Genomic DNA, 71,080 nt, shown 5'->3' with positions numbered 1-71,080 from the left:
ACACAAAAATGCACAGGTTAGAAATTCACCGTATTATTTAGATTAAAAAATCTCCATTGAATAAACTTCAGCTCGTCCGAAACTCTGCAGCCAGGGTTCTAACACGCAATAGAAGGTATGATTGGATTCTGACTGTATTGGCTTCCAGTTAAGTTCCGTACTGACTCACAACCCACCTCGATCCTATCTTTCTCTGGGAGAAGTCCCGCTGGCCGTCCCCCGTGTAAGTCACTGGTGGAAATAGAGCTTTTAGCTCACAGAGCCCCAAATGTTTGGAACAATGATCCGAGGAGCGGACGGGATTCAGACACAGTATTTAAATCAGTCACTGTTATTTGTTGATAACTCATCACTAACTCACTCCTCTCTTTTCTCTATCCTCCACCATCCACTCCACTGTGGACTCGGGAGTGTCCCGGTTCGGAGTGATCACGTGACACGGTCGGCCTCCGTGGACTGTCCTGCTTGGCCCTCTGCTGACCCCCATCTCAAAGTCACTTAGTGGGACTCTAACACACTACCTGGATGCTACTTCATTATACACACGTGGACTGCAACCACCTTCATATGCCGCCATCATTTTCTGGACGGATTTCATTTAACGTGTAATCCATGGTGACCCGAGGAGGATGGGTTCCCCTTGCTGAATCAAGGTTCCTCCCAAGGTTCTCTTCCTGTTGGAGGGAGTTTTTTTAATTGCCGTTGGTTCACTATACATTATAAAAAGCAGCATATACACTACTCACAGGGATACTGTTATTTACACAAGGGCTTTTCATATTTGCTCTGAATTTCAATGAAGTAGCTGCCGTTTCCACCATTTGCCCCAATGACAGCTTGACACCGACGTCTCATGCTCCTCACTACCCTCAGGATGTTGATCCACAACTTCTACACTCAGTTCTGCCAGGTCATGTGGGGGTAGTTCAACTGGTCCCAAAATGGACACTTTCACTTTTTAATCAGCATTATGTGTGTGATTTACACTTTTTACATAGTCCCTTCCTGAACGCTGTCTGTTGGGTACTGCTGTATAACAGGTCGTGTGTAAATGGTACAGTAAGTGCTGGCAGAGGTGATATAAGAAGAAGAGTCAGTAAGCGAAGTTACAGTCTGTTCCCCGTTTCCCAGCTCTCCCTATGAGGGTTTACGCTCCCGAGCTACGGAAGCCCAGGTCCGAATACAAGGTTAAAACACACACACATTATATGCTGTGCTGCTACTATCTTGCTGACTCCAAACCATGATGTTAAGTTTCTCTCTTAAAAATGTCTTCTGTTCTATACTGTGTTAGACTTGTCTGTGAGATTCAGCAGACCACTGTAACCCTTTTTATCACGCTCGCTTCGGTCATTTTGCTGAAACAAAAGTGGATATTGTTATTCTGTTCAATAAAGAAACCTTGATCTAGTCAGAATGACTTCAGTAAGTTCTATAATGTTATATGTTATTCTGTGCATGGCATAGAGAAGAATTGTCTCTTCAACTTGTTGACCTCACCACAAATTATACAAAAGTCCTCTGGCCATTGGTGAAGGATGCACCCCAGGGTGTGACCTATCTGGGAAAAAAAAAAAGTCAGTGCTGATTTGAAGAAAATTACAATGATTTTTATTGCCAACATTCACTTTAAAAGTATTTGTAAAAGCTGAAAGCACTTAATTATATGAAAATATGATAAAATAAAAAAAGAATAAAATAAAATGTGACTTCTGATATATAAGGACAGAAAAAAGGGGAAACCCACCACCACCCCCTAGAGTGAACTCACCTTCCAAACATCAAAGTCCAAAAGAATACAATAAAGTCATAACGGAGGCTCTGAAACAGCTTTTTACAAGACATATAGTAGCCCACCACACCAAGAAAAGATCTGCTGATGTGTATCAGACTGGTATGAGCAGGAGGAAGTGCCACCACTATGTCTTCACTGGAGTCTTGTAGAGTAGAACTGCATTTGTCACAAACCTGACCCCCCCAACCAACATTTCCATTAAGTCAAATAATCACCATAATAATTAATTCAAAGTAAAGTGATCATGGGTGGCACGACTGAGGGCTGATGGGAGAAGGAAGCGCACAGATGGTACATCTGGGAAAGGGAAGTCATTTATTAATACAAAAAAAACGGCACAACGGATGAAAACAGATGGATCAGGACTGCATAATCAGCCGCATGGGCATCTGCTGTGATGGCCCCATGGCCCCGGGACATCATTCTACCCTCCACTCAAGGGTGCAGCTCTCATGGCAGCGACAACCACAGGGCTCCGGCACTGCTGAAGTTGGTGGTCCTCCCTGGCACGTTCAGGCCTTGTCTCTGCATATCTCCTTTGACACTGAGTCCCTCCCTGCCACCCCCAGGTAGGTGTTCCCGAACTGCCCGGAGAACGTTGAACATACCTCAGCCCCTGCTGCTGTACACTTCTATTGTTTGTGTGGGGGGTTTGTCGGACCCCTCCCGGCTCAGCCCCTCCTTTGTCCCAGCTGAAACCTCTTGCCTACCTGGGGACTCTTAATGGCCGAGCCCCCCTTGAGGGGGACCCTGGCCCGCCCTCCTCACCGGCTACCTGAGGTTGCAGCCCCATCGCTTCCTTGCCCATCCCCCCTGAGGAGGAGACTCCAACCTTCAGTGCCACGCCACCATGCCCTGGTGTCTGCGGGTCAGGGACCTCCTCCTTGGGGTTCTGATTGGCAATGCCACCTTGGGGATGAGAAGTGAGGTGCGACATACAGATATTACACAGAGAGAGAGAGAGAGAGAGAGAGAGACAGAACTGCTGGTCCTCTGTCTCTCTGTGACCTTCTCTGGAACTGAAGTGCCAACCCAGGGACATCTACACAGCCACCCAGCGCTGTCACCCCTCTCACTGGCTTCGCCGGTGGGCGGCTTCTTGGTGCTGGAACTGGGCGCTGACATCTGTCTGGTGTGTCTGTGTTCTCCTGCAGGGTACTGGCTGATCAGTCACTGCAGGCGGTGGCGTGAGTGTGGTGGACACCCGAAAACAGCTCTACCAGCCCGCTTAGAGTGGTTGAAGTACAGGGAGCAGTCATAGGATGCTGAAGATGGCACGACTGCAGTGACCAGGCAGAGGGCAGGATGCTGCGCTGCTGACGGTGGTGGGAATGCAAAAGTTGTAGTAGGCGACCCCTGTGGACTCCTCTCGAGTGGTGGTAGGCGTGAGCAGGTACGAGTGGTTGCCAGGAGGGGGTGATGTTCTCTGCTGTGGACTGGAGTGCTGATACAGTGCTGTTGCCTGCGGGGGAACATCAGTGCAGAAGGAGAATGAGTTTACGATTAACGCAGGAGAGGCGGGGTTACCTCAAAACAGGACCGACAGAGCAGCATCTGGCTGGCAACAATCCATCGCATGCTTTGTCCAGCACTCCACCGGACCGCAAAACTCCTCCTCGCTCTCATCATCTTCGTGCACCAGGAAGTCATGTGGGCCCACACCACACTGGCAACAATTCAGGGAGGGCACTGTTGGAGGTACAGGCCCTGCACTGTCCAGACACCATCTCGCCTTGTCCTCACTCTCGTTGCTGTCTGTGTCATCCGCATCAAGATTTAGATTAGATTAGATTCAACATTACAAATGTACAAGTACACGGAAACGAAATGTAGTTTAGGTCTAACCAGAAGTGCAATAAGCAGCAAGTGCAGGATACAGTTCAAATAAGTTATGTATATACATAAAGTGATATGTGCAGGAGACTGAAAATAAGTATGAACAGCCTCAACAGGGAGGCTTCGCAGCAGCACGCAGAGGTCCTCGCCCGCCATCTCGAACATGGTGGGGGGCGCGTCCTCCATGCCCACACCGATTCCTCGCCACTGTCAATGGCCTCCTCGTCGCTCTGCCAACTCACCTGCAGATCGTGCCACTTCCAGGACAGCCAAGACAAAGGAAACAGGATACAAATGGAAATTAACTCACAGGCGTGAGGCACTAGGCCAGGAACATAAACAAACACAATGTCCACATTAATACAGCAACGATGTCTGCATGCTGCTTCACAGGTTTTATGGAGTCCCGATACATTAAGACCAATCGGTGTCAGCTGGGATGGATCAGGACTCCATAAACAGCTGTGACGGCCCCATGGCCTCGATACATCACAATGGGGGCTCATATATAATCCAGTGATTGCTCTGTAAAAGACAAATCACAAATTCCTGTTCATGAACAGCATTTTTATATTACATGTATTATATTATTTATAGTAAGGTATTTCATGTCATATTATATGATGTCATTATATAATAAAGAACAGACAAGAGACAGACAAACAGACAGATAAAAATGAAAAACAACAATGTTTAGGGCAAACCAATTATTTCACCCAGGCCAGGAATCGAACCCGGTATTTCCACCACGAAGGTGAATGTGTTACCAATACACCACCAGGGTTTTTGGTTTGGTTTGCCAATTCATACTGGTTCACAGACCAACCAGTATATTGACTAAATTTAGCTGCCAATTTAAACAAATTATAACTCAATTTTGGCTTGGAAAGCAGTGAAAGTTTAAAAAACGATAGGATAAAAAGATGAAGAAGGAAGAGTGGAATTGTTTTAGAATTTGTTAATTTTGTGGAATGGGTAAAATTGTAGAGGAAGAGTAGAGGAAAGAACAGGAAGAGTGGAATGCTAATTCTAGCATTCTAAAATGAAAAAATGCTAACTGGGCCTGGCCACAATGCACCACATAAAGTCTGATGAGGTTTGGAGCATGTTCAAAAATGAAGCATGTTAAGCAATTAAGGATGAATAGGAGAGATGGAAAGAAAAAGCTTACATGCGTTTGAATTGGTTAAACTCGGTGAATAGTTGAAATGTGTGGTGGTTGAAGGGCTGAAAGTGTTATCATTGTTGCTCTGTAAAATGGAATAATAAGAAGAAGAAGAAGAAATAGAAAAGAAGATTTTGGTTTTCCAAGCCTAAATTGGAAATAATGTTTTGAATGTATTGAGTGTGGGAAACCGGAGTACCCGGTGAAAAACCCACGTGAACACGGGCAGCGCGCGCAAGCTCCACACAGAAAGAACCCGGGCCAGGACTAGAACCCAGTTTCTTTCTATAAGGCAGCAGCTCCAAGCACTGTACCACCGTGTCACTAGAACAGCGCTCGTAAATACACAGACGTCATATAAATTACATCACATATTACTAAATAACTATTACAAACCTAACTTACCTCACACTTGCTTACCCATTACTTGGGCCAAATTTAAGGGTAGTGCCAGTGGTCAGCCAGTACGCTGCAGATCCTGGACGCCTCTTCTTGCTGTCGCTGAGCCTCTCTCTTCATGTCTTCTCGCTCGGATATGATGCTGGACGATGTGAGGCGAGAAGGCGGTTTCCTCCCAGATGAAAAGCACACAGCACTGGGTGGATTCAGCTTTTCCATCTGTGTGCTGAACAGACAGACCAGGGGGTAACTTAATAACTATTATAACCTAACTTACTACATATAACTAAATAACTATAACTACCTCACTTGCTACATACTACTTACTAACTACTACAACCTATCTTACTAAATATAACTTAATAATAACTATTACTACTTACCTAACTAGATACTACATATTATTATCTAACTTACTACATATAACTTAATAACTATTACAACCTAACTTAATACATTTTACTAAATAAGTATTACAAACCTAAATTACTACATCTTACCTAACTTACCTCTCACTTACTTCCCCATTAATTAGGCCAAATGTAAGGGTAGAGCCAGCGCTCAGCCAGTACGCTACAGTCTATCCCATTACGAGTGATCCTGGACGCCTCGTCTCGCTGCCGCTGAGCTTCTCTCTTCATGTCTTCTCGCTCTGATATCGTGCTGGACGACATGAAGCGAGAAGGTGGTTTCCTCCCAGATGAAAAGCACACAGCACTGGGTGGATTTGTCTTTTCCATCTGATTACCAGTAACATGTAAGACAAGATAACTTAATGACAATCAGGCTTAATGACAAAAAAATGACTTAAAAATGATTATTATCATTAATTTGTTCAAGAAAACACCACAAAACACATGTGAAATTTTACCCTCAGTCGGTTTCGTCCAGGTCCGAGCGCCCAGTAGATACACAACAGCAGGACGCTGAACTGGATCTGGACAGATTGTCGTCCTCTTGCTGCTGTTGATTCCTGCATGTCCTGGTCCTCCTTGCTGCAGAACTGGGTGGAATCAGCTTTTCCATCTGAGTGCTGAAGAGACAGACCAGGGGATAACTTAATAACCTAACTTACTACATATAACTAACTAACTATTACTTCCTAACTTACTACATACTATTATTATCTATCTTACTACATATAACTTGATAACTATTATGACCTAACTTAATGCATATTTCCTAACTTACCTCTCACTTACTTCCCCATTAATTAGGCCAAACGTAAGGGTAGTGCCAGCGGTCAGCCAGTACGCTGCAGTCCATCCCATTACGAGTGATCCTGGCCGCCTCTTCTCGTTGCCGCTGAGCTTCTCTCTTCATGTCTTCTCGCTCTGATATCGTGCTGTACGACATGAGGCGAGAAGGCGGTTTCCTCCCAGATGAAAAGCACACAGCACTGGGTGGATTCGGCTTTTCCATCCGTGTGCTGAAGAGACGGACCAGCTTGTCCCGGGGCAGCTGGGTCCAGGGGGTGGTCGGGTCTGGCTGCGTCCCGGTGGCCTTCATGCCTGCCTCTGGTGAACTGGTCACAGCGGTGACAGGCAGAGGCAGCACGGTGCATGTTCCAGGCTGGGGTCTACTGTAAGGACAGCTCATCTTGTCTCTGCCTGACAAGGTGCCTGGACTGGTCCTCCTGGCTGCAGTGTAGGGGAGAGGTGGCTTGGCTGCTGTGCCTGTCAGCTGTGACGTCCCGGCCTTGGGGTGTCGCTGGGGCTTCCTGGCTGCAGGGTATCGCTCCAACTTCTTCGCCCTTTTTGCTGGTTGGGGCATTGGCTCAATCAAAATAGCCAAACCTTCAACAGAGACAATAACAAGATTTACCACGAGTGTAAAATCTACAACAGTAACATGTAGGACTTAACAAGATAACTGGAAATTATGCGCTTGTTAAAATTGACGTTTACTTTAAATCTGAGCTGATTCTGAAATCTTTACATTAATTATAATGCATGTTGGGATGTAAAACACTGATTCTTGAAACTTTAACAAAAACATGTCCTACTAAGAAAAGTGCCCATTCTGTTAGAAATTAAAAACAGTTTCATGAATAAAAATAATCAGGGTGTCTTTTGCACATTTGTAAGGCTTCTTTTCTAGGTGTACTAAAAAATGTATTAATTTAAATGATTATATGCTGGCCACTGCTGACAAAATCAATTGGCTTTGGATAGGAGATAACAATCTTCTCAAACCCACATTATTGTCACCACCGTCAGATATTTATAAAAAGCAATAAAATCAGGCAACTACAAAGTCAACTACATTCCTGAGGACCCATTTTCAAACATTCAGCTCCAGTGCAGGATTTAAGATCACACAGGTTCCTGTAAGGTCGCTTTTTCTATTAAACTTGTTCATAATTTTGGACACTGCTACTTTCACAACCATAACATGTCAACACTGTCTGTTTTATTTTAAATATATATTAGATTCGATAATGACATTAATGTATACTGTTAAAGAAGAGGTCTGAAGTAGCCAAACTACATTTATAATGTGAACAACGTATGCATATCATGTGAAAGACTAGGTTTTTGTCCCCAGTGTCAGTCGTCACCACTGTCAGGTTTGGTGGTGGTGACAAAAATCTCCAAAATTTGACAGTGGTGACAAAAATCTCCAAATGGTCCTCAGCAGAGTATAGAATATAACTGTTGATCATTACTTTGCTCAAGAAAACACCAGAAAAACATGTGAAGTTTTACCCTCAGTCGGTTTCGTCCAGGTCCGAGCGCCCAGTAGATATGCAGCAGCAGGACGCTGAACTGGGTCTGGGTCGACCGCTGTCCTCTTGCTGCTGTTGGTCCCTGGATGTCCCGGTCCTCCTCGCTGCTCCCTCGTGATCCTGGCCGCCTCTTCTCGCTGCCGCTGATCTTCTCTCTTCATTTCTTCTCGCTCTGATATCGTGCTGGACGACATGAGGCGAGATGGTGGTTTCCTCCCAGATGGAAAGCACACAGGTGGATTCGGCTTTTCCATCTGAGCACTGAAGAGACGGACCAGCTTGTCCCGGTGGCAGCTGGGTCCAGGTGGTGGTCGGGTCTGGCTGCGTCCCGGTGGCCTTCATGCCTGCCTCTGGGTGAACTGGTCACAGTGGTGACAGGCAGAGGCAGCACGGTGGATGTTCCAGGCTGGGGTCTACTGTGAGGACAGCTCGTCTCATTCCTCCTGGACAAGGAGCCTGGTCTGGTCCTCTTGGCTGCAGTGTAGGGGAGAGGCGGCTTGGCTACGGTACCCCTCAGGGGCAGCTTGGTCAACTTGTTGACCTGTGATGGACCGGCCTTGGGGTATCGCTGGGGCTTCCTGGCTGCAGGGTATTGCTGCACCTTCTTCGCCCTTTTTGATGGTAGGGGCATTGGCTCAATCAAAATAGCCAAACCTTCAACAGAGACAATAACAAGATTTACCACGAGTGTAAAATCTACAATAGTAACATGTAAGACTTAACAAAATAACTGGGAATTATTTGCTTGTTTACTTTAAAACTGTTGATTCTGAAATCTTCACAATCACCTCACTTTCACAAAACTAAACTGTAAATTAAGGGATTGGTGGTTTCTATCAATAATCAAGAAAACACAAAAAAAAAAAAACATGCAAAGTTTTACCCTCAGTCGGTTTAGTCCAGGTCCGAGCGCCCAGTAGATACACAACAGCAGGACGCTGAACTGGATCTGGACAGATTGTCGTCCTCTTGTTGCTGTTGATTCCTGTGTGTCCTGGTCCTCCTTGCTGCAGAACTGGGTGGAATCAGCTTTTCCATCCGACTGCTGAAGAGACAGACCAGGGATAACTTAATAACCTAACTTACTACATATAACTAACTAACTATTACTTCCTAACTTACTACATACTATTATTATCTCTCTTACTACATATAACTTGATAACTATTATGACCTAACTTAATGCATATTTCCTAACTTACCTCTCACTTACTTCCCCATTAATTAGGCCAAACGTAAGGGTAGTGCCAGCGGTCAGCCAGTACGCTGCAGTCCATCCCATTACGTGTGATCCTGGCCGCCTCTTCTCGTTGCCGCTGAGCTTCTCTCTTCATGTCTTCTCGCTCTGATATCGTGCTGTACGACATGAGGCGAGAAGGCGGTTTCCTCCCAGATGAAAAGCACACAGCACTGGGTGGATTCGGCTTTTCCATCCGTGTGCTGAAGAGACGGACCAGCTTGTCCCGGGGCAGCTGGGTCCAGGGGTGTGGTCGGGTCTGGCTGCGTCCCGGTGGCCTTCATGCCTGCCTCTGGTGAACTGGTCACAGCGGTGAAAGGCAGAGGCAGCACGGTGAATGTTCCAGGCTGGGGTCTACTGTAAGGACAGCTCATCTTGTCTCTGCCTGACAAGGTGCCTGGACTGGTCCTCCTGGCTGCAGTGTAGGGGAGAGGTGGCTTGGCTGCTGTGCCTGTCAGCTGTGACGTCCCGGCCTTGGGGTGTCGCTGGGGCTTCCTGGCTGCAGGGTGGTATCGCTCCAACTTCTTCGCCCTTTTTGCTGGTTGGGGCATTGGCTCAATCAAAATAGCCAACCTTCAACAGAGACAATAACAAGATTTACCACGAGTGTAAAATCTACAACAGTAACATGTAGGACTTAACAAGATAACTGAAAATTATGCGCTTGTTAAAATTGACGTTTACTTTAAATCTGAGCTGATTCTGAAATCTTTACATTAATTATAATGCATGTTGGGATGTAAAACACTGATTCTTGAAACTTTAACAAAAACATGTCCTACTAAGAAAAGTGCTCATTATGTTAGAAATTAAAAACAGTTTCATGAATAAAAATAACCAGGGTGTCTTTTGCACATTTGTAAGGCTTCTTTTCTAGGTGTACTAAAAAATGTATTAATTTTAAATGATTATATGCTGGCCACTGCTGACAAAATCAATTGGCTTTGGATAGGAGATAACAATGTTCTCAAACCCACATTATTGTCACCACCGTCAGATATTTATAAAAAGCAATAAAATCAGGCAACTACAAAGTCAACTACATTCCTGAGGACCCATTTTCAAACATTCAGCTCCAGTGCAGGATTTAAGATCACACAGGTTCCTGTAAGGTCGCTTTTTCTATTAAACTTGTTCATAATTTTGGACACTGCTACTTTCACAACCATAACATGTCAACACTGTCTGTTTTATTTTTAAAATATATATTAGATTCGATAATGACATAATGTATACTGTTAAAGAAGAGGTCTGAAGTAGCCAAACTACATTTATAATGTGAACAACGTATGCATATCATGTGAAAGACTAGGTTTTTGTCCCCAGTGTCAGTCGTCACCACTGTCAGGTTGGTGGTGGTGACAAAAATCTCAAAATTTGACAGTGGTGACAAAAATCTCCAAATGGTCCTCAGCAGAGTATAGAATATAACTGTTGATCATTACTTTGCTCAAGAAAACACCAGAAAAACATGTGAAGTTTTACCCTCAGTCGGTTTCGTCCAGGTCCGAGCGCCCAGTAGATATGCAGCAGCAGGACGCTGAACTGGGTCTGGGTCGACCGCTGTCCTCTTGCTGCTGTTGGTCCCTGGATGTCCCGGTCCTCCTCGCTGCTCCCTCGTGATCCTGGCCGCCTCTTCTCGCTGCCGCTGATCTTCTCTCTTCATTTCTTCTCGCTCTGATATCGTGCTGGACGACATGAGGCGAGATGGTGGTTTCCTCCCAGATGGAAAGCACACAGGTGGATTCGGCTTTTCCATCTGAGCACTGAAGAGACGGACCAGCTTGTCCCGGGGCAGCTGGGTCCAGGTGGTGGTCGGGTCTGGCTGCGTCCCGGTGGCCTTCATGCCTGCCTCTGGTGAACTGGTCACAGTGGTGACAGGCAGAGGCAGCACGGTGGATGTTCCAGGCTGGGGTCTACTGTGAGGACAGCTCGTCTCATTCCTCCTGGACAAGGAGCCTGGTCTGGTCCTCTTGGCTGCAGTGTAGGGGAGAGGCGGCTTGGCTACGGTACCCCTCAGGGGCAGCTTGGTCAACTTGTTGACCTGTGATGGACCGGCCTTGGGGTATCGCTGGGGCTTCCTGGCTGCAGGGTATTGCTGCACCTTCTTCGCCCTTTTTGATGGTAGGGGCATTGGCTCAATCAAAATAGCCAAACCTTCAACAGAGACAATAACAAGATTTACCACGAGTGTAAAATCTACAATAGTAACATGTAAGACTTAACAAAATAACTGGGAATTATTTGCTTGTTTACTTTAAAACTGTTGATTCTGAAATCTTCACAATCACCTCACTTTCACAAAACTAAACTGTAAATTAAGGGATTGGTGGTTTCTATCAATAATCAAGAAAACACAAAAAAAAAAAAAACATGCAAAGTTTTACCCTCAGTCGGTTTAGTCCAGGCCCGAGCGCCCAGTAGGTACGCAGCCGCGCACCGCTGAACTGGGTCTGGGCCGACCGTCGTCTTCCTGCTGCAGTCGAATCCTGGATGTCCTGGTCCTCCTCGCTGCTCTGTCATGGTCTCCATCCTGATGAAAATCTCAATCTGCTAATTTTGATCAGCTTCTATTTCTGATTAAATTTAAACACAAACACGATGACGTCACTGACTGGAGCACGTTGCTTTTTTTTCTTTAGTCACCACGTGATTTGTAGTGAGATTACATCTAGAAACCCTGAATTCACCTTCCTGAGCAGTAAAAGTATACGGGCAAACACAGCAAACGACAGCCACACAGCCAGACTACGAAATGATTTATTCCATGTACTACTCACTCACTACACCAAGTAGCTTCTCCCCGTTTTTCTAAATTGTGAAGGCGAAGCTGCCAAATATGCAAATGAACCACGAATTCGCAGAAATACATAAATAAACGAGGATATCTGCGTGAATAGTCGTCTGAAAGTCTGTTGCTGCGAGTATAAATATATTTGCTGTGGAAAGCGCAGCTAAACCGATATCGGCTGGATAAACGGAGACTATTTTAATTAGTAAAACATGGCGCCGGTCCCGCGCTGAAGGGTTAGAGGTCACAAACCAGCCGGTTCACGCAAAAAACAACATTTTACTTGCTACTCACCAAAAACGATGTCGCTCCTCTCGGTCGCTTTACAGCTCTGAGGATCAACAAACTCCGTTTCCATGACAACGACGTTCTCGTCCGACGCGACGTGCGGCGCAGCGCGATTCTAACATTAAACACGGAGGCGTTTATAAAACGCGACGGCGATTTTAAATAAAGCAAATAAGGATTTTATGTTAATTTGGTAATTTGATGAAGCTTCATTAAAGGAGTAATAAGATGTAATACATGCAGTTAAATACTAAAACCAGTAATAAATAAACTTTTTGTAAAGTCCAGTTTTTAGAACAACTCCGTTGACCAGTAATTGCTAGACAGGGTAGAAGCTATTTCGACTCGAGCACGCAGTGTTTCCTTCATAATGCCATTTATTTTGATCAGGAAAATGTGAGGCCACCTCAATCACTTCCGCCTGTACAGGTGAGCTCGCCGATGGAACTATTTTACCTGCTCATGCCCCTGTAAGTGTTTAACCCTTTTTATTCCCCCTCTTCACTTATTCCTGCATTGTGCTGCGCTCTGAAAGCCGCTGTTTTCTCCGGTTTGCGCGTCTGAAGTGACAGCGTTAACCACGCCCACTTGTCGCGCTGAACCCCGCGACAAGAAGTGGGGTGTTTCACTGTATTACGTGACATTACACCGTAATGAGTGACTCTAGTGGCGCTGTGTCATTATGCGCTTTTTACGTGACGCTGGGACTGTCCCTGTAACTACTGGTTGTAAGTTCCTCTGGATCAGGGCGTCTGATAAATGCTGTAAATGTAAAATGGCGCCAGCGTTCTTATAGCAGGGAAGTCGTGCTTTTAAAGTATACTGGCGACGATAAAGTATTGTTTTGTGCTCAGAATGTACAAATTTCGGGGAATATTTATTACGTGAACGTATAATGTGAGCTGAGCGCAGTGACTCCTTGCTGGTTTATGAATATTAACCTGTGATGTTCCAGTCATAATTGCACATATCTAAACGATGGGCTATTTTTCATGTTATGAAATAAGACATAAACATTGTTTTTGTGTTTATTTAATGCTTGAGTAATATTAAATATGAATGAAGGATGAATGCCTCTGGAAACAGAAAATCTTTCTGCGCTCTTTTTCTATTTATAGCTGTGAACATTTCACTGTCGGTAGGGGGCGCACACGGAACCCCCACAACTAGTCTCCTTAACCCCATCTCCAGCCTGGCTCCTTGCTGCAGCGTGCACATCACCACGGTTAACCAGATGCTTGCACATCACCACGGTGACCAGATGCTTGCCTACTCCTTCCGACCTGTTGCCGGTGCGTGGCGCTGCACTGCTACCTGAACTCTTTCATATACCTGCCCTGTTGCATGAGCATCAACATGGCAACCAGAAGTTGTTCCAGATCACCTCTGCCCCTGCCCTGTTTCCATGAAGCTCTGCCTGCTCGTATATTCACCCCACAGTCTGCTTCCAGCTCCAGCCCCATGTCAGCGAATACTGCCTCGCCTGGAGATCGGCCTTGACAGTATGAACAACCACAACAGGCTTTTTTTGTTTTTCAAACCACTGAGAATTTTCGACTCCAAAGATCATGAGATTAAGTTCAAATATTATGTACAATCAGTAAATAAATTATTTTTTTAAAAATCATGAAAATAAGTAAAAAATGAGCAAACAAAATAGGTACAAATTCCTTTGTTATAAGAACTAAACTTGTAGTTGCATAATATGTTCAAAAACAGTTATTCTCTACTGTGGAATAAAAAGTGTACGTTGCATTTTTGCATATAACTTTGGGTATTCCTGTGAACCCAGGAACCCTGCACCTTCCCTTTTTTATTATTACATTATTGGCCAGTGTGAAGTATTGGTCGTGGACATCTTGGTTTGGAATGGGAGCCGTGGGCCCTTGTTTCCTCCTCTTCTCCTGTATTTGTTGAGAAATCCCACCACTGGTTCATACTTTCTTCCTGGCACTTTGAATTTCACAATGTGGTGGAGGGATGTATAGCCATGCAGGATGTAGTAGAGAGCCATCTGAGTGGCGTGTTCCCTGGTGTCCGAGAGGAACTGCTAATGTCATCTTCATTATCACTGGTATCTGTTTCAGAAACATAAAGTTTGAGTCAGTAAAATTGCAACCAGAAGAAAAACAGCTTGATATTACACATCAAATTTGATGTTAAAAATCTGTATTGGGGGTAGAGATACACTTCTGGTATTTTTTTGGTGTCAGTATGTCTTTTACACATTGTGTTGTGTAAAAGACATACAGTAAATCTGTCAAAAAGGAATGAATGTGCTTTTTAATGCATGAAAGTCTTTAACTTTGCTCAATTTTACTTCAGATTGTAAATCTGGAAGCTGAATTTTACTAGCCCATGATGGTGTACGGTCATATACACTCTGACAGTGTGAAAGTGGTGTTTTCCAAAGATGCCGTACTTTTAACTGTAATTCAACATGTGCTCCAGCAGGTAGGATTTTTTAGCAGGTTCAACAAAACACTCATTAGATGTAGTGATTGGTTGTTTTTTCAGTTCAAAGAAATTCTGGTGACACTGAAGTGCTGAATTCTGAAACGCTAATGACGTACAAACTACAGATCCCATAATGCAGCGCACACTTTACTGAAAAACCGAGTGCCCGGCGCACTGAGTTCGCTGAGGATCTGAAGTTTGTGTTATTAGCGCTTTGTATCGCTGGGCCTTAATAATGAATATTTAAAGTGATCTCACGGGATGCGGGCAACGAGTTTGACACCCCTGCCTTAAAGAATATATTAAAATGAAGGAACTAATAAAGACCAATTTGGGCAAATTAAATAGAAATTAATAATAGATAGAATTGTGAAGAGCATTACAAATTCATGACAACGTAGATTCATGACAACCTAGCATTTAGATATTTAACATTTTCTTTGCAGTCAGCAAAGTATATTAATTTTTGGGACATTTCAGAATCTGTATGATTTTCTACAAAAATCAGATCATATGTCACATTCAGCATCTCAGCATGCAGCAATGTTGCCGTCATATTTTAACATGAAGACACAGCTTCTGTACTGGCACCTGTATATATTGTCTTGACTTTTGCGTCCCGGTGGGGGAACCAAGACAATAAAAATCACTTTTCAAATTTGCCAGATTATGCATTCTGGATTTTGTATGACACCTTGGCTTCCAGATGGTCATTTGTTTAGGAGCTCTACCAAGTTCCAAGGCTCTATTGATGAATCCGCTCAATCACAATAATTTGCTGTCATAGTGTGTTCATTTCATTCCATGAGAAAAGTGTCAGTTGAAGTCTGAAGACTACTTGGATTTCTGTCTTTGAGTTAAATTAATGCAAACCGGATTCCAAAAAAGTTGGGACACTAAACAAATTGTGAATAAAAACTGAATGCAATGATGTGGAGATGGCAAACGTCCCTATTTTATTTGTAATAGAACGTAGATGACAGATCAAACGTTTCATCTGAGTAAATGTATCATTTTAAAGGAAAAATATGTTGATTCAAAATTTCACCGTGTCAACAAATCCCAAAAAAGTTAGGACAAGTAGCAATAAGAGGCTGGAAAAAGTCAATTTGAGCATAACGAAGAGACCAACTAACACTAATTAGGTCAATTGTCAACATGATTGGGTATAAAAAGAGCTTCTCAGAGTGGCAGTGTCTCTCAGAAGCCAAGATGGGTGGAGGATCACCAATTCCCACAATGTTGCGCAGAAAGATAGTGGAGCAACATCAGAATCATCATCAACTGTGCATAACATCATCTGAAGATTCAGAGAATCCGGAACAATCTCTGTGCGTAAGGGTCAAGCCATAAAACCATACTGGATGCCCGTGATCTCCGGGCCCTTAAACGACACTGCACCACAACCAGGAAATCACAGAATGGGCTCAGGAATACTTCCAGAAACCATTGTCAGTGAACACAATCCATTTACATTTACAGCATTTATCAGACGCCCTTATCCAGAGCGACTTACAATCAGTATTTTACAGGGACAGTCTCCCTGCAGCAACTTAGGGTTAAGTGTCTTGCTCAGGGACACAATGGTAGTAAGTGGGATTCAAACCCGGGTCTTCTGGTTCATAGGCGAGTGTGTTACCCACTAGGCTACTACCACCCAATCAACCGTGCCATCCGCTGTTGCCAGCTGAAACTCTACAGTGCAAAGAAGAGGCCATTTCTAAGCAAGATCCATAAGCTCAGGCGTTTTCACTGGGCCAGGGATCATTTAAAATGGAGTGTGGCAAAATGGAAGACTGTTCTGTGGTCAGACGAGTTACGATTCAAAGTTCTTTTTGGAAATCTGGGACGCCATGTCATCCGGACACACTGCTCCCTGGGTGCCTGTCATGGCTGCCCACTGCTCACTCAGGGTGATGGGTTAAATGCAGAGGACAAATTTCACTGTGCACCGTGTGCTGTGTATCACATGTGACAGCCACTTCACTTCCATTACTGTGCTTCTAGTTAGAGCTCCATCTGGTGGTCATGGATGGGATTGGATGACACACCGTGACATGGACGTTATGACAGAAATACGTGGCTGCAGTAGCTATTGCTGCTGTACTGGGTTAACATTTACATTTACGTTTAAGGCATTTATCAGATGCCCTTATCCAGAGCGATTTACAATCTGTAGTTACAGGGACAGTCCCCCTGGAGCAATTTTATGGTTAAGTGTCTTGCTCAGGGACACAATGGTGCAGGTGCAGTTTCACCCACCACATACGCTGGGGGCTGTACAGAGTGTAGCAGAGCTGCATCTGAAACAGGCAGAATACTAATGGCTATCCAGACATGAAAAGGTGAAGCGAGGTGTTACCTGGGAGGAGGAAGAGCAGGCAGATAGGTCCATGGCACTGATGGCTGCTGACAAGAGACTGACTCTCGTCCTATTGCGGTCTCATGCCGAGTAAAGAAAGCTGTTCACTGATTGGTGGAGGAGAATTGTTGAGCAGTCACATCAGCAGGTTGGGAACTCAGTACCAGCTCATGAGGTGGTTCTTTTGGACTTGATTGAGAGAAGGTGCTTGATTAATACAGTTTGCTTGACTAGGCAATTGAGGAACAAGCTCATTCAGACTGGCACGTATAAGCATCTTGCACAATAAGCATGTTACTGCGTTCAAGTAAGGAGGTTACAGAACCTGACATGGCAGCGGATGAGACCCATAAGTGAAAGTAAAGTGATTGTCATTCTGAAACACTGTAGCACAGCACACGGTGACGGTGAGCAGGGGGCAGCCATGACAGGCGCCCGTGGAGCAGTGTGTGGGGACGGTGCTTTGCTCAGTGTCACTCCAGTGGCACCTTGGCAGTTTGGGATTCGGGACCGGCAACCTTCTGATGCGAATACAATAAATATTCAAGGAAAATTCTTTGCATTCTGTGCTTCAACTGGTCCCAGACCTGCTCTATGGGGTTCAGGTCAGGGGACAATGGCCATACCATGAGGCACTCCAACTTCCTGAAGTGGAGCTGTGACAATTCTGCCAGTGTGGTGGAGCATTATCGTCCATGAACAGAAAGTTGGGGGTGTGCTGGCGGAATTGAGCCCATCATGAACTCGGTCAGTAGTTCTGTGTCTTAATGAAAGTCTGCTGGTGACACTTTGGGACACATCAAGTTCACAAGCAACATCTGACTGCCACTGACCCGAAGGCGCGCCATGGCCAGGTGACTCTTCTCGTCCGTTAAGTGACGTTGTGTGTTCATGGCTGTTTGAATGATGAACTTGGAATGACTTACTGACAAAACTAGCTGTTTATACCCACAGAATGTTGAAACTGATGCCACATTGAGAAAGGTTGTTTCTTGATATTGGCCCCAATATAAGGCAAACATGTACACATTGAGACCATTACATGGAAAACCCAAAATGAGGGTTTAAACTAATTTTTACTGATATTAAAGGCCTTCATTTTGGCCTTTTTAAGGATATGCGGATATTCTTAAGAAGCTACCAGCATCAAAGTATGCCATTTAAAAAACCTGCAGATTCACGAGCAGACTTATACAGAACATGAAGACTTTAAATCCTTTAAAAAAAAAAAAAAACACACACACACTCAAGTCTTCATAAAACATTTTTATTCTCATTATTTAAATGTTACAGGTATTTTTCTTTTCACTTGATAATATTTGACTGAACTGAATACAGGGAGACCCAAATCCAAACTGAAATATACAACTTAACACTGGACCCTTCAATTTTATTAAGGTTAACTAATGAAAAGAAGAATGAAAATGAAAAATTTCTTTTTTTTTTTTTTGGAAATGTGTCAGACACAGACCCTTGACTTCAGCTGCCGCCTTGTTCGGATCTCATCTTTTCGTAATATTTCTGAAACGAACCCACACACACAAAAAATAAAAACATTTAATTTTCTTTTAGACCATGCAAAAAGAAAAAAAAAAAACAACTGGAAACTGCCTGTTCCATCGCAGCGTTTACCTGCACGTTCTGATAATGCCGCATGCTGCTGCAGTGGCTTTTCTTGGCCGTTTCCTCGCTGCTGTAGAACAAGGAGCAGAGCTTGCAGAAGTAGCCCATCTTCGGCACCACGAAATCAATCCCTGCAGATCGTGTGTCCAGATGGGAAGTGTCGAGTTAAAAACAGGTTTCCGGAGGTAAATTATGCCCGGACATGGAGGGGTAAAATAAGCATGCTGGTCTCACCAATTGGATTGTTGGGACTGAAGGGGGGCATGGTAAAGTCCATTCTGACGGGGGACCTGGAGCGACTGCGCTTGGCTTTGGTCTCCTCACTGGTCTCTGCTTCTCTCCTCTCTTTAGCTGCCTCTGTGAACAACGGGGGGGTGAAATGAATAAATATCTTGTTTTGCCTTTTAGAGGCAAAAACTCGGAACCGTTTCTCACCCTTGGTGGCAGCCCTCGTTTCTGAAGTGCCTTCAGAGTCCCCTTGCATTTGATCATCTACATCTTTCTCCTCCTCTTTCTGCCTCAACTGTGGCTCCTCCTTCTCCGGTTCCTCTGTCGGCAATGTGGCATGTGCGATTGGGGACTCCGCGGCTGCTGGAGCCAGCTCTGTTGTGGTGCTTGTCATCGCTGGGCTCTTATCAGATTCCTGTTCTGATATCTCCTTGGCTTTGGCAGCTGCCCTCCTCTTCGCAGCTTGAGGTGAGCGGAAAATGTCACAAAACCCAATCAGTGGCAACGAGGACAAAAAGAAAAACCTCCTAGAAACTTGACATCTGTGCAGCAGCATTGTTCTTACCAGTCTGTCGTGCTTTCCTTCTACCTTTAGTTCTCTTTCTAGTGCTGACCGCCACCTCCTCCTCCTCCTCCTCTTCTTCTTTCAGTTCCTCAGGTGGTGCCTTCCGCACCTCCTCCTGGGTGTCCTCCTCCCCGACCTCGTCCACCGTGACAAAATTGATCTGAGGGAACTCGTCCAGGTCAGGAGATGGTGGCGCCTCAGCTGAGGGGAAACTAAATCATCAGTACTGAGATATAGCTGGGCTACATGCCATGTTCTCACTTCACAAAAAAATAAATACAAGGAACCTACGAGGCAAGGCTGACACGTGATTTATTATTGGGTCATGATAACAAAATATGGCATGTACGATCAACATAAAATAATAAAGTTGCACTCACTCACCAGACTGATCAAATGCCTTAGTTGTATTGTCCACAGGCTTGCTGTTCTTTGTGCCACCTTCTTGCTCCATTTCATCATCATTTGCCTCATCGAGTGTCACCAGAGCCTGCGTTAAAACAAAAGCCATAAAATGGACCATATATGGATGCTCACGGACCCCAAAAACTTAAAAAGCAGCTCTCCTGATTGAAATAAGACTGACCAGATCAGGGAAATTAATCTCAAACGATGTATCGTGATTGGATTATTTCATAATGACACTGTTTGGTGATTTGGGTGGTGGTAGTAGCCTAGTGGGTAACACACTCGCCTATGAACCGGAAGACCCAGGTTCAAAATCCCACTTACTACCATTGTGTCCCTGAGCAAGACACTTAACCCTGAGTGTCTCCAGGGGGGGACTGTCCCTGTAACTACTGATTGTAAGTCGCTCTGGATAAGGGCGTCTGGTAAATGCTGTAAATGTACATTTTCAGGTGGCGGTATAAAAATAATTGCTAAAAAGCAGTGCCAGTAGGGACAAGAAAACGTTGTGTGCGGTGTTTATGCGACGGTGTTTATGTTCTCTCCTCAAGTTGATGCAGGTGTAGTGGAAGGTGGAAAAAAAAAACTAAGCTGCCCTCCAAGATCAGGGTGGTGACTCCTGGTTTAAAGGAGTCAAGTGACCACTTTTTGGAAAAGTTGTCCCAGTAGGACTACAAACCTCCGGGTTGAAGGAATCGACCCGCTCGTCCTCTTCTTCCTTATTGTCAGGTAGGGTTTCTGAGGTGATCTCAAGGTTCTTCTGCTCTTCATCCTCCTCTTCTACAATTTCATCGAGAGTGACAAGGGCGTGGATGTCCTTCTCCTCAACCTCATCCTCACCAATTTCGTCGACAGTGAACAGTGCTTCTGGGTATTCTCCTGCTTGCATCTTCAACAGCTCTTCCTCGTCAACTTCTTCAGGGTAGTTGTCCTCTTCCTCACAAACCTCATCCAAAGTGACAAGGACATTTTGTGTTTGAAGATGTGAACCTAAGGCTTCCTCCTCACCCCGGCCACTGGTAGGCTCAGTGATTCCTGTTGTGGTTTGAGGTTCTGGGAGTTTCTCAGACTCTTCTAGTGATTCTGAGCCAGCTGACTGCATCTCTTCAACCTTTGCGGAAGGAGTTCTCTCTTCGGAAACACAGTCCTCCTTAACGGGACCAGGCGCAACGATTTCATCCTGAGCCCGATCTGCTGGTGAAGGTTCTGAGGTCACTGTGCTTGGTGCTAATGTGGCCGATGGGGTTGGTAAAGCAGACTGCAGCTCCGCCTTCGTCTCGGTGTCAGTGGCCATCGTTTCATCCATGGCTTTCTCTTGTTCGTCGAGAGGAACACTAGTACAGGTGCTGACTTCGGTCTTCAGCTCATCTGCTTCCTGTTCACTGTGTGATGGAACATCAGCTGGCTCACAGACATCAGCCTCCATTTGGTTCTCCGCTGTATTCGCTGCTTCATCCTTAACAGCCTCTACCTCCTTGGTCATTCCAGATCTGGTCCTGTAGGTCCTGGTCTGTGGAGGACTTTTTTTGGCACGTTTCCCTCTGGCAACGGGTGCAGACCTCTTTTGGGCTGATTTCTTCTCAGCAGGTTTTTGAGGGTCCTTGAAGCTCTTAGGAACAGGCACCTCTTCTACCTCGTCACCGACTTCGTCCACAGTAACAAACTCATCCAAGTTAAACGGAAAATCTTCGCTCTCAACCAACTGAAGACAGACATTTAAAAAAATAAATTCATTAATTTAAAATCACAACAAACCACCAGAATCGCAATCCAATCCACACACAAATCCCACCTCCTCTTCCCGAGCACGGGAGTCACTTTTTGACGAGGCTGAGATTCGGCTTGAGCTGCGACTCTGCAGGACAATAAAGAGAAGTCAAGTCAGTTCAAGCTAAGAACTCGGCACACAATTAAAACTCAAAGGCAATCCGCAGGATTTGTGTGATAAAATACACCAAACTGACAACTGAGGAAGTGACTTATTGACCGGAGTGGGTTTGAGGTCTTTCATTTCGATTGTCCATGTGAAAGATGCCTAAAAAGCATGTGCGGTCACTAGTAATCTATTCATGAAAACATCTGGGTTCTACTTTGATGCACACCAACAGGGTATAGGGTAGGTAGTAGCCTAGTGGGTAACACACTCGCCTATGAACCAGAAGACCCAGATTCAAACCCCACTTACTAGTGTCCCTGAGCAAGACACTTAACCCTAAGTTGCTCCATGGAGACTGCCCCTGTAAAATACTGATTGTAAGTTGCTCTGGATAAGGGCGTCTGATAAATGCTGTATATGTAAATGTAGTAGCCGAGAGGGTAACACACTCGCCTATGGACCAGAAGACCCAGGTTCATATCCCACTTACTACCATTGTGTCTCTGAGCAAGACACTTAACCCTAAATTCCTCCAGGGGGGGACTGTCCCTGTAACTACTGATTGTAAGTCGCTCTGGATAAGGGCGTCTGGTAAATGCTGTAAATGTAAGGTATGAACTTATTTCTTTTTTTTTGTCTAACGAGTATTGCGATTTACACTTCATCTCTCACCTTCCGCTTGCCTTCATCCTTGCGCTCTCTGCTCTTGCTGGTAACAGGGCTACTCTCTTTTCTGCTCTTCTGCGAGACTGAGGGGGTGGAGCCAGACACATCTCGCGGAGCCGAAGCAGGTCGATTATCTTCAGACCCTGCCCGGCCTCTGCGCCTACTCCTGGATGAGGAGCGCTCCGAAGAGAGCCTGGGTTGCTCATTGTCTCCTTCTGGGGTGGTCTTGTCCAGATCTGACTGGTTTGTCTTGGAGTCCTTGGTGGCTGTAATGTTGCTCTGAGCCTCTGCCTGCTTCTGCTTCTGTCTCAGAGACGATTGCATACGACATTGGTGAACAGCGGCTTCTAGCGCCTTCAGCATCTCCTGGGACACTGGTAGGAAGTCCTGAGACGGATCTGGCTTTGTGATTGGATTATCTGGATCCGTTTCACCTGTCGCTTGCTCCCCTTCCGGTTTTGATGCAGTTTTATTTGTCTGCTGTTGGTTTCTTGGCTGTACATCAGCTTCCGAATTGGTTGTACTTGCCTGATCAGGATCTTCTGTAAAATCATTCTTGGTCTCTGTGAGCTCTGAACAGGAGGTCACACCACAGTCTGCCTTCCTGTTGGCAGTAAAGTCTTCCTCCAACTCGGTCTTCATCTCTTCAGGTTTGCCTCCATTAAATCCATCTTCCACGGGAGCAAAGTCCACCAAATCCTGCTGTGTCTCTGTGGAAGATTCTGGAAGCGGAACAGAAGTGGCCGTCTCATCCTCCGTCTGCGAAGCTCCCTTTTCTGCAGACGCGGCAGATTTCTCCGCAACTCCTTCATTTGGCAGGTCAGGCTCCTGCATGTCGACATCTAGAGCACGAGCGCTTCCCAGCTCAGCTGTGGCACACTCTTCTCTTGTGGGAGAAGCCATTGCGATATCCAGTGTGGCACTAGCAGGTGACACGACATTCTCGACAGAAGTGGGTCCGCCCCCACCTGCAACGGCTTCTTCAGGCGTAGCGATGTCAGTTTTGGATAAATTATGGGCCACAGAACCAGAATCAACACTATCTTTATCCTCTGCTTTTCCAGGTTTTTGTGAAGATGTATTGCTAGAAAGGGTTCACAAGCAAAAACATTTACAGTTAAAAATTCATTTTGTTAAAAGAAAAAAAGAAAGTTTTTGTAAAACTTACGCATCAACATCTTTCTTCCTTTTTGCCTGTGGTATAAAAAAAACAGATACGGATAAGAATAATTAAAAATGATGAATGTTAATTTGAGTTAAATTATATATTTTTTTCTGTATCTGTGAGGGTGTGTATTTATGTGTGGGCCGTACCTCCTTGGCAGCCTTGGGAATCCTAGCCAGAGTCGCGGTGAGCACCTTCTCCTGTACAGTGCACGGACACTTCAGAAAGTGTGCGTGGACATTCTGGGTAATGTCAGGGCTTTCCATCTCAAAGATGACCTGAGGGAAGGTGTCATGTGAGTTAAGTGTCATCTGTGAAACTGCCTAATTGCCCAGCTTGGCATTTCAAATAGTTGACCAGCTAAATATAGAATTATTGCAGTTTAAGCACAATTTAGGTTTACCCGATTGTTCAGAAGCAGGAAACGCTTGTGGGCACCAATGCTTTTGATGATTTCCAGTATTTCAGTTAGAGCACTGTCACTATTAGGCACATTGCCAATAGTTACCAGACGTTCTGGGAGGGTGACAATTTCCTGGCAAAATTGACAAATGAAAACGATAAAACAGAAAAGTTTTAGATTGATTTATAGGTATTAAAGCACCAGTGCTACTAACAATTTACTTTCTCCATGTAAGATGAGATACTTACAGAAGTCTTTTCGATGCCCATAAGCACTCTGAACAGTGATTCCTACAGCAATGTGAAGCAAAAAAAAAAAAAAAACATCAGCATTTACTCAGCAGAGTTTGCGGTCTCCTGGCTGAGGAGGTTCCGGCTGTGAACTTACGGTGTAGCTGAGGTCCATGGGCATGGACATCTTAGAGACTGTAAGTATGGTATCGTTTATTTTTGCTGGTGACTCAGAGAAGGCCTTCACCATGGCTTCAGCAGCGTGTGTGTCGGGTAGCTCCAGATATGCCTGTGTGGGGTGGGGGACATTTAGAAGAACATCTAAACTCAAACCATTTCACATTCAAAAATATGTCGTTTTACTTGAAATATAACCAGGCACAAGTGCAGTTCCAATCCCCGGCTAACTGTTAATAGCTGCATGGCAACACAAACATGATTGCCAAGAAGCTAAGACACTCAATCAGGGCACCATTACTCCTCTAATCTCACTTTGGTGCATCAGAAATGCATAAAAAAAAACATAATTTTAACCCCCAAGGCGTTTGAATCCAAAATAGTGTTTTTTTTTTTTTTAACCTTTTTCAGTGTCATGGCAATGACAGGCACAGTGTTGAATCCATGGGGACGGGCCAAGCTGGCGAGCTCTTCCTCACTGACCCCACTCTCAGGCAGACCAGCAATCTCGACAATGTTCTTCCTCCAAGGGATCTCCTGAGACAAATTCAAGAATCATACTATAGTTAAAGCAGAAGGTTACAGAGAGACTTTACCAATATTGATCATATAAACCTACACTACCAGTCAAAAGATTCGATGCCCCCATTTATTTATGGGTCTTGCAGTTTCTTACACTAAACTGAAGTCACAGGATTATGAAATAACATGTGACGTTATACAATGAAATATTTAAAGGAGGCTAAAGGTTGAAGATTTGCATCTCTACCCAAAGCAGGCAGCTTTTGTTGTGATGGCAGCATTTCACACTCTTTGTCTTCAGGGTGCTTACACACGACTTTTCAAACACTCTAAGGCAAATTTTCACAACCATATGTTCTCTGAATGGTTTAATTTTTTTTTTATTAAATAAACGGCAGTAATATCCACAACTACATACATACTGGAAGTCATATCATATGCATTTTTGTCCTGTCTTTTCCATAAGGGTTTGTGCACGAAACATAAAATGGCTGATTTGTAGAATAAAGTGCGAGTGAGTTTGCCGAAACAGTTTCATTGGTCCACTGTGAAGCGTTCGGAAATTTCATTGGTCTGACATGACTAGGTTAAATGTGTTGGTGGAAGCTAGATAGCCTTCTTGCATTGGATTCTTCAAAATGGCCTCGCCTCCATCTCCATAACTGCCACTGAGAGGCTGCTTCCAAACTTTTGACTGGTAGACTACACGACCAAACATGAACATACGAGCTTAGCAACGCTATGATATCATTTTTCAAATAATTTACCTTCCTCAGCACTTTCTTCACAACTGGGGCCGCTGTACAATGAAAAGGCAAAAGTTGGTTATACAGAAACACAGAATAAAAGTAAATGTGAGGAAGGACAGAGTGGATATTGTACCATAACCTTTAATAGGTGCCTTCTCAGGGTCAGCTTTGTTGTGGGAAGCCTTGGAGATGGCAGATGGAGACGATTCTTTCCTGTCGAAGACAGATCCAGGTATAAAACCCCCATTCTCCCCAAATATGTAAACCCCAGGAAAACAGAAGTCCTAATGCTCACTTTGTAGCAGCACTTTTACAGTCAGTCTGGTCTTTTTGTTCAACGTGCGTCTCTTCTCCTGTCTCCTGGGCAAAAACAAAACGTCAAAATTTCCAGCAAACACAGGGAAACGGCACCAGCAAAAATGTCTCCGGCGTACCTTTAAGGAAACTGTGATTTTGTTGCCATTCACAGTCAGATCCTTGCAGTTCAACAGTGCTATGGAATCCTGCTCCTTCTCAATGCGTACATAAGCCTAGGGAAATGTTTTTAAAGGGTTCACTTACAATAACCATTGGCAAAAATAGCAATTCAAATCTGTTCGAGGCATTCACGCTTCAAAATACAGATTACAAAAAAAAAAAAAAAGTCCAAATGAGCTGCATTTTTTAAAAATTATTGGTAAAGCACATTTAAAGCATAACATAGATTATTCGTTTGCTCTCTCATCATACCTCATTAGTTTTTTTGAGCACGATGACATTGGTGCACTTGCCAAATGGCTTAATTGCTTCAACAATATCTTGGTATGGGGTTCCAATGGGGAGGCCTTTGAGTTTAAGCATTCCACTATTCATACTGGGGACCTTCTTCTTCCATTTTGTTGTCTACAGAACAAGGGATGTCAAAAATACAAAAAGTACAGTAAATTAATTTTTCAGATCACCATTATAGAGTAAATGCAAAAAGTCAAAACCAGAGTGCATAGGGGACACGATAAATTATTTTCAGAGTTCACAGATATTAAAATCAATACACTTATTCTGATCAATCTATAGCCACTTTGGCCAGTAATGTCCACATATGCCTCTCTGGTTGTCACCCATCAATCTGCGCTTAAAGCCCACATACACTGGATAATGAGCTGGACTTTGTAGTCGCGGGGGCGGGCTTTGTAGCGGAGGGGGCGGGCTTCGTAGCGGAGGGGGCGGGCTTCATGGAGGCGGCCTTGGTGGAGGCGAAGACGGCCTTGGTGGAGGCGGCCTTGGTGGAGGCGAAGACGGCCTTCGTGGAGGCGGCCTTGGTGGAGGCGAAGACGGCCTTCGTGGAGGCGGCCTTGGTGGAGGCGAAGACGGCCTTCGTGGAGGCGGCCTTGGTGGAGGCGAAGACGGCCTTCGTGGAGGCGGCCTTGGTGGAGGCGGCCTTCGAGGAAGACCTCTGCTTTGAGGCTGGTGATGCAGAACGTTCAGAGGTGCCATCCTTAGAGGACTCATCCTTAGAGGACTCTATATTTCTCTTCTTTTTGGCTAACTCTGCAAGCAGGGCTGGAGCAAGTGACTGGACCATGGCCTCTAGACTGCTGGTGTCTTTGATGTTCAACGCAGCTGCAGAGAACAAAAATCCGTATATTGAATTGAGCTCTCTAGAAACTCCATATGAAATGCAGAAACAGTGGACTGTTAGCAAGCATTAGCACAAACCAATCAATCATTCTAATGCAAGAACCTACACAAAACACAGAATAAGTATTTTACCCCCAAAACCATGTTTTTGTATTTTTTTTTTATTGGTGCGGTACTACCGCACCCCTCATCTCACCTGAGGACTCAATCAGCTTCTTAGCAAGTAGCTCACTGCTACTGGAAGCCCGATGAGGACTAGACTTGCGAGGGCTGGTCGGTGGGCGTTGAAGTGGGGCGGTGAGTGGCGACCGTGGCTCGTGAGCGGGGAGCGCCTCGGGGGAACGCCTCTGGGGGGAGCGGCTCTGGGGGGAGGTGGGGGGGGGGAGCGGTGGGGAGAGGGGGAGAGGGAGGCAAGCGGGGAGACGAGAGGGGAGCGTCGCTGTGGGGAGCGTCGCTGTGGGGGAGCGCGAGTGCTCGGCGGTGACCGGGAGCGCCGGCGGTGTAGGGCAGGGCTGCTACGCGACTTCCTCCGCGGGGACCGAGAGTGGCTGTGACTTCGGGAGCGCCGAAACCGCCGCGGGCTGCGGGATCGAGAGCGCTTCCGGCGGGCTGTGGAGGCATGGTTCCGACTCGGGCTCGGGGATCTGCTCCAGGACTTTGAGCGGCGCTTCGGACTGCGGCGTTCCACAGACAGTGATGCTGATGTTTCAACGTTTCTGAAAAAAAAAAAAAAAAACACACACACTAATAGTAGTAACTGCCACTCAAAACAAATTCACACAGTAAAATTATTAATAACATGCACTCACCTAGCAACAGCGAGAGAGTCCGCATTCCAGTCTGGGTACCTGAAGGCAAACGTTTAAAGTGAAGTGATTGTCACTTGTGATACACAGCACACGGTGCACACAGTGAAATTTGTCCTCTGCATTTAACCCATCACCCTCAGTGGGCAGCCATGACAGGCGCCCGGGGAGCAGTGTGTGGGGACGGTGCTTTGTTCAGCGGCACCTTGGCGCTACGGGGCCGCTTCCTTAACCGCTAGATCACCACCGCCCCCAATCAGTAATGTAATCAGCAATGATGTGTTTGTGTGTCCGTTTTCTCCATCTACACATGAACGGAGAACTCACTGCTTTCGGAGCAAGCGGCAGCGCTCAATATGAAGATTGGTGTTCTGGTGCTCAATCCAGTCCTGGTAAAACAAACAACAACGCAAAACAGATTCTTAAGACTCAAAGCGCTCACGCAAGCTGGAGCATTCCACATTTCTCATTTTATGAAGATCACGTCTCTTGGACTATGTCCACCAAACTGTCACAAGTTCATCATAAATACATTACATACATCACGTTAAAGTCACCAATAAATAAATAAAAAGTAAAAAAAAAAAACTGTCTTCCATCAGAAAAAAAAAAAAAAAAGATCCAGCATCTTCACATCCATGTGCCTTCACGATCCTTCAGCTTGGCACGCATAGTTCCTCCAAAAACTCCACTTTAGAGGTTGTTCAAAAAGTCCCAAGCACAAGTCAGGTGAATCTCCTTAGAAGGTTCCAGCTTCAGGTTTTCTTGCTCTTCAGGTTGCTGCACTTTCGTCAATGACTCATAAAAACGGAACTACACAGGAACTAGTGAAATACTTCATGAAAATGATGCTTAGTTAACTATGGTAGCAATTGCAACCCATGTAAACATATTGGGGGGAAAAAAAAATTTAAATGAACTGATGAATCACAATCCTACTCAATATCACAGATTTATGTCATATTTTATTTTAGAATTAATAAAATCCAATAATTTCAACTGGTTTACAAAATTTCACAATTTCATTTTGTTCGCTTCAAGGAATAATGCACAGAAACGAGAAAAAAAACAAACAAAAAAAACAAAAAAAAAACAACAAGCATCCAAACCCCGAGCGAATTTCATTTCTGGAGTGGGCTGGATTTAATTAAACAATAAAATAAAGAAATAGATACTCACCTTAATCTGGGCACATTCAACGTTACACAGAGAGCACGTATGTGGAAATATTCTCGGGGTCGCTGCGGAGTAATCGTTCATCATAGTAGGCGTCGGCAGCCTTTTCACGCCCGCGGGGTTGCTCGCGTGGAAACCTGAAGGTCGGATGGCGGGTTGTAAAGCCGCGCCCACGGCGCCCATCTTCATCAAGGCGGGGCGTGGCCCGAAGCCGAGGACCGGCAGCGCCACTGCAGGTAAAATGGGGAGTGGGAGGAGCGGGCTGGACACCTTGGGGACGTGGATGTTGGCGAGGCCAGCAGAACTCCTGATGTCCATAGGTGTGGGCTTCTTCGCGATGGGGCCGGTTGAGCTTGGTGGACATAGTTTGGGCGAGTCCAGCATACCAAAGGGGGACCCGGATGCGGCCACCTCCCTCGCGTATTTCAACGTGTCCTTAGGAAGGTGGTCTCTTGAAAAACTCTCAGAACGCTCTTCACTATAGCCAAATTTACTGGAGTGTCCGTAGTCAATGACTTTGCCATGCTGAGGGTCAGGAGCCAGGCGGTCATCCCTCTCAGGTATCCGCTTGCCTTTGCGCATTCGGATGTCTCGCAGAATGAAGGGCAGATTGTCTGGCGTGAGTTCTTCATCTGGGTAGAGGCTGAGAAGTTCAAGGTCCTCGCTCGTAAGGCCGAAATTTGCCAGGATGCTGCTTGCGCTCTCAGAGGTGTACCGGAGGGGGCGGCGCTCTGCTGAGGCTGAGAGGGGGGGCAGCCTTTCACTGCTTCTTCCCGAACGTGGAGGACTTCCGTACCCTGACGTTGGGAAGAGTGTTGAGGAGGAGGTGGAAAGCCCCATCCCCTGAGAAGAAAACGGTTTGCTGGACGAAGGGTATCTAGGCCAATCCCCCGACGGCTCCTCTACTCTCCCCGAGACTCTCTGCCCAGAGAAAGAACTGGCTGGGGACAGGACACCATCCCTGGAGTCTTTCCGCAAGCGAGGGTCCGCTTGTTTCGACTGCTGCATGATCTGGGTGAGCCGCTGAACCTCCTCACGTGCTCCTCGGATGTGCAGGTCGATGGAAGACTCCAGGTCCTGGGACATCGGGGCCGGACGGGGCTGGCTCAACGGAAATCCCACTTGCTGAGACATCAGCGGCGCAATCAGTCCTGCACCCTGGCTGGAGAGTGAACCTGGGTCCACGCGAGAGCCACTCAGGGCAAGGTTGGGCTGGGTGCTCAGCCCAAACTGCCCGGTCCTCTGGCCGCCAGAGAAGGCCGCCCCACGTGAGTTATACAGAGGGTGGGACATGGTGACCTTGAGTAGGTTGAACAAGGTCAGGGCGGGAGATGGCACTGCGGCGTTACCGGCGGCAGCAATCACACTCAGCTGGTGCAGAGCCAACTGGGTCTTAACATGGGCCAACTGAAGGGAGGCGGGGCCAAAGACCGGCAGGCTCCCCACGTTGCCCAAGTTGTTCAAGGAATTTGCAACAGGCGTGCAACTTTCCGAGAACAAGGCAAAGCTGCAAATCGGAGGATAGAGAGAGAAGACGGGGAAAAAAATAAAATAAATAAAAGGACAGACAGACAGAGAGGATTACTGGACTGTTGTCGTCAAGTCCCGACAAAGCACCGTCTGATTTTCTCTTCTCCCACACCCAAATCTGTGGACTCAAACGTTGTCAAGGCATCTCAACTCTCACTCCCGTTTCCAGGTGCTCGCTGAAGGGGGTAGGAAAACCAAGCAGGCAAACAAGACACACAAAGAACTCACATCAAGGAGGAGGAGAGAAACAATCGAACACCATGCGTTTAGTCTGAGTTGAGTTTTTTTTTTTTTTTAACAGACAAGTTATTTTTAATCACCAAAATAAGAAAGAAAAAAAAAGAAAAACACCCATATTGTGCAACTTTGAAAGTCCAGATGGATGACCCATTGCTAGGTTAAGAGAGAATAAGCCTCACTTACACTTCAGGCCCCTCCTTATGTCCTTTTTCTATGAAGCAGCCAAACCAAACCAGTTGAGAGGCAAGTGACAGTGTAGTTCTTGGTGCTGGGCCCAAGCCCGGGTAAATGGGGAGGGACGCACCAGGAACCGCATCCGGAGTAAAACTTTTGCCAGATCAATTGTGTGGACGACCATCCGCCGTGGCAACCCCGACCGGGAGAAGCCGGAGGGAAATTATAAAACTGCCACAAAGACGGATGTGAGCAGAATAATGTAGTCTAGCAGCGAATTATTCTGGCATCCTCCCGGAGTTTATGCAAAAACGAACATTTGCATGTAACAGTCGATGATCTGAATTAATGTTTTGATAAACTGAATTCACTATGGTTAATATTCTGTTGCCGTACTAGAGTACTAGGTACAAATCGACGTACCTACGAAAACAATTACAAGACCACAGCACAGCACCCAGTACACTGAGTGACATGTGTCCTCTGCTTTTTAACCTGTCCCCTGAGGGACCAGTGTGTGGGGACGACACCGTGGCAGTTCGGGATTACAACCGGCAACCTTGCGATTACGCGCCTGTTTCCTTACCCGCCAGGCAAACCACTGATACCGAAAGAAACAACTGTTTCAGGCAGGTGTCAGTACCCCACACCCCATTTTATGGTGTAAAAAGCATGACATTCAGCATTGGCTTTTGAATTAATTGTCAACATCATTAAGTAATTTACCAGATATATTACAGAAGTCCCAAAAAAAGTTAATTTAGCACTGCACAACTGAACTATTAGAGGCAATAATATTTAAAGCTAATTAGAAAATTAAGCTACATATAAATTCTGATAGAAATTGGTGTCTGGCCAATTCTTTACGGGAAAAATGGTGAAAAACTACAACTCCCTTGTTTTTATAAAGTCCCATATCAGCTACTGCAGGCTGCCACCCGCAAGTGCTTATGGGTAATGTAGTCAACAAAAAATCTGTAAACAAAACGGAAGCAAAATAGAAATGTCTCACGTGCAACAAAATGACAGTAGCAAATGATCAGACAACCGGAACCGGAAGTCACTAAACCGCTTCAGACAGGCTTCTACGCAAAACAGACTTTCACGTCGTACAACCCACGCTTAAGAATTAAGTGGAACTGAACAGGTCGCGGTCGATTAATAATCAATTGCATTACAATGACTAAAAAAATATGAACAGCCGCGCCGACGTGACCAGAACCTCTCAACTCCGCGCAGCTAAAAAATAAAAGACGTCGGCCAGGTCGGCCTTCTTCTCAGCGGGCAGACGGCAGAGAACAGTCCGAACGGCATCAGCCGGCCTGCCCGGCGCCTTCCATGGCTACGTGCGGCTGCTTGGGTAAATAATTAACGCGCTCATCGCGTACGTTTCCACGCCGGGCGCAGGCCGCCACGCAGCCGTGGACCTCCCGCACACCAAATAGCCGGTGTTTGGGTATAAGACGGGGATTTTATGAGGAGAGAGACCGACAGGCCGAGATTGGCGTGTTTCCCCCTGCGCGGTCAGGCGGCCATCTTGCGCGGCACGAAATGCGAAATATGGACAACAGCAGCAGCAAAAAACATACGTTTCCCAAAATAGGACCGATATTGACGCAATTACCTATTCGTGTTGGTGTTTCAGTGACATACCTCGAAATATTTTTTGCAATGTTAATATAGGAAATCCTCGGTAAAGGCTGTCTCTGGCTGTCCCTCTGCTGTCTTACCGTGACGCGGGATAAGCTTAGCCCCGCCCCTTGCCGAAAGCAGACAGAACCAAACGAGCACAACCCGGAAGGATGACGTGAAGACATTAGAAACTCAGATTTGCTCAATAAACTATAGAGGCATTGTTGCAGACCAAGAGTCTGCAACAATGCCGCTGCTGAAATAATCAGAGCAATACATCGAACTAGATGTTCCAGGACTTAAACAGGTCCAGGCGGAGAGTGAAAGAGAACAGAAAGACAGGTAGGTCCAAGCGATCACAGAGCGACGGATTGGATAAACTGAGGAAACGATCTGCTCGCCACAAACGAATGTGTCACAAATGCAACTACGCATTGACATTTATTCTACCAAAATTTAATAACAGGGATAACAGGGAAGAACTGATTGCGTTAAACCTTCTTTTGTTGCAATTAAATTACCGTGGACTCACAGAATATCCAGAAGGTGTCAGCAGAGTCTTTTCTATAAAAAATGCTCTAACACTCGACTCCTTTTTAGGATCCGGCTCCCTCTGAGTCACTCAGTAAACTGATCAGGGTGAGTGAGTCACTTGAGTCAGAGGAACCGAACTTTGTAAGCGCTAACCCGTCTGTGAGTGATTCAGGTTCAGATGGAGCACGTAAACATTTATGGTAATTGGTGTTTTAACGGTTACAAGATGTGACGAAGTTTACAATATAGACTCGAAGGATTTGGTTCGATTGAGAACTCAGATTCATGACTAATGAGTTATTTAATGGATCCGAGTGATTAACCCGGGCGAGTCATGAATCACACAGCGCTAGTATATGGTGCAGCGGTCCAGTGTAGTTCCTTGGAAGTGCCCCCTTTCCAACCTTTACTTCATTTGGATCAGCTGATCATTAACAGCCCGATGTTCTCTCAGACTGGGAACCGCTGAAGATATTACTGCATGTGATGTTCGTCTCGTTGCTGGCGAATTTGGGTCTATAGATTCAAGTTTTTAATCCATCCAAAAAAAATAAATAAATCACGTCATCCATTATATAGCCACATTAATCAATTAATCTTAAATTCTCTTGCAAACTACTTCCTTTGTACGCATTAAATAATGTTAACACTGAAATTTGAAGCTATTTGATCATCTGTTGAAAAATGCGAGAGAAAAAAAAAGAGAAGATAATTCATGCCTCTTGAACAAAGTTAAAATCTCAAATGAATCTGACCCCAAGTTACTGTAGGTCTTCAGGTACTGTGCCCTTTTTCCGATGTTGAGTCTGTATATGAAGGTGAGCAAGAAAAGTAAGGATTTCATTATGGTTCTATGTGTGTGTCTGATTTTACTGTGCGTATGATGATAAACTCAGTCATAATTAAATAATATATAATAATCAAATTGTTTTACTTACAGTACTATATATAATTCTATAAGAATATGTTACCACAGTAGTCATGGTAATATGTTTAGAATGTTCATGTGTCACCCAGCATTAGACTCCACCTTCAAAACCAGAACGTCTGGTCTCTGTAACTGATCAGCTTGCATAGTGTCGCCTTGACCTTGTGAGGCCGCATGCCGGAGAAGACCAGCATCGAAGAACGTGCAGAACCTAATGGCCACCAGAGCTCCATGTCACTCAATACACATCACACCACCGCCACAAATGTCACTCTCCGCACGTTTAGATCTTTCCTGAAATCAGTGATGAGTTATGCATTTCAGAACTGCACCAGTGCAATGATATACCTTTAATTTTCAATCAAAGCAGTTCTACAGTACAGGTCAAAAGTTTGGACACACCTTCTCATTCAATGTGTTGTCTTTATTTTCATCACCATTTACGTTGGTAGATTTTCACTGAAGGCATCAAAACTATGAATGAACACATGTGGAGTTATGTACTTACCAAAAAAAGGTGAAATAACTGAAAACATGTTTTATATTCTAGTTTATTTGCTCTGATTACTGCTTTGAACACTCTTGGCATTCTCTCGATGAGCTTCAAGAGGTCGTCACCTGAAATGCTTCTCCAACAGTCTTGAAGGAGTTAGCACTTGTTGGTCCAGCTCACCCCAAACCATCTGAATTGGGTTCAGGTCCGGTGACTGTGGAGGTCAGGTCTCCACTTTTTGTTAAGTACATAACTCCACATGTGTTCATTCATAGTTTTGATGCCTTCAGTGAGAATCTAACAACGTAAATGGTCATGAAAATAAAGAGAACACATGGAATGAGAAGGCGCGTCCAAACGTTTGGCCTGTGCTGTATATTTCAGATATTGTTGTGCTATGCCAAACAATTTCTTTGTATTTCATTGTATTTTTGTTTCTTTTTGTTCATTTTGTTTCTCAATTCGGTTCTAATTCAGGAAGAACTAACTGTACTGGTGCCAGTTTCAGAAAAGGAACGGTTTACTTGGTAATTTCCAATTTTTTTACATTCCCAATGGCTGTATAGGTCATGTGGGCATCCAGGTGCTACCATAGTGTAGTATAGTTGCTGCAGTTTTCAGGCTGCCGAGAGGCTGCAGTTATCATGACCGACTGACAGACAGACTGATTTAAACCCATCTCGCAACATGGTCTTAACTGGAGGGGTGAGTAACAGCATGTGTGTCCATAGTAAAACGTAACAAAATTCAGAACGATGTGTCTTTTTCTCTGTCTCCTTTCATCTCTGCACTTGTTCGCCGACATCGCGCATGGCAGGGCCATGACTTCCCGGCTCGCGTTACGCGGTCTGTCCCAGTTTGGCAACGGCGTGGAGTAACCAGAGCCGAGGCGGGGAGCCACCAGGGACCGGTTAGGGGACGGCTGACATGAGGTAATGAACATAAACGCTGCCTCGGGACCCGAGGAGAATAGAGATGATTCAGCAATTCAAATCAGGCATTGGTCCACAGTTCCAGTATTTTTGCAACTTATTCACGTCAGAAAATGTCTATATTTTCAACCAAGGTGAACTGCCAGTTGCTTTGAGTATGAGCGGGTTCCTCTCAGCACCTACATCTCCACCCATGACGTCGCTAATATTATATACCGATGGTCCGCGGGTGAGATGTTCCCTGGTAAAAACCATATCTATCCGTGTTCTGACCTGTACAAGCAGTGTTCGCAAAGAAAGAATCATCCTACACTGGAGGACCATCGAAACAATCGATCCTGACTTCATGGGCGCCTGGCGAATAACACAAAACGACACAAATTCAGTCCTCCAGCGCGATGTATTGAGATGAACGGATCTGGACGTAGGCTTCATTTGCTCTCCAGCAGGCCGTGAATCAAGACTGAGGCTAATGTGACCCTCACTTGTCCACCATGGCTTTAATAGGAGTAGAAAGTGACCTAGATAACACTGCCACGACTGAGGACTGGGTGGTAGTGGCCTAGCGGGCAACACACTCGCCCATGAGTCGCAGGTTCAAACCCCACTTACGACCACTGTGACCCTGGGCAAGACGTTTAACCCTGCGAGCCTCCAAGGGGACTGTCCCTGTAACTACTGACTTGATGAGAGCGTCTGATGCTTTAAATAAAACCGAGTGGACGTGAGTTTCGACATTTTCATCAAATGAAAATGTGTGAGGTAGGTTACCCCTGTGCGAAGTTTTAAAGAAATTACAACAAATTGCAACGACTGGTCCTTAGGGATGCCTGCAATTATCATGTCTAAATATAAATGGTGTGGAAATTCTGGTTTGCCCCCTCCCTGTCATGAGTATTTATGAGTGGTTTCTTATAAGCCCCACTGTCTGGATTCATGAAACATTTTTTTGGAAATTGTTAGGAAACTTCCGTCATTTGCCTGCAAAGATCTATACGTGTACTTTTAAATGATGAAGCGAGGAACTGTTGGTATGAAACAAAACAAAAGGACCGTGTGTTAAAGGCAGCATGGGGGGAAACTGATAGAGGAACAGTTTGGCATTAACACTTCCCATGTATTAATATGAGTGCATCTTCCTCGGCCCTTTTAATTACTAACTAAAAATATTAATGCCAATAACGTGCATTTCCAAAATGGAGCATAGTATGTTCCCAGCCCTCAAATTAGATGCCTTTAAATAAAGCCGAAGTGATGTAAGGGCCTTGTAAACCGCCAGCGCGGAACTAAATTAAGACCCCGGCTCTTCTGTGACTCTCCGCACGGAGCCAGGAAGTGCGCAGGGCACGGCAAGAAGGCGGCCGATAAGCCGACGAGAGGGAAAGGTGGACAACTTCGCACCAGCAATTTATTGGCACACCCGCCCGCAGGCACACGCAAACCGACACCCTGCTACCTCCAGAGGAACGACTATATTTACGTCCCCGGCGTCTAATCACTATCCTGAGCCCCGGTCGGCACAGCGCCTCCAAAACAAACAGGGTGGCGGACAGTGTTGTCCTACACTGGGACTTTGGCACAATACTCAGGATCCCCATTAGCGTCTCGCTCCCACGGGATACTAATGCTCTCCTGATTAGCCAGCTCAGCACCTCCTATAAAGTCTCCAGCAAGCACGTGGCCATGCGCCGATGGATTTGGGTGGTAGTGGCCTAGCGGGTAAGACACTCGCCAATGAACCAGGAGACCACAAAGTCACAGGTTCAAACCCCCACTTACTACCATTGTGTCCCTGAGCAAGACACTTGTCCCTGTAACTACTGATTATTAGTCACTGTGCAACTACACTGATTACTGATTATGAGCAGTGGTGGATAGTAATAAAGTAAGTGTAATTGTTACAGTACTCAAGTAGTTTTTTTGTTTGTGTGTATCTATCAAAATGTCAAAAATCTTACTTTTTAATCTACTACTTTTTCATAATGCAGTCGTTCCTTTTTTTACGTTTAAAGATCTAATATTTGACCTGTTAGATCAAAACTAAGATGTAGAGCGGCATGTGGCATTGGAGAAACACATGCGTTCCGCTATTGACCTACAATAATGCAGTTTGCTAGAACATTTGCTAGAAAAGAAGATGGACTCTTTCATTCTCAAATGCCTTTTGTGAGGGCCTCAGCCGGTGCCTCACTCACAAGGTGACACAGGGTGACTATCCCTGTCACTACTGGTTGTAAGTTGTCCTGGATCATAAATGTTAATAAATGTAAAAATATGACATTTTAATAGCTATCAAATGAAGGTCCTCAACATACAGACACATACACACATCTGTCTTCATGCCTTTACAGAAGTCAGACCTCATATCTATGTAACACACCTTGTATATCACTGCAAATCAATACAAATATTTAGGGCATTAAAGTAAATTTGCTCTGTATTTTGTAATCAGTATTTTGTATTTTTCAGTATTTTGAATCCGATGAATATGAATCTGAGAACCAGTGGATGGAGCGTAGCACTGGGGTGGCGTGGGAGAATTCGGGAAGGTGCTGCTGCATTCTGTATTAGTCGTAGGGGCCGGGTGGCAGTCAGAGGTAGACCTGCTAGAAGGGAGTTAGAAGGGAGTCTTCTCTTTTCCTCCTTCAGCTCTATTTACCTGGACAACTCGCAGCTCTTGGAACTGTGTCCAACAGCCCACAACCTTGGCGTAACAATAGACAACCAACTCTCTTTCTCGACTCACATCAGCAATCTTTCCCGCTCATGTAGATTCCTTCTCTACAATATCAGACGAATCCGCCCTCATCTGTCAACACAGGCCACCCAGATACTGGTTCAGTTTTTAGTAATCTCACCACTGGACTACTGTAACTCCCTTCTAGCTGGTCTACCTCAAAGTAATTTTTTACTTTTACTCAAGTCGATTTTTAGGTGGGTACTTTCACTTGATCAGAATTTAAGCTAAAGGTACCTTTTTTACTTAATTAAATGTTTTCCTGTATTTTTTTCCACCTCTGTCTACATGTCATCTGGTTTAATCACAATGTTGGGCATCACATCTCTGTGAGCAATGCATCATGGGAGATGCTTCTCATCATATAATGACATCAAGGTCCGGGCACAGGCTCAGGACTCTGAGGGGAACCACTGTTTCTTGTAGGACGATGGGAAGAGGGGACCAGGGCACAATGACATCTATTCAGAGGAGCACTGCCACGCACCACCAGACGTCGGGGCGGCGAAAAATGCAGAGCTTAAACACTTTTCATGTGCATGCAGCTCAAGCTGTCCTCACCTCACCTGACCCACGAATAAGGCCGGCATGGCTCACGGACGTCACCAAAGGCTCCTGAGCTTGAGTGTCAATGTCCTGGGAGGGGGGAGATACATGCCGATATAAAGCCAGGGCGCCGCTGCCCTGGTTAATGCCGAAATCGGCACCGGGCTGCTTTTAAGTTGTCCAGCGTTCTGTAAAATTAGGAACGTGAATTGGACGAGCGGTGGACCGGCACAGGATGCCATTTGCCACTTTTCCCGTTTCACACGAGCACACCAGGGTTTGATATTTTGGGGTCATTTCGAGGATAGTGCACTGGCGTTGTCCAGAGTCACACGCAGAAACACACACTTGTATGCGCACACACACACACACACACACACACACACACAAGACATTTACAATGCTTGCTATGTGCATGCAGTTCATTGCATCCTCATAAATAAGCACCTAATTTTACCTCGCGCGCTCAGGCCAGTCGTCCGGCACAGCCGGGGTCGGGCTCGATGAGTGGGAAGGCTTAGTAACCGCCGGCCTCGGTTTCATTAATAACCCCCTCATCTCTTTCACATTGCAGATCAGACACAGCGGCTTGTCGAAGCGGCCGGGGGGGGGAGGTCAGAAAAGGGGGCGGGGCCGAGGTCGGGCCACAGAACGTAGGCCGGCAGACTTTTTCGCGCGCGTCAGTGACATTTAGGGGGACCTCGGCTCGCGTTCGCCTTCGCCACCTTAAACGGCATCCGTGCATATGGGTTTACGCCGCTGTACGCATATGTGGAACAAGCCCTTCGCAGCTCGCTGATAAGCAGGTCCTGTTTCCGTGGAGGCTGTCACGGTTCGACAGTAGCCCAGAGCCAATTCCTGAAGAGAATTTCACAGAACTTTACGATCCTGGTTTGCCTGGTTTTTACGAAATTAACCAGTTCGTCCACAGGGTCTGAAGACCTGACCTTCATCGTGTGTATCTTTATAGCGAGTTGTACAGACCAGTAGAAAGTCTTGACCACATATGACCACTTTCGTCCGGCTATTTTGAGGTACAGATATCAAAGGTATGTTCATGTTAGAAGGGAAGACCACAAGGTCTACACACACATTCGTTCGCGTTAGTCCATTGCGACAAACAGGCGGGGTAATCAAAAAATGAAAAGGCGACATGAAGTCACCACAACCTCACCTCCTGGCTGCATCTGCTCTGGCTGAAGCGAGCCGGTTGTTGTTTCCAGTCAAAGGACGGAAATTAGTGGAGACAGAGACCGCTCCGTCCCGTGCAGCGCCTGGCTTCTCCTTGCTCTTCAACATCATCTCCCGTCCTTGGGGGGTGTACAGGGGGGCCAGGCACCCCTGAAGTCCTCACTTTGCCCCAGGCTCTTTAGCACGTTGAATCCAGCCGAGGCGTAAAAAGACACAAAACAGACCTGTGGGTGGCTGAGAGAGCTGAAGATCTTCAGATGGTAGAGATGAAGGGCTCCTTCAGGCTTTAGGAATATCTTGAATCCAGCCAGGACACGTGTACTGAAGAGCTTCAGAGGGCACCTTGGCACCAGCACCTTGTGACCGGCTAGACCTCCTGGTGGCAGGAAGGGGTGTGTCCTCTGTGTCGTCCATGAAAGTTGTGTTTTACCAAAAACAAGATCTGTACTGAAACCGAGCAGAAGAGTGGACTCCCAATGGTCTCTTCTTCCAGACTTCCAAGCATCAACGCTAACCCTGGACGTGCAGATCAGGTTCTGGCTCCAGTTTTATTGGTCACAGCACTTGTCGCCTGGCAAGGGCAGCTGGTGGGACTGAGAGGAATGCCTCCGCACCATGTGACCGCCTGCAGGCTGAGATGAGGAGCACGAGAGGAGGGTCCTTACAGGAAAACCCCACGACATCAGGTTCAGAGTCCCTCTCTCTCTCTCTCTCTCCTTCCTTTTGTTTCTTCCCATGTGCCTCCTTGTGTCTCCCTGTCACGGCTGGGGTGGGTGGGGGTATCAGCTCCTTCAGTTTGGAGCAGTTCTAAGCGGCATGTTCACATTCACAGAAAATGTCCTGCTCCAAATAGCCCATCATCACACATCCAACACCCCCACCCACCCCCCCACCCCCCCCACCCACCCACCCACCCACCCACCCCCTCTCTCTTCAGCTGAATAGTGACCCCGTGTGTCAGTTTGGTTAAAATCATGGAGATAATCGTGGTGACCCAACTCTGCCCTTCTGACCCAGGAACTGAAAAGGCTCCAGACACGACAGCTGAGTGGAGGGAGCGTGCGGAGAGACTGTCTGGGCCTCCATTCGGGAAGAAGTGAGGGGTGCTGACTGAGTGTGTTGGTCACGTGAGAAGGACCGGGACGGCGGCCCAGCTGGAAACACGGGGGTCCGGCTTTCCCCCTGCCTGCCCCGTCGTCTCCTGTGACTTTCATTGTATTCATAATTTACTTTCTCACTGCAGATTTGTGTTGGTTTTTCTGCTTTATAGCTCCACAGTCACATAAATGTGCACATTACATAAATGGAACACAAACATAAAATGTAAAAGTGATTGATCACCATTGTGTGCTTTGATCATTTTTTTAAACTAAAAAGCAGGAGTCTGCACCCTTGAACACTGACAGAGCCATTTGAACCCAGTGTCCACAAAAAGAAAGCACCAGGAGCCGCAAATTCTTTTTGACACGCGTAAATTGAAGACTGAAAATATTATTTTTACCTTTATGCTATGTATAAAAAAATGAAAACTAAAATGTAGCTTTAGCATAGAAAATATTTTGAAAATTTATGACGAATGTTTAATCATCCCTACAATTTGAAAACCCCGGCTGAACAAAACACACGGCTGGTCATAGCAGTTCTATGCTAACTCGACACAACTTACTTATCAACTCAAATCGTTAAGCACTAAATATTACAAAACAACTGTTTACTCACCTTAACCACTGTCAGATATTAAAATAATCTAATAACTGATTAACAAGCTCTGGTTTGGGTGGCCAGGCGGGCCCTGTGGACACGCCCCTGTCTTGGCCTACCTGGGGTCGAAAATCTTGATAAATGCACGACGGTTATGTTCGCATATATGCCATTAATGACATATTTTGTGCATTTTAATGTTACAAGATCACAACAATTACTCAAATCTTCACATTTGAGTAATAAAATATAAGGCCTTTTTTATTTGAAGTGTACAGCTGAATACAGAAAATCCTTCAATTTTATATAATCACTTGCATCATACAAATACCTGGTATTTCACAGACCTTATGGGTGTGACAGAATGTTCACTTTCAGTAGAATTGCCCAGATATTAATTTATTTGGTATACGCTTATGTTTTATGGTATGTGTAAAAAGTTTATTATACAACTTCTTGCTCCAGTGCCTTTGATATGGACACGTTACCCTTTCAAAAACAGTTACATTTAAATTAATTTATTAAATAATATATCCTCTACCGTCTATGGTTAAATTTATGTTGCTATATCGCACTGCCCTATACTCTACATACCCTGTGCAAAGTATAAATCATGTCACATTAATCATAGCCTACAGTTCTTTTTTTATACATTTGGATGTACATGCATTTGATATGGGAAATCATGGTGTGCCCAATGTCAAGTACTTATTTCCATTCACAAAATACATAATGTACTACAAAAATATTCATATATATATTGTGGCGAAATCCACTTTGCTGCACATTTCTTACGAAAAAATGCTTTATTTGGACAAAATGCAACAAGAAGTTAGTCGTTATATAATTCATAATTAATGCATGGAAAAAGCACTTGACACTTGGTGCCTCATATAAAATTGCCAAAGTAGGCGTGTCTACCAATGTGATTATCTTTGCCCTTGCAACAGCAGCTAGAGCATGAGAGAGCAAGGTCAGTATCTCTTAGATGGTAAGTTTTATCGGTGTAACAAGTTAAAGGTGATCTACTTAGTTCAATTGTATCATAAATTAACAAAATATGCATCACAATATTACGTACAATTTCAGATTCATGTAGTGCCACCTCATCCACAACTGGACACTAAAAGACATCAGTGGAACTTGCAAGAACAAATCTCGTTTGTGTTTTGTTTGTGAATGTCTTAATTTACAACAATGCAATATGGTAAAAAAATTACTGTTGTATTGTTGCTGGTGTGCATCTGTTTTAAAATGACAAGTGCAGGGAGTAATTCTTCAACAAACTACACATCCTGTATATTTGACATATGTTCGAGTCTCACACCGGCCTTCGATATGACATTTAATCTTGAACTTGTCATATGTACAGCTATTACCATGGCCTTGAATAGCTGGGTGCTTTGGATTGCCACCAGGCAAGCCACGTGTAAAGGAAGCTTGGGATCAGGCAACATCCTGGTTCTCAACCAGGCCACTTTTGAGCTATGCACTTGTGCGATTTATTTAATTATCTTTCTCGCAAACCATGTCTGCAATGACACTCTGCACACCATTGCCGTTTGCATGAGTTATATGTCTTACTTGGGCCGATCATTGTCCCAGTCCTCAGTATGCATAGAACGCTACGTGGCTGTGGTCCATGCTGTTGCTTACATGAGCGCAAGCACGCGCAGATTTAAGTTCATGTGTGTTGGCCTCATCTGGCTATTTTCATTGTCCTTTTTAGTAGTTGGCTATGTTGATTTTTACCAATCTAATCTTTACCTGATTCCAATGTTTCTCACATTTGCCGTAATGTTGTTCTGCTGCCTGTCTATTCTGAACATCCTGTTGAAGCCAAAGCCAGGCCATGGAGACTTGAAGGTGAAGAACCAGCTTAAGATGAAGGCCTTTAAGATCATCACGTTAAGTCTGGTTGTTACAGTGATTGGTTATGCTCCATTTATTTTTCTTGGCATTGTAAACCTTCCAATGAACACTGTGTGTGTGTGCCGTGGAGTCTACATCCTCCTTGCAACACCAAGTTTTCTACTGGAGCCTTTGTATTACCTGTCCAGGGCTGGCAAATTTGTGTGCTTCAGAAGACAGATTTATGGAGTCAAAGAATAGATTGAACTCATTTTAAACACTGTACCATGTCAAATGCCATGTCGTATCATTTGGTCTGTTTTTCTATGGCATTAAGACCCTTTTTAATCATGCAAATATTGAAATTTAACAAATAGTCCTATGAAGAAAAATTTTTATTCGTCTTAATATTTTTCAGTTTGTTTTCACAATTCACTATATTTATATAGTTCATAATAATTTATTATATATGTTGCATGCAGATGACTTGTCCTATTCACATTCTATATATATTCAAAATAAATCAAATCACCATAACGTAGTCACAACACTATAACGTAGTGGAAGAATAAAGTTTTTCATGTGACTGGTTTGCATGTGAGGTGTTCTTTTGTGCCAGGGCCTGTCTATATGAAGCATGTCTAACACATTTCCCTATCATTTGTCACGCTTATGAAAATGCGTCTCAGTCAGATGAAGGGTTATGAACCTTTGACCTCTGCCAATTAAATAAGCACAAGGCGATCAGATCCCTAAGAGGGCACTTTTATTTTCAGTATTTGATGCAAGTTTTATTGTTGTTTTGTACAATTTTGTTCAATTGCAGAGTAAAAAAGGAAGGGAGCAGCATGAAATAGTTTGGACACCCAAATACAAGTTCTCATGCAACTTTTACCCAGACTCCAGGCTTAATTAGAATCTTGAGCTATGACATGTTAACAGTCATCAATAGCAATGTGCAGATTTCAGAATTGAGAAGACTACATGAAGATATCAAAGCACAAAGCAATGTTTATGTTCTCATAATACGTGAAGGTACCAAATACAGGCACATGTGTATGACTGTTTATTAATGATAAACAAGGCTGTAAGAAAGTACAGGTTAACATTCTTTTTTTCATCTATTTATGATAATATTCAATAATTAATCATGCATTCGTGGCTGCGCTATAATGGAATAGACAGAAATGATTCTGAAGTTGGGCTAGGAGAGGTTTAGCTTAAACTGAATCAACTGAGAGACTTCAATGGTAGGCATCTTATGAAAGCACTTCTGCAATTCACTCTATTAGAGTTTCGCCCAAATGCTGCAAATGTAAATGTAACGGGAGGATTTTTCATCCATGCTTTTATGTCCTAAAGATGAACAATGCTAAGATCTGCAAAGAGTCTGTGGAGTCATCCAGTGGGAATGAAAAAGGTCCCTTGGTATTGTCTGTACATTTGTGACAGAGTGTGAATGACTCGACCTGATAAAGAAGGGGTCCAAGTACTGAGCGCTGGAGAACCCCAGTGGAGAGGCGACGGGATGTAAACAAGAAGGATGAAAAAAGGTATGTAAAGGTATGAGAATGATAACGGCCAGTGATTCTGTTTAATGAGGACATGGTACGGACCGTTATCTTTTAAACTTCATTCTTGTTAGAGGTGAAGAGTGTCATTCTAAGGACAGGAACTCAGGAGAGCTCTGATTGTCAAAATGAAGGCTCATGTCACTTAGGATGAGCAAGTGGTCAATAGTGGAACATAACGTGTAAAGCTCATCCACAAATCTACATGGAGGATGGTAAGTGACCAATACATACTCAACTGTTAATAGTATGGTGGCATAGTGTTGAACGAATTCCCTTACTAGCACAAGGGCCGCACAGTTGGGATAATGTTTCGTCAGATTCAACACCAGTCTTTACTCATAGGCTATATGAAAAATTATTTGCATACACATGCATCTAACTTGAGCATGCACATTCTGTACATTCATTTTAGTAGAGCAAATCTGATGGAGAAGAACAGCAGAACAAAGTAAGGTCAGAAATGTTTTTGTATATCTAATTTGGTAGGATGGAATGACAATCCATTGAATTAAAGTTAACTAAATTATTTTTGTTAAATGTTATTTTCTTAATATAAAAAGGATATCCACATGTCTATTAACTCATTATACCCTGAATCCTCAGGTTGATGGAACAATGTCATACCCAGCAATTTGTGGGTAATGCCACCCTCCTGCATCTGGACATCTAAGCTTCTTCCAACATCAAATGCTTTAATTTTAAATGTTAAGTATTTTGTATTAAATATTTTGTACCAAGAGTAACAGTTAACAGACGTCCTGCAAGAACATGCATTTACCTTCCACTGAGTTTGGTGATGATCTGTGTGATTTATGATGTACATTTGATGACAAGTTATTTAAATTAATTAATCTTCACTTGCTATAGCTGCTGTAGCGGCCATAGCTGCCGACAGATTTTTCTCACATTCTTAAAATGTCAAATACTGATGATAATGTTGTCACCAATTACACTAGTTTTTCATATTCCGTGTGCCAGACTGGCTACCCGGCTGATCAGATGATATTCACTTTTGTAGCTCTTGCATATGCGGTTATTTTGTTTACTTTGAATAGCTGTGTACTTGGCATAATCACTAGGCAAGTCGTCTCTGAAGGAACCGTGAGGTCAGGTGACATCCTTGTCCTCAACTGGGCTGCCATCGAGCTGTTTATCAGTGGGTCCTATGCGTTGTACATTCTCACAAGCTACGTATGCAACGAAACTCTGCAGGCAATTGCTTCATGCACCAGCTACCTGACGTATTTTGGCCGACCGTGGTCTCAGGCCTTCCTCTGCATAGAGCGCTATCTGGCTATGGCCCACCCACTTACATACATGAGTACAAACGTGCGCCGTTCAAAGTTCATGTTCGTTGTCTTCATCTGGCTTTTCTCATTGCCTATGGGGTTACTTTGCTATTTCACACTTTACCAGTATTATCTTTATCTGTTTCCAGTCGCAGTCACGTTTGTCATTATTTCATTCTGTTGCTACTCTATTCTGAAAATTCTCTCAAAGCCTAAGCCAGGACACGGAGACGTGAATGTGATGGACCAATTCAAGAAAAAGAGTTTTAGGATCATCTTATTTTGTCTGGCTCTTGCAATCGTGGGCTACGCTCCATTTTTTTTCCTAAGCGTGCTGCCCGTTCCAATATATGTCTTATGTGTGTATAACTGGGTCATGCCTCTCCTGCTCATGCCCAGTGTACTGCTGGAGCCTGTTCTTTACCTGTCCAAGACTGGGAAACTTCGGTGGATGAAACGATGGGCACGTGGACTCATTACAGACTTATTATCCATGTAACTGGTACTGCACTGTGTCACGTGATCATACACTGTCCCAAAATCTTTGGTCACCGTTTTAGATGAGCTTTTTCATTGTTTTAATTTTATGTTCTCTGTACATAAAATAATGTTGCTTACATGTATTAGTCACTTTATTATTAATTTGCTGTTAGCCAAGTTGAATTAATCTAATGATTAATTTTAAATCTCATTTTAATGATTTGTCATGTTTTCATGTATTGGTATTGCCTTTTTTGTTGTTATTATTGCTTCATCAATAAAAAATAACTTCTGTATGGCCTGAAAATATTAAAAATAAATATATAAACTGGACTTCTAGATTCTAAGTATTTGTGTGTAAATGTGTAAGGGGCTGCATGCACATACTGTATATTAATCCATCTCCTGTATTCATAGTCTGAAAACTGATCAACATGTTATAACATACAACACATAAATCTTGTATTGCATATGAATAATTTGCAAATGTTCACCTTGTGTGAGGCTGAAATTGTTTGCACAAAGCTTGGCTTATTAATTTCCATATCATTTGTCACACTGACGGCAATGCTGGCATATCACAGGCCCACAAAGAGCTGACGAACATCAACCATCAGGGACCATCATGCACTTCCAGTTTTTACTAGAGGAAGCAAACCAGCCATACCACTCGCCTGTGAACCACAAGGTTCAGCCACATTGATGTTGAAACTTTTACAACTCACCATAGACGGCATGGTTAGAAATTTTTCCAAAAAAAACAATGAAACATAGTAACCTGTAGTTGACCTGGGTGACGTTATTAAGCATGTCCGTTAAGGCTACAGGAGGCCGTGCCGCCAACACGTGCATTTGCATACACATGCATCTAGCATGAGGACGGTCCTTTCATCCGGTACAACTGAAAATACATTTTTGTACTAAGAGCAAGCAGAGCAAATCTTGTGGAGAGGCAGGACACGGGAGAAGTTGCCACTGAGGTCAGTTGTCGCTTTGTCTCATCTCTTATGGATTTAGACATTACACAGGCAACACATAAACTCACGTCATTTTAAAAGGATGCAGCCTGTAAAGTGATGCTTCTGTTAATTCACTCTAAACCGTATTAACGTGTATTTATTGAAATTCCGCAGACTGTAGGGGAATTGTGCCATTCGTCACAGCGACTCGCTACATCGGATGCTGCAACCTGTTCATTTTTTTTTTGTTGCCGAACCATGTTCTGAGATTGTTCTATATGATGCCGGTATTTACAATGATGGCGCAAGAGTAAAGAACCTAGAATCAGAGTCATGTAACTTGAGTCACAATAAACGAATCAGTTCAGCCTTCTGAAGCTTGTGTTAAAAAAAAAAAAAAAAAAGATGTTTGTTTTAAACAGCAATTTTTCTGCCAACCACACGTCATGTGATCTTTTCGATTCTTGTTGGAAATTAACCAGCGCTTTCCGAGTGCTAAATAGTCTCGAGTTTGCCCTCATGGCGCTTATTTTGTTTTCTTTGAATATCTGGGTGCTGTGGCTGGTCACTAAAAGAGCCATGGCCAAAGCTGGCCTGGGATCAGTAAATGTCCTGATCTTTAACCAGGCTGCAGCAGAGCTGCTGACATCGGTGGCGTTTGCCATCATCGTTCTCTCAAACCACGTCTGCACCGAACCTCTGCAGAAAGCCGGCGTGTACCTCACTTACATCTCGTATTTGGGGCGACCGTTCTCCCAGGCCTCCATCTGTGTGGAGCACTACCTGGCTGTGGTCCACCCTGTCACGTACATGGGCGCGAGGACGCGCAGGTTGAAGATCATCTGTGCAGGCCTCCTCTGGCTCCTGTCCTTGCTCTTCGGGCTCGTGGGCTACAGCGGCCTCGACCGGTACAACGTCTACCTGATCCCCTTCTCGCTCACGTTCGGCATAATGCTGTTCTGCTGCCTGTCCATTCTGAGAACTCTCATCAAGCCCAAGCCGGGACACCGAGAAGCGAACGCGATGGACCAGCTGAAGATGAACGCCTTTAAGATCATCACGTTTACCATGTTTTTTTCGGTAGTTGGCTACGCCCCCTTTCTTATCTTAAGCACCATGTCAGTCCCTCTCCACGTCTTTTGTACTTTCCGTGCCCTCTGTCTCTTCCTCATCACACCCAGTTCTGTGCTGCAGCCTTTACTTTATCTGTCCAAGGCTGGCAAACTTCGGTGGATTAGGAGATACGCATGTGGTGTTGTTTAATTCATATCGTTATCGTTATGTAAATGATGCTATATTGACTGAATATGCCAGGGTCTCCAAAAAAAAAAAAGTTTTGTTAATTGTTTGATTTTAATACAGGTTTGAAGATTTCTATGCATTAAGAACCTACCTATAATTTTTTTTTTTGCTCTTTTTTGTTCTGTATTTGTTTATTTAATATGAATTAATTTTGCCACCTTGTTTGCCACCAAGTTAAATGATTTGCTTCCTACCACTACTACTAATAATAATTATTATAATAATAACCTACCTAATAATTTTATTGCAGTGTTGTCTTTGTTGTCTTTGAAAGATTTTGCCCTTCTTGTGCTCACATGCTTGTAAAAGCTGTCACGAACAGAATCAGCTCAAATAAAGTGCTTTTTCACTTTCCTCAGCTACTCAGATGATTTCATGTCCAATTTTTTCATTGTATTATTTTTTTTTTTTTATGAGCAAGATACTTTGTAGGATACTGTCAGAGTTTCCAAAAACGCATAGTCCTTCAGACGTTGTCCGCACCCTCTCCCCTACTGGACTGTCTTCTGTTGTTTCCTCTGAGCTTTCACCATCCTTCACTACAGCAAAGACTAGATACTTCCAGTTAAGTACATAACTCCACATGTGTTCATTCGTAGTTTTGATGCCTTCAGTAAGAATCTACCAACGTAAATGGTCATGAAAATAAAGACAACACAGAAGGTGTGTCCAGACTTTTGGCCCGTACTGTAACAGTGATGCAGCCACTTTATAAAAGTGAATAGTTTGAGTATTGCTGGAGTCCTAATATATCTACTATTTTTACGTCATGCATAAATAAAAAATCTGAGAATAATAACACATGACTTGTGTCTTGCATATTTGCATATACTGCATTTATCTCAGGGTGTCAGGAAGCAAGCCAGGTGTGGTCAGGAGTCCGGATTTCTTTTTCACATTATCACTTTAGCCACGATTAGTAAAGGGAAACACTACTCAAATGATGCCATTTTTAACCACATTCACAAGAAGAGTCCTTGTAAACAGGGTATGCACCCCAGTGGTGGAAATTGTGTCTACGCGAGGAGTCCTTGCTATCCCAAACTCATCAGTTCCATTTGAAGAGAGGACCATAAAACACAAATCAAAAAGGTTTTTTTTTTTACTTTACTCATGAATATATGTATTCTAATTTTTCATATTTAAACACATTAAAACACAACTAAATCTAAAAACTGTCTTCTTCTAAAGAGTATTAATGCAACGGACAGGAACTAATTCTTCTTCCAACCTCTCGTCCTGTTTTTTTGATGAATGTTGGACCTTTGACCCCGTATCTGAGGTTATGTACATTACCGCGTTTATTGTAAATATTGCATTATTCCTGCCATTGAACGTCTGGGTGCTCTGTCTGGGGATCAGGCGAATCAGGTCCAAAGGACACTTGGCATCGGCTGAGATGCTGCCTCTCAACCAGGCCACCATGGAGGTTCTCACCTGCCTCACCCTGTTCAGCATCGCCAGCTGCAGCAGAGCCCTGATCCTCTTAATCGAATATGCGAGCGACGTGAGCTTCTTCTGCATCTGCCTGGAGCGCTACGTGGCCGTGGTTCATCCGGTGACGTGCCGGAGCGCGAGGATGCACCGGATCAGGCTAATGTGTGTCGGGCTGCCCTGGCTGAACTCGGTCGGTGTCGGTATTGCTTTCCTTTTCGTTAAGATTGGTTATGAAGTTTTCATCCTGCCCTTCTGTGTGGCCCTGTTTCTAATGACTTTATGTAGCTTGGTCATCCTGAGGGTTCTGAAGAAGCCCAAAACAGGCCGTGGGAAGACAGACAAGCTGAAGAGGAAGGCCTTCAGGGTGGTGTAACTAATTTGGATTACTTCACTCATTGGCAACGGTCCACTGATTTCCTTAAGCACAATTACCTACTCATCTTGTACTGTGTGCGACTTTCGTACAACCTACGCGTGGCTATTCTTGCCCAGTTTTGTGCCCCAGCCACGACTTTATCTGCTAAAGGCTGGTAAACTGCAATGGGTTATGATGATAAGAAACATAAAACCCATATTTTAATATATTGCTTGCAGACCTCACCTTTCTTACAGCTTCGCTGAATTATTTTTTATTGTGTGAGAAAATTGCTGTGAACTACATTGTAACCATAATAAAACCTTTTTACTTAAAGATCTGTTTGTATGTATTGAAATGTACCAGTGTCCATGTGTCAGTGGCTTTGTGAAGACAGGAAATGAACACAGACTGAAGCTTTTATACACACAATCCAGATTTTCAGAGACTACATTTCCAATAACCTTCAAACTGTGCACGTCAAATACTTTAGAGTGTCCCCCAGGGGGAGACCACTCTCACTCACTCACTTTCCATTAAAAAATCCTACTTTGGGTTGGCGCAGAGCACACACACACACACACACCTAAGGACAATTCAGAGCAGCCAATTCACTTAATGTGCATGTTCCTGGAAGGTAAAAGAAATCCCGAGCACAGAACATGGGGAGAGCATGAACGGCGAGAGGAAACCAGAGAGACACGAGGAGAGAATGCAAACTCCGCACAAACCTCTGCTGCCCAGGAGCTAAAGAAGGTTCTAAATCCACAGGTCCTCTGTGAAATCATGGACAATGACCAGAAAGAGTTGCCTTCTTAGAAATAATGACAGGTACAGAAGTCTAGAACAGAACGAGACATAATCCAAAGTATGGTACTCTTGTCGTAATGATTCTTGGAATGACTTGGAAACACTTCTGTCTCATAACATTAGAAAATGGAAATGCAGTCATTTTGCTATATTCATTTTGACATTTTTTGAATATTGCTTTTATTTTTGAACAAGCCTATAACCAGTGGAATGATTTCAATTACTTATGAAAGTGAAAGTGAAGTGATTGTCATAGTGAAAAACTGCAGCACAGCACACGGTGACACAACGAAATGTGTCCTCTGCTTTTAACCGTCACCCTTGAAGAGCAGTTGGGAGACTTAAGGTCTTATTTTATTGTAAGCAAACACATTAAAGTGAGAGAACATTTTATATTTTCTAACAGAGAACAATTAAGGAAGAACATGACAATTTAATCAATTACATTTTTTGATAGATTGACAGTGGTCACATTTTTCATTCTGAGCAAGGCTGTGGATCTGGAACTGGCTGGCACCGATCAACAATCGCTCTGATTTCCCCGACTTCCTGTGCGTTGAAGGTGCCACTGACAGAGGTGGTGCGGACTTCTTTGTTTTTGAAGGTTCTGGTGATCACGCCGGTGAAGGGGACGTTGGTGACAATCGAGTTCCCCGTTATCTTCATGTTGCACATGTGGTTTGGTGGAACGTCCACAGTCATGCTGACCGAGTGAACTGATTTGTCGCTTGTAGAAGAGCTGTATGACAGGGACAAACTAACCTCTCCAGACAGCTCGAGTTTTGACTCTGCAAGGAAAGGGACTTTTGCTATAATCTCAGTTTTTATACCAACTGTCAAAGAGCCACCCACTTGGAAAGTTGTCACTTTTTCCACCGATTTCTCCAAGTTTGCCTGTTGCTTTATAGGCCGGCAGTCATTGTTGACGGCTGCGTAATGCCTCAGGATTTGAGGACTCTGTGATATGTCTATCGCTCCCTGGCTTAGGTCATAGTCAATACTACTTATGAACTGATTTTCGATATCGTGATTAACGATGAGGAATTGATAATTTAGTGTGTCGCCTTCGGGAAGAACCAAGGCCTGACCAACACCTCCTTTTCCCGTTGAAAGATATCCTATTCCATTTTCATTTCTTATTATAAAGATACCATTACATGTTTCCACAGACAATGATGGAATCTTAGAATATTCGTTGGTCTTCCACTCTAAAATTTCAAAATTGTCCTTGTTGACAAGAAACGCCGCTTGGCTGCCGACTACATAGCTAACAGGATAATAACACACTCGATCAGTCGAGTCAAAGAAGCACGGGAAACAGTTCTCGTCTCTCGCAAAATAAAATGTTTTGCCCTTCGTCTTATCATAAAAAGAAACGGTTCCTTCTGGAAGTTCTGCAGAGGTGACCCAGGTCAAATAGCTGTTCAGTGCACCTGCCAGCTGGTCTGACTGTGCTGCCCTGGTTTCTCTCTGAAGATGATGCTGATTGTCTGAAAGACAATTTCAGAATATTAAAGCAATTCATTTACCATAATAAAAGGTACACTGGAAGCAGCTACTGTATGCAGATGCATAAAAGAGAAATGATCTGTTCTGTACGTACCTGGTATAGCGGGTATCCCAAAAGAAACATGCTGCAGACTCATTTGCAGGAGGACAAAGGTGATTATAACAGTTGGATCCATGGCTATCTGGCGGTTATCCTTGAAATACCATGTTAGACGCACATAGAAAATAGCATTGTGAAAATAATTTTAAGAAAAAAAAATTCAGATTTATGCAACTGTATCAATGCAATAGTCCAGTGCACAAATGTGTTTTTAGAACGCAATCCAGAAGTAAATTAAACTGTGCTGTAACTTTACAGTTTGATGTATAATATAGTATAAAATGTCATTATTGCCAAATTAAACAGTCAAGAATTAAATTATGCCAGAGTCTGTCTCTTACCTAATTGCCAGATGACCTGAGTCAGTGGCAGCTTCTGAACCCCTTCACAGTTAAACACTGATTTAACTCTGGCCAGAAACTCTGCCCATCCCCATATATGGACATTCACATGAAATCCACGGGAGGAGCAACACACAACACACTTCATTTACCAGTTACATGGCTCTCTGCTTGCAGCTTATTCAGTGTGTACAAAACTCAATACATGTGTGAATTATTCGCTCCATAATACCTGCATGAATTATTTGTGCATATTGGGAACTCATTTGAACATATATTACTGGCTACACTAGGCTTAAAAAAACAATACCAGAACCTACTATTTTTTTTGCACAATTTAATTAGTTTAGTGCTAATGTTAAATGCTTTTACTGCAAAGCCAGATTATTTGTGCATACACACACATGCACGGTGTGAAGAAATGTGCAAATATTTGAAACTAAACTTGACCTATAACTTCCTAATATTAACTCAAGAAAGAAGACCAAAGTACATGAAACTAGTCAGAATCTGTTATGCAATTGATTTACATGATCAGCGTTCGCCCACACCATGATATTCTACTTTTGTAAGGTTTTAAAATCAGTCAAATACTGAAAAGAATGTACAATGATTCTGTACCAAGTTGACACTGTCCTAAATAAAAACTGACTTTTCCTGTTCATACTAATTGCACTGTTTTTCAAAAGCAATTTCCAAATGTTGCTTTTTTTATTGTTCATTCTTGTAGCATTTACCACAAACGTGTGGGCAGAGATTATCGAAAATTAGTTTTTCCCATTTGTGAGACTAATAAAGGATCATCTTATCACATGCTCCTGGTCAATCGCCAGATTGTATGACCTGCGTGGGGACAGGGTGGCAGCACGGCCCTTGTCAAAGACTGCTAACAGGTCATGGTAACAAGAGGGAACCCCCCCCAAAAAAGCACTGGCATGGGGGTCCAATGTGAGCACGCCTTGACAGGGAACTGGTGTGGTTTGGTGTGGGCGTGGCTTGACAGGGAGTGGGCATGTCTTGGTAAGATGGACAACTGGATGCGTGGCTCATGGAGGGTCAACCTGGGGTAACTAAGGACCATGGGGTCATGGAGCATGACAGAACCACAGATTTTATATTGTCTCTGCCGTTGCAGAGTCTAGAAGAGTACTTAAAGGACCCTAGGGGTCATCCGTCTAGCTCCATTAGTGGTGGCCTAGTGGTTAAGCAAGCGCCCCCGTAATCAGAAGGTTGCCGGTTCGAATCCGCATCTGCCAAGGTGCCACTGAGGTGCCACTGAGCAAGCCAGCGTCCCCACACACTGCTCCCCGGGCACCTGTCATGGCTGCCCACTGCTCACTCAGGGTGATGGGTTAAATGCAGAGGACAAATTACACTGTGTGCACCATGTGCTGTGCATCACATGTGACAATCACTACACACTTTACACTTTATCCATTACAGCTTGGATAATTTGTAATTTTGTGTGTTGCCCTCGGGAAGAACCAAGGCCTGACCAACACCTCCTTTTCTCTTTACAAGATATCCTAATAAATTTTCATTTCTTATTACCTGCATGAATTATTTGTGCATATTTGGAATTCATTTGTTCATGTATTATTGGCTACACTAGGCTTTATAAAACCAATACCAGAACCTACCAACTTTTTTTTGGACAATTTAATTGGTTTATTGCTAATGTTAAATGCCTTTCCTGCAAAACCAGATTATTTGTGCATACACACACATGCACAGTGTGAAAATGCTCTACTGATGAAGAAATGTGCAAATATTTGAAACTAATATTGACCTATAACTTCCTAATATTAACTCACGAAAGAAGACCAAAGTACATGAAACTAGTCAGAATCTGTTATGCAATTGATTTACATGATCCAAAATATGGCAGCAGGTCTCATTTTCAATCAGCCAAAATACACCCATGTTACACCTCTTCTTACCTCCCTCCACTGGCTCCCGGTAGCTGCTCGCATTGAGTACAAATCCTTGATGCTTGCCTACAGGGCTGTAAATGGAACTGCGCCCTCCTACATCAACACAATACTACCTAGCTACACTCCTGCACGCTCTCTCAGATCAGCAAACGAAAGGAGACTAAAAATTCCTTCTTCACGGGGTCTCCGATTCCAATCATCTCTGTTCTCCGTTGTTGTCCCTGGCTGGTGGAACAACCTGCCCTCCTCCACACGACTAGCCGAGACTATCACCACTTTTAAGAAGCAGGTGAAAACCCTCTTGTTCAAAAAATATTACAGACAAATCTAACACTTACACACGCACATGCGTACACATTGCACAAACAATACAAAAATATATAAATACATTATAATTTTTCTTCGTCTAGCACCTAACAACCTCTGAGCATGCTCTTCACTGACAAGTTTGAGCCTTATCAGGGCTCTTAGTTTGTAACCTCAATATTCTATAGAAATCGAATGAGAATTGCTGGTGTCTTCCTCTTGTAAGTCGCTTTGGATAAAGTGACTTACAAGATGGCTCCCCATGCGGGGAGCCATCCCGAGGGTCCGGTGCCGCCACGCCTGACCATGCCGGGGAGCCAGCCCAAGGGGCCGGAGCCGCCACGCCGGACCACGCCGGACCACGCCGGGGGGCCAGCCCGAGGAGCCGGGGCCACCATGCCTGACCTCTCACTGCATGTCACTGGTGCCAAGGTGGGGGCATTGCCAGAATATCCAGCTAGCCCCTTCTGCGTCCGTTGGGACAAGCAGGCCCTTTTCCTGCCTGTCCCAGCTGGGTCCTCATGCCCCAAAAATTTATTTGGGGGAGCAGCCCCCCCGGCTGGACTTAGGGGTAAATTGGGGCTTGTCCACCTCACCTTGGACCAGTGCAGTCAGGTTAGGAACTCTCTCCCTGGGGTTCGGCTCCGCTGCTGGGTCGCCATCTGGTGGACACAAAGAGGGGAAGTGGGGGGCGACATATGGACACAAATGCCACGCACACACACACAGACAGAGACAGACAGAAGAGAGGGTCGTCTGGCTTCCTCTCTGGGCACTCCGGGACGTCCTCAGGGGGCACAGCCAGGATCTCGGAAGGCACGACCTGCTCGTCGCCCACCAGTGCTGGGTCTTCTTGCCCCGTATCCTGACTGGCGCTGGATGTGGTGGAGGGGCAGAGTTCGATCCCTGGCTCAGGCTCTGGCCGATCAAACTCCGCCCTCAGTCTCTGCAGGAAGTCCCGAAAACTCCTGTCGATCTCTCCCTGCTGCCAGAGGGCTGCGCTCCAGCCCCATGCTGACCCAGGCAGACACGCGAGGATGTTGGTGATCTCATCCGCGTCTGCAGCCCCACTGAAGGGTCCCGTGACTATTGGGCTGTCCAACGCGGGGCTGGGCACGTAGCTGGAGATGGTGGTGGGTGTGTGGCGTGGAGGGGGGTGGACGTCTTCTCCAGCAGGCGGGGGAACGTCCGGGCAGAGGGAAGGCGGGTCGGCGACCGGAGCTGGAGAGGCAGATTCCCTGCGAGGCAGTCCCGGCAGCACAGTTGCTGGCTGGCAACCTCCCGTCGCCCTCTTCCACCAGCTGTCCTTGTGGGAGGGACGTGGGTCTCCACGGACCTTGTGACGATCCTAGACGGGCCCGATGGGCGGAGCCATCCCGGCACCGACCGCCCAACTGGCGTCATCCTGGTCGTAGTCCGTGTCAACCTCGTTCCCCTGGAAGTCACGTGGGTATTCACAGACGTCGCAACAATCTCGGACACGCGTGCTGGGCGTAGCCATCCCGGCACCGACTGCCCAATGAAAATCCACATCATCGTTGCTTTTGTCAACTGTATCCTCCCACTGGTGACTCAGAGGGTCGTCCACCCTGGGGACATCCTGGTCCCATGGCGTGATCTGCTCCCATGGGCAGTACTCTGGCCATTCGGGCTGGAGCCTGCCCACCTCCTCACTAGAGGAACGCCGCCCTTGTCATCCGACATTGTCGCTTCCGGGTTTCGCGGATTCTCCCGGGGGTGACGTCATCACGCAGCGCCACGTGACATGGCTCATCGGGGTGAAACCGCTCTACCAGAACGGGTGGTGTGTCTCCCCGCTGGTGTCCACTTTCACCGCAGCTGGCCGCATTGTTCTCAGCGTCTCTCCTTCTCTGACTTCTTCCTCTGCGCCCCCTCTTCCTCTGGGGGGAGCGCTGACATTCTGTCACGACCGCGAGCTGAGGGGGGAGAGAAGCGCAGAGGCGGGACATGCTGAGAAGGGAGTTTTATTATAAAATAAACAATAAACACAAATAAACAACGGCGCAGTGGCCAAGAACAGGAAATAAAGGGGAATATAACAAACAAACCTGCAGGTGTGTGGCGATTGCCAGAACTCAAAGTACACACAGTCACAAAAGTTCACTAGAATGTCGGCGCTCCCAAATGGGCGGAAATCCCCGGCTTTTAACCGCTGTCCGGATTGGGCACAGGTGCTGACAGGTCCTGACAGGTCCTGACAACAACGAAAAGCAACTAGGGGCAAAACTGGGCAAAGACAAGACATAGAGCCACTGTCAGGAAGCCATGGGTATGACTGAGTTATTACTTATTTTATGTTGGCAGGTTACCGACAATGTGGGACAATCAGTCCTCTGAATTGTTTAATCACAGGAGCCTTCCTCCACTTCCCCCACAAGGTTCAAAGAGAAACCAAGAGAAACTGAAACAACAAAGTGCATATATTTACAGACCAAAAATACATTTACAGACAAAAAATACATTTACAGACAAAGTGCGCAAGAGCTGATCTGACAGATTTGGAATTCTTTTGCGAGGAATCAAGATTCCGCAACAAGTCTGCCTTCTTAGAGTGAAAGTGAAGTGATTGTCATTGGCCACAACGACAACAATGAACTGCAATTGGCCGTAACAATGAAATGTGTCCTCTGCTTTTAACCCATCAGCAGTGGGGACGGTGCTTTGCTCAGTGGCACCTTGGCAGTTTTCGGTTTGGAACTGGCAAAACTCTGATTACGGGTCCGTTCCCATACCCGCCAGGCAACCACTTCACCAACGCCTACACGCTAGGCCACTACTAACCCCATACTCTGTACTTTTGCGAACCAATTATCATTTGCCTTCAAATAATCCATGGCACTTGCATTTGGAAATGGAATTGAAATATGACATACGAGATGGGCAAACCAACAAAAGCTCAATGGAGTTTTGCATATGTTCTCTACCCGTCTCAATGCAGTGAGAACTTCTTCATCAGTGACTGGAAAACTCAGCTGCCATAAATGGGATGTCTGTCTCAAGGCCACCTGCAGGATTCTAGCACAGATGACATGGAAATGCTCAGCAATTTGTCCAGGCATTTGAAGCTATTTGCCTGCATCGTGTCTTAAAGTCATTTGCAAAACAGTGACTGAGTACACGCTCAGTTGGGGACGCTTATTACTGACATTGCAACCTCTCTATAGTTGTCATTGTGCAAGGAGCCATCAATAAATGGGCGCCACATAAGCCGCCACTTTGCATCTGTTTTTTCTTTATAATTGTTATAATTCATTATAAATCCTTGATTGTTGATAAATGTAGAGATCTAGAACTTTCAGGCTACAGGCTACTGGTCTGAGGTGTGTGTGTGTGTGTTTTTAAATGCCAGCTGGTTGACCACTCTGCACCACACCTGACCTTCTGCTGGGTCATGCAGGTTGGTTCTTTATTTAAAACTCTGTATGTAATGCCATCGTTAAATAAATCGCTTATTGTGTCTTCGCAGGCTGAGGATGACCGGCGAGGAGACCTCTTTCAACAGCACTTGCAGTAAAATCACCGAATGTCAGGTTCTCTACCCGGTGTGGCATGTAACTACAACTATGGCGTTACTCATAGTCGCATTGCTTCTTCTCTTTCTGAACGTCTGGGTGGTTTCACTGGGGACGCAGCAAGTCCTGGCCAAGAGGCATCTGCCATCGGCCGACATCCTCACCTACAACCTGGCAGCGATGGAGCTTCTCGCTTCCTTTTACTACTTCCTGTTGGTCCCCATGAACACCGCATGCAGTGACATGCTGAGCGACCTCGCCCAGAGTGCAGACGATATCACGTTTTATGGCCGGACAATGTTTCACAGCTGCGTGTGCATCGAACGCTATATGGCGGTTGTCCACCCCGTAACGTACGTGAGGAAGGAGATGCGGAGGTGCAGAATAGCGGCTGCTGGGCTGGTGTGGCTCATTGCGATTAGCTTCGGCAGAATTTCCTTTAACACCTCCCTACCGCTGCAGTTCTACCTGTTTCCTTATGGCATCACAGTCATGATCATGGTGTTGTGCTGCATGGCAACGCTCAAGGATCTCCTCAAGCCCAAACCTGGTGACAGGGGCTCTAGAAGAAAGGCAACACTGAAGGCTTACAAAATCCTCACACTCATTCTGGTTGCCACAGCTATTGGCTATGGTCCATATATCATTTAGGACATAATGCCCGTTTCACTAAGGGTGTTTTGTTATACACGTGTGCTCACCATTTTGCTTTTCACACCGACTTGCATTCTGCAGCCACTACTTTATCTGTCCAAAGTAGGGAAGGTTCAGTGGATTAAATTCCTCTAAGATTTATAGCTGTATTCATTCAGGTGTGACCTTGTGCACGCTGCTGTGGTGAATGTTTTATTGTATTATAGCTCTATTATGGCTTATTCTAAATTAGTCACCAATCATAGTGGCTTTACATTATATAAATAGAGTGATGATTTTAACACTTTTGTGTTGAGCTATATAAGAAATAAATGTTGATGCTGTTGCATGGAGCTTTGCCATCCATATTAATCTATTGCAAATTACATAGGACAATAAAATCAGATGACGTTCAACCAGCTGAAAGCCAAATGAAAATAAGCAAACACATTAAAGTGAGAGAACATTTTTTATTTTCTAACAGAGAACAATTAAGGAAGAACATGACAATTTAATCAATTACATTTTTTGATAAATTGACAGTGGTCACATTTTTCATTCTCAGCAAGGTTGTGGATCTGGCACTGGCTGGCACCGATCAACAATCGCTCTGATTTCCCCGACTTCCTGTGCGTTGAAGGTGCCACTGACAGAGGTGGTGCGGACTTCTTTGTTTTTGAAGGTTCTGGTGATCACGCCGGTGAAGGGGACGTTGGTGACAATCGAGTTCCCCGTTATCTTCATGTTGCACATGTGGTTTGGTGGAACGTCCACAGTCATGCTGACCGAGTGAACTGATTTGTCGCTTGTAGAAGAGCTGTATGACAGGGACAAACTAACCTCTCCAGACAGCTCGAGTTTTGACTCTGCAAGGAAAGGGACTTTTGCTATAATCTCAGTTTTTATACCAACTGTCAAAGAGCCACCCACTTGGAAAGTTGTCACTTTTTCCACCGATTTCTCCAAGTTTGCCTGTTGCTTTATAGGCCGGCAGTCATTGTTGACGGCTGCGTAATGCCTCAGGATTTGAGGACTCTGTGATATGTCTATCGCTCCCTGGCTTAGGTCATAGTCAATACTACTTATGAACTGATTTTCAATATCGTGATTAACGATGAGGAATTGATAATTTAGTGTGTCGCCTTCGGGAAGAACCAAGGCCTGACCAACACCTCCTTTTCCCGTTGAAAGATATCCTATTCCATTTTCATTTCTTATTATAAAGATACCATTACATGTTTCCACAGACAATGATGGAATCTTAGAATATTCGTTGGTCTTCCACTCTAAAATTTCAAAATTGTCCTTGTTGACAAGAAACGCCGCTTGGCTGCCGACTATATAGCTAACAGGATAATAACACACTCGATCAGTCGAGTCAAAGAAGCACAGGAAACAGTTCTCGTCTCTTGCAATATAAAATGTTTTGCCCTTCGCCTTATCATAAAAAGAAACGGTTCCTTCTGGAAGTTCTGCAGAGGTGACCCAGGTCAAATAGCTGTTCAGTGCACCTGCCAGCTGGTCTGACTGTGCTGCCCTGGTTTCTCTCTGAAGATGATGCTGATTGTCTGAAAGACAATCTCAGAATATTAAAGCAATTCATTTACCATAATAAAAGGTACACTGGAAGCAGCTACTGTATGCAGATGCATAAAAGAGAAATGATCTGTTCTGTACGTACCTGGTATAGCGGGTATCCCAAAAGAAACATGCTGCAGACTCATTTGCAGGAGGACAAAGGTGATTATAACAGTTGGATCCATGGCTATCTGGCGGTTATCCTTGAAATACCATGTTAGACGCACATAGAAAATAGCATTGTGAAAATAATTTTAAGAAAAAAAAATTCAGATTTATGCAACTGTATCAATGCAATAGTCCAGTGCACAAATGTGTTTTTAGAACGCAATCCAGAAGTAAATTAAACTGTGCTGTAACTTTACAGTTTGATGTATAATATAGTATAAAATGTCATTATTGCCAAATTAAACAGTCAAGAATTAAATTATGCCAGAGTCTGTCTCTTACCTAATTGCCAGATGACCTGAGTCAGTGGCAGCTTCTGAACCCCTTCACAGTTAAACACTGATTTAACTCTGGCCAGAAACTCTGCCCATCCCCATATATGGACATTCACATGAAATCCACGGGAGGAGCAACACACAACACACTTCATTTACCAGTTACATGGCTCTCTGCTTGCAGCTTATTCAGTGTGTACAAAACTCAATACATGTGTGAATTATTCGCTCCATAATACCTGCATGAATTATTTGTGCATATTGGGAACTCATTTGAACATATATTACTGGCTACACTAGGCTTAAAAAAACAATACCAGAACCTACTATTTTTTTTGCACAATTTAATTAGTTTAGTGCTAATGTTAAATGCTTTTACTGCAAAGCCAGATTATTTGTGCATACACACACATGCACGGTGTGAAGAAATGTGCAAATATTTGAAACTAAACTTGACCTATAACTTCCTAATATTAACTCAAGAAAGAAGACCAAAGTACATGAAACTAGTCAGAATCTGTTATGCAATTGATTTACATGATCAGCGTTCGCCCACACCATGATATTCTACTTTTGTAAGGTTTTAAAATCAGTCAAATACTGAAAAGAATGTACAATGATTCTGTACCAAGTTGACACTGTCCTAAATAAAAACTGACTTTTCCTGTTCATACTAATTGCACTGTTTTTCAAAAACAATTTCCAAATGTTGCTTTTTTTATTGTTCATTCTTGTAGCATTTACCACAAACGTGTGGGCAGAGATTATCGAAAATTAGTTTTTCCCATTTGTGAGACTAATAAAGGATCATCTTATCACATGCTCCTGGTCAATCACCAGATTGTATGACCTGCGTGGGGACAGGGTGGCAGCACGGCCCTTGTCAAAGACTGCTAACAGGTCATGGTAACAAGAGGGAACCCCCCCCAAAAAAGCACTGGCATGGGGGTCCAATGTGAGCACGCCTTGACAGGGAACTGGTGTGGTTTGGTGTGGGCGTGGCTTGACAGGGAGTGGGCATGTCTTGGTAAGATGGACAACTGGATGCGTGGCTCATGGAGGGTCAACCTGGGGTAACTAAGGACCATGGGGTCATGGAGCATGACAGAACCACAGATTTTATATTGTCTCTGCCGTTGCAGAGTCTAGAAGAGTACTTAAAGGACCCTAGGGGTCATCCGTCTAGCTCCATTAGTGGTGGCCTAGTGGTTAAGCAAGCGCCCCCGTAATCAGAAGGTTGCCGGTTCGAATCCGCATCTGCCAAGGTGCCACTGATGTGCCACTGAGCAAGCCAGCGTCCCCACACACTGCTCCCCGGGCACCTGTCATGGCTGCCCACTGCTCACTCAGGGTGATGGGTTAAATGCAGAGGACAAATTACACTGTGTGCACCATGTGCTGTGCATCACATGTGACAATCACTACACACTTTACACTTTATCCATTACAGCTTGGATAATTTGTAATTTTGTGTGTTGCCCTCGGGAAGAACCAAGGCCTGACCAACACCTCCTTTTCTCTTTACAAGATATCCTAATAAATTTTCATTTCTTATTACCTGCATGAATTATTTGTGCATATTTGGAATTCATTTGTTCATGTATTATTGGCTACACTAGGCTTTATAAAACCAATACCAGAACCTACCAACTTTTTTTTGGACAATTTAATTGGTTTATTGCTAATGTTAAATGCCTTTCCTGCAAAACCAGATTATTTGTGCATACACACACATGCACAGTGTGAAACTGCTCTACTGATGAAGAAATGTGCAAATATTTGAAACTAATATTGACCTATAACTTCCTAATATTAACTCACGAAAGAAGACCAAAGTACATGAAACTAGTCAGAATCTGTTATGCAATTGATTTACATGATCCAAAATATGGCAGCCCGTCTCATTTTCAATCAGCCAAAATACACCCATGTTACACCTCTTCTTACCTCCCTCCACTGGCTCCCGGTAGCTGCTCGCATTGAGTACAAATCCTTGATGCTTGCCTACAGGGCTGTAAATGGAACTGCGCCCTCCTACATCAACACAATACTACCTAGCTACACTCCTGCACGCTCTCTCAGATCAGCAAACGAAAGGAGACTAAAAATTCCTTCTTCACGGGGTCTCCGATTCCAATCATCTCTGTTCTCCGTTGTTGTCCCTGGCTGGTGGAACAACCTGCCCTCCTCCACACGACTAGCCGAGACTATCACCACTTTTAAGAAGCAGGTGAAAACCCTCTTGTTCAAAAAATATTACAGACAAATCTAACACTTACACACGCACATGCGTACACATTGCACAAACAATACAAAAATATATAAATACATTATAATTTTTCTTCGTCTAGCACCTAACAACCTCTGAGCATGCTCTTCACTGACAAGTTTGAGCCTTATCAGGGCTCTTAGTTTGTAAACTCAATATTCTATAGAAATCGAATGAGAATTGCTGGTGTCTTCCTCTTGTAAGTCGCTTTGGATAAAGTGACTTACAAGATGGCTCCCCATGCGGGGAGCCATCCCGAGGGTCCGGTGCCGCCACGCCTGACCATGCCGGGGAGCCAGCCCAAGGGGCCGGAGCCGCCACGCCGGACCACGCCGGACCACGCCGGACCACGCCGGAGGGCCAGCCCGAGGAGCCGGGGCCACCATGCCTGACCTCTCACTGCATGTCACTGGTGCCAAGGTGGGGGCATTGCCAGAATATCCAGCTAGCCCCTTCTGCGTCCGTTGGGACAAGCAGGCCCTTTTCCTGCCTGTCCCAGCTGGGTCCTCATGCCCCAAAAATTTATTTGGGGGAGCAGCCCCCCCGGCTGGACTTAGGGGTAAATTGGGGCTTGTCCACCTCACCTTGGACCAGTGCAGTCAGGTTAGGAACTCTCTCCCTGGGGTTCGGCTCCGCTGCTGGGTCGCCATCTGGTGGACACAAAGAGGGGAAGTGGGGGGCGACATATGGACACAAATGCCACGCACACACACACAGACAGAGACAGACAGAAGAGAGGGTCGTCTGGCTTCCTCTCTGGGCACTCCGGGACGTCCTCAGGGGGCACAGCCAGGATCTCGGAAGGCACGACCTGCTCGTCGCCCACCAGTGCTGGGTCTTCTTGCCCCGTATCCTGACTGGCGCTGGATGTGGTGGAGGGGCAGAGTTCGATCCCTGGCTCAGGCTCTGGCCGATCAAACTCCGCCCTCAGTCTCTGCAGGAAGTCCCGAAAACTCCTGTCGATCTCTCCCTGCTGCCAGAGGGCTGCGCTCCAGCCCCATGCTGACCCAGGCAGACACGCGAGGATGTTGGTGATCTCATCCGCGTCTGCAGCCCCACTGAAGGGTCCCGTGACTATTGGGCTGTCCAACGCGGGGCTGGGCACGTAGCTGGAGATGGTGGTGGGTGTGTGGCGTGGAGGGGGGTGGACGTCTTCTCCAGCAGGCGGGGGAACGTCCGGGCAGAGGGAAGGCGGGTCGGCGACCGGAGCTGGAGAGGCAGATTCCCTGCGAGGCAGTCCCGGCAGCACAGTTGCTGGCTGGCAACCTCCCGTCGCCCTCTTCCACCAGCTGTCCTTGTGGGAGGGACGTGGGTCTCCACGGACCTTGTGACGATCCTAGACGGGCCCGATGGGCGGAGCCATCCCGGCACCGACCGCCCAACTGGCGTCATCCTGGTCGTAGTCCGTGTCAACCTCGTTCCCCTGGAAGTCACGTGGGTATTCACGGACGTCGCAACAATCTCGGACACGCGTGCTGGGCGTAGCCATCCCGGCACCGACTGCCCAATGAAAATCCACATCATCGTTGCTTTTGTCAACTGTATCCTCCCACTGGTGACTCAGAGGGTCGTCCACCCTGGGGACATCCTGGTCCCATGGCGTGATCTGCTCCCATGGGCAGTACTCTGGCCATTCGGGCTGGAGCCTGCCCACCTCCTCACTAGAGGAACGCCGCCCTTGTCATCCGACATTGTCGCTTCCGGGTTTCGCGGATTCTCCCGGGGGTGACGTCATCACGCAGCGCCACGTGACATGGCTCATCGGGGTGAAACCGCTCTACCAGAACGGGTGGTGTGTCTCCCCGCTGGTGTCCGCTTTCACCGCAGCTGGCCGCATTGTTCTCAGCGTCTCTCCTTCTCTGACTTCTTCCTCTGCGCCCCCTCTTCCTCTGGGGGGAGCGCTGACATTCTGTCACGACCGCGAGCTGAGGGGGGAGAGAAGCGCAGAGGCGGGACATGCTGAGAAGGGAGTTTTATTATAAAATAAACAATAAACACAAATAAACAACGGCGCAGTGGCCAAGAACAGGAAATAAAGGGGAATATAACAAACAAACCTGCAGGCGTGTGGCGATTGCCAGAACTCAAAGTACACACAGTCACAAAAGTTCACTAGAATGTCGGCGCTCCCAAATGGGCGGAAATCCCCGGCTTTTAACCGCTGTCCGGATTGGGCACAGGTGCTGACAGGTCCTGACAGGTCCTGACAACAACGAAAAGCAACTAGGGGCAAAACTGGGCAAAGACAAGACATAGAGCCACTGTCAGGAAGCCATGGGTATGACTGAGTTATTACTTATTTTATGTTGGCAGGTTACCGACAATGTGGGACAATCAGTCCTCTGAATTGTTTAATCACAGGAGCCTTCCTCCACTTCCCCCACAAGGTTCAAAGAGAAACCAAGAGAAACTGAAACAACAAAGTGCATATATTTACAGACCAAAAATACATTTACAGACAAAAAATACATTTACAGACAAAGTGCGCAAGAGCTGATCTGACAGATTTGGAATTCTTTTGCGAGGAATCAAGATTCCGCAACAAGTCTGCCTTCTTAGAGTGAAAGTGAAGTGATTGTCATTGGCCACAACGACAACAATGAACTGCAATTGGCCGTAACAATGAAATGTGTCCTCTGCTTTTAACCCATCAGCAGTGGGGACGGTGCTTTGCTCAGTGGCACCTTGGCAGTTTTCGGTTTGGAACTGGCAAAACTCTGATTACGGGTCCGTTCCCATACCCGCCAGGCAACCACTTCACCAACGCCTACACGCTAGGCCACTACTAACCCCATACTCTGTACTTTTGCGAACCAATTATCATTTGCCTTCAAATAATCCATGGCACTTGCATTTGGAAATGGAATTGAAATATGACATACGAGATGGGCAAACCAACAAAAGCTCAATGGAGTTTTGCATATGTTCTCTACCCGTCTCAATGCAGTGAGAACTTCTTCATCAGTGACTGGAAAACTCAGCTGCCATAAATGGGATGTCTGTCTCAAGGCCACCTGCAGGATTCTAGCACAGATGACATGGAAATGCTCAGCAATTTGTCCAGGCATTTGAAGCTATTTGCCTGCATCGTGTCTTAAAGTCATTTGCAAAACAGTGACTGAGTACACGCTCAGTTGGGGACGCTTATTACTGACATTGCAACCTCTCTATAGTTGTCATTGTGCAAGGAGCCATCAATAAATGGGCGCCACATAAGCCGCCACTTTGCATCTGTTTTTTCTTTATAATTGTTATAATTCATTATAAATCCTTGATTGTTGATAAATGTAGAGATCTAGAACTTTCAGGCTACAGGCTACTGGTCTGAGGTGTGTGTGTGTGTTTTTAAATGCCAGCTGGTTGACCACTCTGCACCACACCTGACCTTCTGCTGGGTCATGCAGGTTGGTTCTTTATTTAAAACTCTGTATGTAATGCCATCGTTAAATAAATCGCTTATTGTGTCTTCGCAGGCTGAGGATGACCGGCGAGGAGACCTCTTTCAACAGCACTTGCAGTAAAATCACCGAATGTCAGGTTCTCTACCCGGTGTGGCATGTAACTACAACTATGGCGTTACTCATAGTCGCATTGCTTCTTCTCTTTCTGAACGTCTGGGTGGTTTCACTGGGGACGCAGCAAGTCCTGGCCAAGAGGCATCTGCCATCGGCCGACATCCTCACCTACAACCTGGCAGCGATGGAGCTTCTCGCTTCCTTTTACTACTTCCTGTTGGTCCCCATGAACACCGCATGCAGTGACATGCTGAGCGACCTCGCCCAGAGTGCAGACGATATCACGTTTTATGGCCGGACAATGTTTCACAGCTGCGTGTGCATCGAACGCTATATGGCGGTTGTCCACCCCGTAACGTACGTGAGGAAGGAGATGCGGAGGTGCAGAATAGCGGCTGCTGGGCTGGTGTGGCTCATTGCGATTAGCTTCGGCAGAATTTCCTTTAACACCTCCCTACCGCTGCAGTTCTACCTGTTTCCTTATGGCATCACAGTCATGATCATGGTGTTGTGCTGCATGGCAACGCTCAAGGATCTCCTCAAGCCCAAACCTGGTGACAGGGGCTCTAGAAGAAAGGCAACACTGAAGGCTTACAAAATCCTCACACTCATTCTGGTTGCCACAGCTATTGGCTATGGTCCATATATCATTCAGGACATAATGCCCGTTTCACTAAGGGTGTTTTGTTATACACGTGTGCTCACCATTTTGCTTTTCACACCGACTTGCATTCTGCAGCCACTACTTTATCTGTCCAAAGTAGGGAAGGTTCAGTGGATTAAATTCCTCTAAGATTTATAGCTGTATTCATTCAGGTGTGACCTTGTGCACGCTGCTGTGGTGAATGTTTTATTGTATTATAGCTCTATTATGGCTTATTCTAAATTAGTCACCAATCATAGTGGCTTTACATTATATAAATAGAGTGATGATTTTAACACTTTTGTGTTGAGCTATATAAGAAATAAATGTTGATGCTGTTGCATGGAGCTTTGCCATCCATATTAATCTATTGCAAATTACATAGGACAATAAAATCAGATGACGTTCAACCAGCTGAAAGCCAAATGAAAATAAGCAAACACATTAAAGTGAGAGAACATTTTTTATTTTCTAACAGAGAACAATTAAGGAAGAACATGACAATTTAATCAATTACATTTTTTGATAAATTGACAGTGGTCACATTTTTCATTCTCAGCAAGGTTGTGGATCTGGCACTGGCTGGCACCGATCAACAATCGCTCTGATTTCCCCGACTTCCTGTGCGTTGAAGGTGCCACTGACAGAGGTGGTGCGGACTTCTTTGTTTTTGAAGGTTCTGGTGATCACGCCGGTGAAGGGGACGTTGGTGACAATCGAGTTCCCCGTTATCTTCATGTTGCACATGTGGTTTGGTGGAACGTCCACAGTCATGCTGACCGAGTGAACTGATTTGTCGCTTGTAGAAGAGCTGTATGACAGGGACAAACTAACCTCTCCAGACAGCTCGAGTTTTGACTCTGCAAGGAAAGGGACTTTTGCTATAATCTCAGTTTTTATACCAACTGTCAAAGAGCCACCCACTTGGAAAGTTGTCACTTTTTCCACCGATTTCTCCAAGTTTGCCTGTTGCTTTATAGGCCGGCAGTCATTGTTGACGGCTGCGTAATGCCTCAGGATTTGAGGACTCTGTGATATGTCTATCGCTCCCTGGCTTAGGTCATAGTCAATACTACTTATGAACTGATTTTCAATATCGTGATTAACGATGAGGAATTGATAATTTAGTGTGTCGCCTTCGGGAAGAACCAAGGCCTGACCAACACCTCCTTTTCCCGTTGAAAGATATCCTATTCCATTTTCATTTCTTATTATAAAGATACCATTACATGTTTCCACAGACAATGATGGAATCTTAGAATATTCGTTGGTCTTCCACTCTAAAATTTCAAAATTGTCCTTGTTGACAAGAAACGCCGCTTGGCTGCCGACTATATAGCTAACAGGATAATAACACACTCGATCAGTCGAGTCAAAGAAGCACAGGAAACAGTTCTCGTCTCTTGCAATATAAAATGTTTTGCCCTTCGCCTTATCATAAAAAGAAACGGTTCCTTCTGGAAGTTCTGCAGAGGTGACCCAGGTCAAATAGCTGTTCAGTGCACCTGCCAGCTGGTCTGACTGTGCTGCCCTGGTTTCTCTCTGAAGATGATGCTGATTGTCTGAAAGACAATCTCAGAATATTAAAGCAATTCATTTACCATAATAAAAGGTACACTGGAAGCAGCTACTGTATGCAGATGCATAAAAGAGAAATGATCTGTTCTGTACGTACCTGGTATAGCGGGTATCCCAAAAGAAACATGCTGCAGACTCATTTGCAGGAGGACAAAGGTGATTATAACAGTTGGATCCATGGCTATCTGGCGGTTATCCTTGAAATACCATGTTAGACGCACATAGAAAATAGCATTGTGAAAATAATTTTAAGAAAAAAAATTCAGATTTATGCAACTGTATCAATGCAATAGTCCAGTGCACAAATGTGTTTTTAGAACGCAATCCAGAAGTAAATTAAACTGTGCTGTAACTTTACAGTTTGATGTATAATATAGTATAAAATGTCATTATTGCCAAATTAAACAGTCAAGAATTAAATTATGCCAGAGTCTGTCTCTTACCTAATTGCCAGATGACCTGAGTCAGTGGCAGCTTCTGAACCCCTTCACAGTTAAACACTGATTTAACTCTGGCCAGAAACTCTGCCCATCCCCATATATGGACATTCACATGAAATCCACGGGAGGAGCAACACACAACACACTTCATTTACCAGTTACATGGCTCTCTGCTTGCAGCTTATTCAGTGTGTACAAAACTCAATACATGTGTGAATTATTCGCTCCATAATACCTGCATGAATTATTTGTGCATATTGGGAACTCATTTGAACATATATTACTGGCTACACT

General features: G+C 44.9%; 3 protein-coding genes and 3 long non-coding RNA genes across 6 annotated transcripts; all 6 read right to left on the bottom strand.

Annotated features, from left to right (window-relative positions):
- Positions 1-18,424: 18,424 nt before the first annotated feature.
- znf638 (zinc finger protein 638) lies at positions 18,425-40,736 on the bottom strand. The gene is made up of 27 exons (XM_028972275.1): positions 40,190-40,736; positions 29,273-30,776; positions 28,421-28,482; positions 28,097-28,135; positions 27,700-28,003; positions 27,484-27,649; positions 26,797-27,269; positions 26,400-26,552; positions 26,105-26,200; positions 25,966-26,030; positions 25,804-25,883; positions 25,689-25,720; positions 24,802-24,936; positions 24,380-24,511; positions 24,241-24,282; positions 23,993-24,124; positions 23,739-23,867; positions 23,593-23,618; positions 22,431-23,508; positions 21,675-21,737; positions 20,562-21,584; positions 19,859-19,964; positions 19,475-19,675; positions 19,117-19,371; positions 18,916-19,038; positions 18,691-18,812; positions 18,425-18,579 (listed from the first exon to the last, which is right to left on the bottom strand). The coding sequence occupies exons 1-27, from the start codon at positions 40,315-40,317 to the stop codon at positions 18,538-18,540; spliced, it is 6,711 nt and encodes a 2,236-aa protein (XP_028828108.1). The 5' UTR covers positions 40,318-40,736; the 3' UTR covers positions 18,425-18,537.
- Positions 40,737-52,441: 11,705 nt separating this feature from the next.
- Positions 52,442-53,331, bottom strand: LOC114785644 (natterin-4-like). The gene is made up of 3 exons (XM_028972146.1): positions 53,300-53,331; positions 53,053-53,231; positions 52,442-52,752 (listed from the first exon to the last, which is right to left on the bottom strand). The coding sequence occupies exons 1-3, from the start codon at positions 53,329-53,331 to the stop codon at positions 52,442-52,444; spliced, it is 522 nt and encodes a 173-aa protein (XP_028827979.1).
- Positions 53,332-53,425: 94 nt separating this feature from the next.
- LOC114770524 (uncharacterized) lies at positions 53,426-53,940 on the bottom strand. The gene is made up of 3 exons (XR_003743360.1): positions 53,915-53,940; positions 53,568-53,667; positions 53,426-53,454 (listed from the first exon to the last, which is right to left on the bottom strand). It is a non-coding gene; the product is annotated as an uncharacterized LOC114770524 (long non-coding RNA).
- Positions 53,941-61,859: 7,919 nt separating this feature from the next.
- On the bottom strand, positions 61,860-62,374 carry LOC114770427 (uncharacterized). The gene is made up of 3 exons (XR_003743342.1): positions 62,349-62,374; positions 62,002-62,101; positions 61,860-61,888 (listed from the first exon to the last, which is right to left on the bottom strand). It is a non-coding gene; the product is annotated as an uncharacterized LOC114770427 (long non-coding RNA).
- A 6,949-nt stretch (positions 62,375-69,323) lies between these two features.
- On the bottom strand, positions 69,324-70,208 carry LOC114785590 (natterin-3-like; the record flags this gene model as incomplete). The annotated part of the gene is made up of 2 exons (XM_028972013.1): positions 69,324-69,851; positions 70,128-70,208. Coding segments are annotated over 2 exons (609 nt in total), but the record flags the coding sequence as incomplete, so codon positions are not given.
- Positions 70,209-70,301: 93 nt separating this feature from the next.
- On the bottom strand, positions 70,302-70,815 carry LOC114770481 (uncharacterized). The gene is made up of 3 exons (XR_003743346.1): positions 70,790-70,815; positions 70,444-70,543; positions 70,302-70,330 (listed from the first exon to the last, which is right to left on the bottom strand). It is a non-coding gene; the product is annotated as an uncharacterized LOC114770481 (long non-coding RNA).
- Positions 70,816-71,080: the final 265 nt, after the last annotated feature.

This window comes from Denticeps clupeoides, chromosome 1, assembly GCF_900700375.1.
Source record: "Denticeps clupeoides chromosome 1, fDenClu1.1, whole genome shotgun sequence".
Lineage (NCBI taxonomy): Eukaryota > Metazoa > Chordata > Actinopteri > Clupeiformes > Denticipitidae > Denticeps > Denticeps clupeoides.
The sequence above is the reverse complement of the archived record's forward strand: the minus strand, read 5'-3'. Positions and strand labels throughout refer to the sequence as shown.

Bases quoted from the DNA above. Each gene is read 5' to 3' on its own strand.
- znf638 (XM_028972275.1), bottom strand. From the start codon at position 40,317: ATGATGTTGAAGAGCAAGGAGAAGCCAGGCGCTGCACGGGACGGAGCG. The intron at 21,585-21,674 runs GTGGGATTTGTG...GTCTGTCTTCAG, and splicing joins CCCGTGCTCGGGAAGAGGAG to TTGGTTGAGAGCGAAGATTT. The intron at 18,580-18,690 runs GTAAACGCTGCG...GGTTCGTTTCAG, and splicing joins GGCATTATCAGAACGTGCAG to AAATATTACGAAAAGATGAG.
- LOC114785644 (XM_028972146.1), bottom strand. From the start codon at position 53,331: ATGATAAGACGAAGGGCAAAACATTTTATTTT. The intron at 53,232-53,299 runs GCGAGAGACGAG...TTATCCTGTTAG, and splicing joins AGGGCAAAACATTTTATTTT to CTATGTAGTCGGCAGCCAAG. The intron at 52,753-53,052 runs GTCAGGCCTTGG...CTTTCCTTGCAG, and splicing joins AACGGGAAAAGGAGGTGTTG to AGTCAAAACTCGAGCTGTCT.